At 44.1% G+C, this 71,380-nt stretch overlaps 3 protein-coding genes across 6 annotated transcripts in view; 2 read left to right on the top strand and 1 right to left on the bottom strand.

Moving 5' to 3' along the window:
• Positions 1-9,166, top strand: part of FAM111A (FAM111 trypsin like peptidase A) — an 11,454-nt gene extending 2,288 nt beyond the window's left edge. For 2 of the 3 annotated variants that reach the window (XM_017890843.1, XM_017890844.1), the window contains exons 3-4: positions 3,627-3,744; positions 5,869-9,166. In XM_017890843.1, the coding sequence (XP_017746332.1) occupies positions 3,664-3,744; positions 5,869-7,623 (1,836 nt within the window). In that variant the 5' untranslated portion in view covers positions 3,627-3,663 and the 3' untranslated portion in view covers positions 7,624-9,166. Of the gene's footprint in view, positions 1-3,623; positions 3,745-5,868 lie in introns of those variants that run through there. The other variant, XM_017890845.1, reaches the window with a different exon arrangement.
• Positions 9,167-25,308: 16,142 nt separating this feature from the next.
• On the top strand, positions 25,309-60,803 carry DTX4 (deltex E3 ubiquitin ligase 4). Of its 2 annotated transcripts, XM_017890826.1 has the most exons (9): positions 25,309-25,784; positions 34,732-35,455; positions 41,718-41,779; positions 42,144-42,305; positions 44,090-44,151; positions 45,097-45,249; positions 48,211-48,372; positions 52,706-52,795; positions 57,709-60,803. In XM_017890826.1, exons 1-9 carry the CDS (start codon positions 25,574-25,576, stop codon positions 57,940-57,942), a joined length of 1,860 nt encoding a protein of 619 aa, XP_017746315.1. In that variant the 5' UTR covers positions 25,309-25,573; the 3' UTR covers positions 57,943-60,803. The 2 variants fall into 2 exon arrangements, with proteins under 2 accessions (XP_017746315.1, XP_017746316.1); XM_017890827.1 differs by lacking the exon at positions 42,144-42,305 and having other exon boundaries at positions 57,709-60,413.
• A 2,589-nt stretch (positions 60,804-63,392) lies between these two features.
• On the bottom strand, positions 63,393-68,408 carry LOC108541335 (macrophage-expressed gene 1 protein-like). Its single transcript, XM_017890825.1, is given in 6 exon segments — positions 63,393-66,256; positions 66,259-67,157; positions 67,159-67,295; positions 67,298-67,543; positions 67,545-67,997; positions 68,321-68,408. Coding segments are annotated over 5 exon segments (2,151 nt in total). The 5' UTR covers positions 67,938-67,997; positions 68,321-68,408; the 3' UTR covers positions 63,393-65,780.
• Positions 68,409-71,380: the final 2,972 nt, after the last annotated feature.

The following is a 71,380-nucleotide window of genomic DNA, read 5'->3' as shown; positions in this document are numbered from 1 at the left end:
CTAAGAGCACTTTATATTTTGATACAATCTGATTCATCCTGGATACTGGAAACAATGTAGGAAAGAGAGGATATTGGAGTGTTTTCTTAACCTCTTGCCCCTTTCCACTGTGATTGCTCAAGTACATGCAAAATTCATGTTTCTTTCTGCCCATTTTTTTTTTTTTAGTCTGTGTCTATTAATCACACCTATAGCAGCTGGATCCTCTCTCAGACTTCATAAGATGAGACTTCATGAACAGATACAGTGAATCCCTAGATTTTCTTAATAGTTGGGCAACAAGTTCTTGCATTTAAGGATGTTGCAACATAGACCAGTTCCACAATTATATATTTTCTATTTTTGTTTTCCTAGGTTCTCTGCTGTTTAAAAAGTACCCCTGTAGTGAGTGTATTGATACTGATACCATTTACATCACCTTTTTATTGATTATTTACTGGGCAACCTATTACATACAGGCAGCATTTTAAGGGCTTTGCATGCTCTCTCTTTCTCTCTCTCTCTCTATACACACATATACTATGTATAGATAGATTGCATATATATATAGTGTGTGTGAGAGAGAGAGAGAGAGAGAGATGGCGTCTTGCTCTGTTGGTCAGGCTGGAGGGCAGTGGTATGATCTCAGCCCATTGCAACCTCTGCCTCCCAGGTACAAGCCACTCTCCTGCCTCAGCCTCCCAAGTAGCTGGGATTACAGGCACCCACCACCATGCCCAGCTAGTTTTTAATTCTTAGTAGAGACAGGTTTTCACCAGGTTGGCCAAGCTGGTCTCGAACTCCTGACCTCAAGTGATTCATTAGCCTTGGCCTCCCAAAGTGCTGGGATTACAGGCATGAGCTACCGTGCCCAGACCACAGTGTATTTCTTAATCTTCATAACAAGGTTGATTCCCATCTTAGGGTGAGGAAAATGAAGGAAGAATAGTTAATTAATATGCCCAAGGTCATCCAGCTAGTAAGTGGCTACCTGATATTTGAACTCAGACGGTCTTATAAGGTCTAACATTATTTTAGCACTTCCATATTCATTATCTCATTTAGAATCATTGCTTCTTTTTACAAACAAGAAATTGAGGCACAGAAAGGCTAAATGAATTTCCTTAGTCATTGATTGACAGTAAACTAGAAAGCCAGGACTCTTGCTCCATAGTGGAATGGTTACGAGAGTAAACGTAGCCTTTAGGTAACTTCCATTTGACAGGAAATACAGGGGCTAGAACATAAGTTAAACAATGACATGAGGAAGCAACCCAGGAGGTGAACATTCTCTAGAGACAATTTTTCTGTTTTCTTCAACAAATCAATGCTTTTTCTAGAATAAAAGAACCTTATAAGACATATAAAGGAAACTGTGTACTTCAGTTGGATCTTAGTATGAATAAATCAGTATTGTGATTATATAAGAAAAAGTACGTAATTTTTAGAGATGGGAAGTGACCATTAGCGTTTAAATGTCATGATGTTTCTAGCTGTAACATAAATCATCTAGTAAAATAAAAGGATGGTGTAAGGGTAGCCAAACCCAAGTTCAGCAACTCACACCTCAAAGCCAAACATCAGAGATGAGAGTTGGTGGGAGGAAAAGCAGGTTCCTTCAGAGAGCCAGCAAACTGAGAAGTTGGCAGACTAGCATCCCAAAGTACCCTCTTAAGTGAGTACAAGTTTCAGGCTCTTTATGTTAAGGGCATGGGGAAGGGAAGGGATTTACAATCAAGAAGTGACCATTGACTGCAGACATCTGAGCACTGTCAGGGGTCCAAGAAGGTTGGGAATGTCTTTGTCCTGATGTTCCAGTAAGCCCAAACATTGATTTGTTGAAGAGAACAGATAAGTTGTCTCTATAGAATGTTGATTTCCTGGGCTGCTTCTACATGTTGCTGTTTAACTTATGTTCTAGCCCCTGTATTTCTTGTCAAATGGAAGTTATCCAAAGATTATATTTATTCTCCACATCACAACCCTCCTATAAATTTTTAACAATGTGTAGTTGTTTACATACTTTCCCTTTAATCCCAGAGTTAGTTTTAAAACTACATGTTTTGCATATTATCTCACTGCTCTAAAATTAACCTCCCCTCCATGCATGAATGGGTAAAGGCCCCGTGAACAAAAATAGAGTTAGTTATGTTAGTTCTTTTACTGTTTCACTGTTACGTAAGTTGGCAAAAAAATGAACAATTATTAACTATGTGATAGGTATGTACAGGTTCATTATACCATTCTCTCATTTTTTTCTCTAACAAATTTTTCATAATAAAAAGTCTTGAAAGTATATTCTCTGAGTTTTATGACCTTGAGTAAAAGTTTAAGCTCCCTGGGTGTTCCAGCTCTTTGCCAGTAAAATGAGATGCTAGTACCTATCTCATAGGGTTGTAAGAATTACGTGAGGTAGTTGATGAAAAGCACTTAGAAAAGGGCATAGTACACCATATGCCTGTTCCATGCATTTATTGAATGTACCTTTAGAAATGTATCTTTTTCAAGGGCCTGACATGTCTCAGACATTGTTTTTAGATATTGAGGTACAAAGGACAGACATGGCTGCTGCCCTCAATGGTATTTATTTTTCTAGCGCTATTTATTACTATTGAAGATGTCACAATTTTTATTTTTTATTTTTTATTTTTTTGAGACGGAGTCTCACTCTGTCGCCCGGGCTGGAGTGCAGTGGCCGGATCTCAGCTCACCGCAAGCTCCGCCTCCCGGGTTTACGCCATTCTCCTGCCTCAGCCTCCCGAGTAGCTGGGACTACAGGCGCCCGCCACCTCGCCCGGCTCGTTTTTTTGTATTTTTTAGTAGAGACGGGGTTTCACTGTGTTAGCCAGGATGGTCTTGAACTCCTGACCTCGTGATCCGCCCGTCTCGGCCTCCCAAAGTGCTGGGATTACAGGCTTGAGCCACCGCGCCCGGCCGTGAAGATGTCACTATTTTATTTAAAGTTTGTTCATCCTCTTCTAGGGAGACATCAGAGGAGAGATAGAAGGAAAAATACCTCTTTAAACAAAAAATCTAAAGCAGCAACTAAGGTTTCTGACTATCATACCTGGCACACTTTCCAGATTTCTTTTTAAAATCTCATTCCAAGTTTCTTTCATCAGCTCTTTCCTCACCACTTCCCTGTAATTTTATCTTCCCTTGCCGTCTTCATCTTAAATGGAGACCAGATTTTAACATCAATGTAACTAGAACACCTTTCTGAAATTTCCAACTGAAAATTATTATGTTATTTATACCTGCATTTGAATTCCATCTCTGCCACGTAGCTCTGGCCTTGGGCAGCTCATCTACCTTCTCTAAGCTATACTTTCCTCATCAGCAAAGTGTAAATATACCTAATTTGCATAGTATCTATAGGAATTTGCAACTAGAGATAATTTTCATAAAGTGTTTAGTATAATTTTCATGAAGTGCCTGACACGCAGTATTCTGGAAAAGGGAGCTTTTATTGTTGAGGTGATTATAGTTGGTGAATAAACTATCTATTTGCTAAGGTACCATCTCCGGGGAGAGCAAGGCTGGAGCTCAAGGGGAAAGATGGGACATAGGACACCAGCTAATCTTTTCCTCTGTACAATTAATGACAGCTTTGAAGATACTGCTCTAACTTGAAAATTTGAAATTAGTATTTCAGCTGAACCATCCATTCATCTTCAAGCCATCATGAGCTGTAAGAAGCAGAGGTCACAGAAGCACTCAGTCAATGAAAAATGTAATATGAAAATCGATCACTATTTTTCTCCGGTATGTCTGTAAATTCTACTTCTGTAATCTAGTCATCCCTTAGTATCCATGTGAGATTTGTTCCAGGATCTCCCTTGGATACCAAAATCCATGAATGCTCAAATTATTCACATAACATGGCATAGTATTGGCATATAATGTATCATATCCTCCTGTATACTTTAAATCATCTCTGGATTATTTATATTACCTAATAAGAGGTAAATGCTATGTAAAATGTTGATATACTATATTGCTTAGGGAATAATGACAGGAAAAAAAGTCATGCATGTTTAGTTCAGGCACACTAGTTTTTATTCCCAAAATATTTTCAATCTGCAGTTGGTTGAACCCATAGATACAGAACCCACGGATACTAAAGCCTGTTTACCAATATTAGACTTACCTATCCTTGGCATTGGGTTTTATAGTTCTTCTTGCCGAGAAATTACCTTGAGTGTTGGAAATATTAAATAACTAAAATTGTCCTTACTTATTTTATCCTTTCTGTTTTGGGGGTAGCATGGGGAAGAGAGTTGTAATACAAATCTTGGCTATATCAAAGCAGTCTTTAATGAAAACTATCGTAATATTTATTGAATAACAACAAAACTTCAGTACAATATGTTACAGTAAACTATGTAATAAACCAAAAATAATGCAATTTCATAGCATGAAAACATATACCATTCCAAATGTGGCTGATCTATTCAATCATAATTATAACCCACGTTTGAATACAGTTTATAAAACAATTTTTTGATATATTTGTTCTTGCCATAACCTTGTTAGGAAGTCAGGAAGGATTCTGACAAATCTTCAATTTGTTTATTGGAGAAGAGGGAGCAAGTGAGTTGTTGCTTAAGACAGGGATGAAGTGAAGCCTTGGAGTTAAGTTTAATGACATGTAATTGGGCCTTTTTCTACTGATTGGGCTCTATTATCGTATCAAACCATTGTATCTTTCCCTGAGTCTAAAATGCTCCTTGAATTTATCAAGAAAAAAGTTGAAGAATGATAGACATTTGAGTATGCAGTTTACAATTTCTCAACTTGTTTTGTTTTGTCCTGGTTCTGGAAAACTAGAATATCCAAGTATCCAAAAAAGTCTAAGGCAAACTTAGTTATGTTTTTCTCTCTCCTATTCCATGACAGAGCTAATTACTATATCCTATCCCTCTTCCCCTTTCAGAGGTGTCTATATCTGCCCAAGAATCACTTTAATAAGTAGGAAATTTATCATAGTACTCCAACAGGGTGTATGAAAAGATGTTTCTGATAGCCTTAGGCTGAAGGGATGCTCTTTGAGAGTTCATATGTGTGCCCAAGGAAATCTGTATTACCTTAAGTCCCTTTTATTTATTTATTTTTGATCTGGAATATTAGTATAAAGAAGGAAAACAAATGTTAACATGTGCTAGTCATTGTGCTAGGCATTGTCATACAGTGATGCTACACTTAATCTTTACAATATTCCTGGCATTGTTATTCCCAGTAGCAGTAAGGGGCATTGCTGGCATATGGACCCATATCTGCTGGTACCCATGCCATGATGAATATGACTTGGGAAAAATGTGTGTTTTAGACATAAGAAACAGACACCCTAATTTTTCATTGAGTTTCTACTATTTGATTAATCCTCTTTATTTAATTCCGCTCCCCACCTTCACCCCTGTTTCTTAAAATAATGCCCTTCAAAAATGACAATCATAAATGCAAAGTTTACCAAAAAGAATATATACACTAGTCCAATGGAAAAAATAATTGGATTAGGAATTGCAATTTTGATACTCACTTTATTTATTGGTTATTATGTGGCCCTAGAAAAGACGTCTACAAGAAAAACTTTCAGTGCCTTAGTTTCTCCATCAAAAGGACAGATAAGTCATGTTTGTTCCTCCTTATTTTATAAAATTTGGGGATTAGTTGATGTAATAGAGAAAATAAGTTGAGTTCTTTTCATGATATATGCTGGGTGAATCAAAGTATTTATTGTCACAAATAAGTATATTATAACCAAATGATTAGTTAAATAATGATGATTTTGTTTAATATGTAATGCTTATAATAAATTGCATACCTGAAAAGAGAAACAAAAGATGAGGGTTGCATTCAGAGTTTTAAAGTATCTAACATTAATTTTAGGTATCTAAAAAGCAACAGAATAATTCCAGTACTTCTCAAATGAGGATGGAGTCTAGAGGAGGCCCAAGAGACGTAACTAATACCCAGGCTCAAGAATTCCATTCACTTAAGAAAAATCCAGAAGACCAGACCATGCCCAAAAATAGAATAATACTTGTTACCTTGGATGTAAACTACAGGAAAAACCAAAATATGAAACATGAGCTCACACATAGTGAGAATGGTAGCTTATATATGGCTCTCAACACTCTCCAGGCTCTCAGAAAAGAGATAGAAACTCACCAAGGCCAAGAAATGCTTGTGCGTGGCACAGAAGGAATCAAAGGGTACATAAACCTGGGAATGCCCCTCAGTTGTTTCCCTGAAAGCTGCCATGTGGTCATTACGTTTTCCCAAAGTAAAAGTAAGCAGAAGGAAGATAACCATGTATTTGGCCGGCATGACAAAGCATCGACTGAATGTGTCAAATTTTACATTCATGCAATTGGAATTGGGAAGTACAAAAGAAGGATTGTTAAATGTGGGAAGCTTCACAAAAAGGGGTGCAAACTCTGTGTTTATGCTTTCAAAGGAGAAACCATCAAGGACGCTCTGTGCAAGGATGGCAGATTTCTTTCCTTTCTGGAGAATGGTGATTGGAAACTCATTGAAAACAATGACTCCATTTTAGAAAGCACCCAGCCAGTCGATGAATTAGAAGGCAAACACTTTCAGGTTGAGGTTGAGAAAAGAATGGTCCCCAGTGCAGCAGCTTCTCGGAATCCTGAGTCAGAGAAAAGAAACACCTGTGTGTTGAGAGAACAAATCGTGGCTCAGTACCCCAGTTTGAAAAGAGAAAGTGAAAAAATCAAGGAAAACTTCAAGAAAAAAATGAAAGTAAAAAATGGGGAAACATTATTTAAATTGCATAAACTAAAGTTTGGGAAAGTAACAAAAAACTCTTCTTCGATTAAAGTAGTGAAACTTCTTGCACATCGCAGTGACTCAGTTGGGTACTTATTCTGGGACAGTGCAACTACGGGTTGCGCCACCTGCTTTGTTTTTAAAGGATTGTTCATTTTAACTTGTCGGCATGTAATAGATTACATTGTGGGAGACGGAATAGAGCCAAGTAAGTGGGCAGCCATAATTGGTCAATGTGTAAGGGTGACATTTGGTTATGAAGAGCCAGAAGGAAAGGAAACAAACTACTTTTTCGTTGAACCTTGGTTTGAGATACATAATGAAAAGCTTGACTATGCTGTCCTGAAACTGAAGGAAAATGGACAACAAGTACCTGTGGAGCTATATAATGGAATTACTCCTGTGCCACTTAGTGGGTTGATACATATTATTGGCCATCCATATGGAGAAAAAAAGCATATTGATGCTTGTGCTGTGATCCCCCAGTGTCAGCGAGCAAAGAAATGTCAGGAACGTGTTCAGTCTAAAGAAGCAGAAAGTCCAGAGTATGTCCATATGCATACTCAAAGAAGTTTCCAGGAAATAGTTCACAACCCTGATGTGATTACCTATGACACTGAGTTTTTCTTCGGGGCTTCCGGCTCCCCTGTGTTTGATTCAAAAGGTTCATTGGTGGCCATGCATGCTGCTGGCTTTCCTTATAACTACCAAAATGAGATTCGTAGTATCATTGAGTTTGGCCCTACTATGGAATCCATCCTCCTTGATATTAAGCAAAGACATAAGCCATGGTATGAAGAAGTATTTGTAAGTCAGCAGGATGTAGAAATGATAAGTAGTGAAGACTTGTGAGAATTCAGTCTGTTAGATTTAAGGGAATGGCTTATGGAGTTATTTCATAGACATTGATAATGGTTTTCTAAATTCCAAAATGGTCATCTTATCAATAATAATAATAATGACCATTTTCTATCTGCCAGGCATTTTTCTAAGCACATGAAGAAATTAGTCCTAAAAACACTCTGAGATGGACTATAACTTGCCCAGTTTTTTGTTTGTTTCTTTGTTTTGTTTGAGACTAAGTCTCACTCTGTCGCCCAGGCTGGAGTGCAGTGGTGCAATCTCAGCTCACTGCAACTTCCACCTCCCAGGTTCAAGCAATTCTTACGCCTCAGCCTCCTGAGTAGCTGGGATTACAGGCAAACGCCACCACACCCAGCTAATTTTTTTTTTTTTTTTTTTTTTTTTTCATTTTTAGTAGAGACAGTTTCACCATGTTGGTCAGGCTGGTCTCGAACTCCTGACCTCGTGATCTGCCTGCCTCAGCCTTCCAAAGTGCTGGGATTACAGGTGTGAGCCCCACGCCTGGCCAACTTGCCCTATTTTAAAGTCAAGCAATGTGAAGAATAACAAGATTAAATAATAATCAGTTTCATGACACTAAAAGTCTTATAATCATTGGGTTTTTTCATCTTTCATATCTTTGCCTAAATTCATTTGCTACAGTGCAGGAACCAGAACTTGTTCATCTCATGATTGCCTACATCTAACATAAGGAAAGTAAGTGCTCAGAAAAATGTGCAGGTCAATCAGTTGCAAAAGTTGGGGCTGCAGTTAATGCTTAGGTAAGAGCTAAATGCTTGATTAGAAATGATCTCAAAACCTTTTAGAATTTCCAAAATCCTCATATTGCTGAAACTGTCAGAATATATGGGTCCCGAAATTCAGATGATAGTCACTCTTCCCATATTTATAGGCTGTTGAGGCAAGAGATATCTTAAACATCATATTACTTTATTTAGATTTCTATTATTTCAATTATTAATGTTATGTTTTTCTCATTGTTTTACTTCTTCATGGTATTGTGAAGACTGTATAGATGATTGAACCAAGCCTGCAAATCTCCCTCATTTGGAATTCCACTGGACCCAATCTGTTTTCCTTTGCCATTGCAATGCTACTAAAGCCATACAATATCAAGTACCCTCCCTCTAGGTCCAGGGGCTATAACAGAAGGTGGGCATGTAGGATTTTAAGGGCTGGTTTCAAGGGGTGGAGTGTAGGAAAACAGCCTGTTGCGTTGCAAGAGTGATGTCATCTTGAAGTGCAGCTGGCACGATGACTGCTATTTGACTCCTGCATACCAAGATAGTCTGCAGCAATGTCTTTAAACAATGCTAATAGTGCAGATAACCCCTCATAAAGATGCTTATCTGACCTCCCCAGTGGTCAGGTGTTTCACAAGAAAGTCTGAGATATGACCAGCTACACATGTTTTGCCAAAAATGCTTGCTATATAAAGGGTACTTTTGGGAGGGTGAGTGCCGCCATTTAGTGGCTGCTAGAAACATTGCTTCTGTTTGTAAGTTCCTATTAAATGTTTCTTTCTGAGAAACCATATTTGTCAGCCTCTTTCTTTGGCCTCTCAGCTTCTTTGGTCTTTGGGGATATGTTTGCACAGACCTGCTCACCGTGAAACACCTGGTGACTTTTAATGAAGAATGGTATTAGAAACCAAGATCTAGGCACTAGATATGCTCATCGCTGGTGGGGTGTTGTTTCTTTTAGGCCCCCCTCAGCTGACAGGGCAAAGAAATATTTGTGTGTATATTTACCCATATATGTATATGTACACATGTATATATGCCTTGCTTATCTGTAAATTCCAACTCCAAACAGTGAGAAGCATGATGCCTGCCATCCCTCACACATTCACTTAATTGCTTAATCCAAGTATACATATATAGCAGTGTCAGAATTGTTAACCTCTACCTCAATGGGAAATAATTTTATCAACTAGAATACAGTGCCTACATGCAATTTCCTTGCTTTTAGTCTTACATATTCCATTCATTCCCAAAGTTATTTCAGTCACCCTCTTCTTTCTCACCTCCTTCAGTGATGTTTTATATGCTTATAATACAGTTATACATACATATAATAGTTAGATTTTCTTGTCATAGTTTGAATTCTTTCCTTTGACCCCTTGACCTCCTAAATGATATTTTAATGTGTATACATTGATTCACTCTGTGCTGTAAAGTTCTATGGGTTTTATCATACAGAATAGTTACATTACCCTAGAAATCTGTGCTTCACCTATGTATCCCTCCCCTCTTCCCTGAACCCCAGCCAAGAAAAAAAAAAGATCACTGATCTTTTTACTATATGGTTTTGCATCTTCTAGAATGCTATATAATCAGATTCTGTTTATATATTTAGTACATTTTCCACATTTTTCTTTTTTGTTGTTGGTGGTGATTTTTCTGCTTAAATGGGCCCCATGCATAAAACTGAGGTTCTGTCGAGTGTTTCCTAGCAACAGATGGCTCCAATATGCCTTATAAAGAAAATGTATGTATTAGATAAGCTTTTCAGACATGAGTTATAGCATTTTTGGCTGTGAGTTCAATGTTAAGGAATCAACAATATATATTAAATAAGATGTTTTTTTTAACAGAAACACACATAAAGCAAGTTTAATGTACTGACTGATGAAAATGTTGTGACCAGAAGATAATAGGAATTTAGCACTGTGTTACTCCTAAAGGCAATGCTTCAGTATTTGCTAATTCAGTATTTGCGGCATCTTTATAGACCACAACTACCACAATAATGAGAATTGACTGTATCATTTCAAATATGGTTTCAAGCCTAGTGTCTCTCTAATCATCACAGAGACTTAAACTTATGTGACTTTACTGTTTATTAAATAATTTCTGACATATTATTTCAATACCCATTAGAGCAGATATTATACCTGTTTCCTGTGTGAGAAAGAAGTATAACTAAATTTTTGCCCAAATTGGTGGTACCTTGGAAAAGACTGGGACTTAATCTTGAAATGTAGCTTATTGTTCTTTCTCCTAACAGCTGGTTCATCAGATCCAGACACTACTATGGCCATTCCTGCATCTAAAGTACACCCACCTTGGATCACTTAAGAAATATTATAAGCATTTCAGAATGTAGCAAATACCTTTTTCTGATTTTCTCTTTTCCTAGCTCTACAGACCAGGTAGCTAGAAAATTCAGCTTAAGACTGTATTTATCACCACTCACTCATCCAATTCCCGGTTACAGAGCTAACCCACTATCACATTCTACTCCAGATCTCTCTTTGAAATGGTATAGTGGACTGAACAAGGTTGTAGTGAGTTTAACTGTGCCTGCCCCTAAGGGCAGGCACTATCCTCACCCTATATACCTGTAAATGTGACCTTATTTAGACAAAAATGCTTTGCAGATGTAATTAAATCAAGATTCAAGAGATGAGATCATCCTACACTTACTGAGTGAGCCCTAAATCCAGTAACGAGCATCCTGATAAGTAAAGAAGAAACACAGAGGAGAGACCCAGAAAGGAAGGCCACGTGAAGATGGAGACAGAGATTGGAGAGATACGTCTACAAGCCAGGGGTTGCCAGGGATTGCCAGAGGCCACCAAATGCTGGGAGAGAGGCATGGAACAGCTTCTCCTCAAAACCTCCAGAAGGAACCAACCCTGATAACATCTTAGTTTCAGACTTCTGGTCTCCAGAACTGTGCTGTAAGAGAGTAGATTTCTATAGTTTTAAGCCACCAAGTTTGAGGTAATTTGTTATGAACTTGGTGGCTTAAAACAATTTATTCTCTCACAGTCATGAGAGGACAGAAATGTATAACCTGAAGTCAAGGGCTGTGCTTTCTCCAGAAGGTGCAGCTGGGGTAAGGGTGAGGGAATTAAGGGTCTCCCATTGACCCACCTGTTAATGAGTCTGTGTGGCCAGCGGTAGAATTGAAATAAGACACCCAAATGATTCTTTGGTTGTTACTCATGTGACTCAGTCTCCTCTGGGCAGGAACAGGAAGGGATGCTCTCATGACAATGGAGCAGCAAGCCCCACAGCCCAGCAGAAAAGCAATGTGGTTGTGACTACTGAGTGAAGAATCCCTGAAGTTGAAATACATGGTGTCAGCAATAAGGACCTTGCTATTTGGTATATCGCTTCAGGTGAACAAAAACATTTGAAATGTATTTGATTGAATTCAAACTAGTCGTTCAAAACTAAAAATGGATGTAGCTGATTTCCTTTCCCTTTGCCCCCCTTTAACCCGTTCATTCCCTTCCCCCTCAACCTCAGCTGCTTTTAGAGACAGATAATTAGAATGCAACTGAGATCTCTGTCCCCAAATGGGACGGAGGCCATGCACAGCACACCTGTGTGCATGTACTGGGGAACTTCAGGGAGGGAAAGGCTCAAGCTTATGGCTCTGTTGGATTCAGGTGCCCGAGTCACCAACCTACCCTGTCCTGTAAGAGAACAAGATGTTGGGCACAGGAATGGACAAAGACACCAAGGACTAAAGGATGGAGCTGGGGCAGCGTGCATAGGGGTAGAAAGGGATCTCGGCCTGGGTGTTCACCAAATACCGAGAGATGCATGGAAAAGAACTGACACTTGTGCTTAGATTCTGACCCTGGAACAAGGAGCTAAAGGAGGGAAAAAGCTAGCAACTAAGTTTTCTTCCCTCTCTCTCTACTGTCTTCCATTTGCCACCCTAGCTGTCCTTTCCCTGTCACCCCGAACCTCCCTGGGCTCCTAGACAGGCACAATTGTTGAAGCCTGATTTTCATTATGCTTCTAAATAGGGGGAAAAGCAAATGAATTCAGCTGATGGAGTTTAGGTGTGATTTGCTGTGGGAGAAAGAAAGCTAAAGTAATATTATGGATGGAGCTCCTTGGGCGGATTCAAGACACCGTTGTTGTGGAATGATGTTGCGTGCTTTCACTTTCTCATCTCGTGTCAGAGAGAATCACCCTGTTTACTGCTTCCTGTGGGACATGTAGATCATCCTCTCAGTTTGTTTCCCTGTCCCCTCTCAGTAGTCTAGCAACAACAATATAGACTCTTCAAAAGAATGGGAAATCCCAGCTTTGCTTAACTACAGAAGCGCTCACAGGCCATTTTCTAGGACAATATTGCCACCTACTGGAGGCAGCCACCAATTAACCGGCTGCCAAACCCTTGTGATCCACTGCCTGACTCAGGGAGGCCTCTTCCATCTGGCATCCCTTTTTGGAGCTGGGTCAACTAAGACTCATTGACTAACAAAGGGAGAATCCAAAAGTCCAAAAAAGCAGTTAAATGAAAATGGTATATTCAAGAGCTCAGCTGGAGTGGTCTTGGCATCATATTGGTTTTACTAGAAAAGAAAATGTCAGATGCCTTTCTGGGTGAAGTGTTCTCTCTTACTTTGTCACCTGAATTGTGTTATTTTCCTCCGATGAGGGTTTACTGTATCCTCCTGACACAGAGTGAAATCAGATCATTAAGATCTGTTTGATAATCAGACCTCTTAACGATCAGATTTTAGTCATGGATAAAATCAACTTGAGACTCAGTTGCAGAATGTCAAGGCTCTGTCTACCTCTGGTTGTCTACCTCTAGACTGTAGCCTGGAAGGGCCCCAGCCAAGGCCTTGGGATGTTTACTAGTGTCCTCCCACTTCCTGCCTTATCAAATTCTCCTCAGCACTGTAAGTCTTCAGGGCACTCTGCTCCACTTTTCACTGGATTACTCCAATGGGCACAAGGCATGAAACTTAGTGCCATCTTTAAGGATCTAAAGGATACAGAAATGATGCTCCGTGTCATGTATGCATTTAGTTCATCAGTTGTGGAGAATGACCGTTCACTATCACAACCAATTGGTGGGCCCAATTGCAGCCACTGTGCCAGATGTGGAATCTTCGCTAGAGCAAATGCATGTTGACTCAGGTACATGGTATGTGGCCATCAATTGAATTAATACCTTCTCTTCTATCTCTGTCAGAAAAAGGGATCATAAATAGTTCCACTCATATGGAACAGACAACAGTATACATGTGTATTTTTGCCCTATGACTATATTAAATATAGTGTTCCTTTTGTTATAATATAGATAGAAAAGGTGTGGACTACTTGTACTTCCTTCAGACCATCACACCTGTCTACTATATCGATGTTAACATGCTAACTAGGCCAGATGGCAAGAAGTAATCAACACCTTGGAGGTGCCGGTACATGTGCATTTCAGGTGACAGGAAGTAGACCCTGTGAGGAATCAGAGGCCCTCTAAATCAGGGGCATGCTAAGACAACCCATCCAAAGAAAAGGATGAATTATTGAATCTTGCATGCCCCATGGAGAAAAAGAAAGTACACTGCCTGATAAACCTCTTTGGGTTCTAAAGGTAGCATATTCTATACATGGGTATACTGTTTCAGTCAATTTACAGAGGACACTATAGCCTGCCAGCCTTGGGTGGGGTCTGGATTAGGAAAGGGTCCCAGAAGATCTAAGCTATAGTGAAAACAGTACGGCTACTTGGACCATGTGCCCTGGCTTACCCTCTGGTGTCAGAAGTATCAGATGTGGGAAGAGATACCATGTGGAGTTGATAGCAAGCCCAAGTGGGAAAAGTACAAGGCAAAGTTTTGGGGTTCTGGAGAAAGGCCATGTTTTTGCAGTGGATAATTACATATCTTTTCAATAACAACTCCTTTTGAATTATATACTGTTTGAATATACCTTTTGGGCCCTGGTAGGGAGCACCTAACCATGAGACATTAAGTGACTCTGCATCCAAATCTCCCCATTTTGTCATGAGTTCTATCAGATTCATCAAGTCATAATGTCAAGTGTGGCCAAAAAACCAGTCTCTCATATAATGGAGTTGGAATACCTAGCATTGAGCAGCATGAGCAAGAAAGGAGACCACAAGTGAGTTGTATGAGAAATGTGAGGAGCAGGCTCCCAAAGATGTTCACACCTTAATCCCTGGAATATGACTATGTAAGTTATATGGGAAAAGGGAATTAACGTTGCAGAGGGAATTAAGACGCTAATCATCTAAGTTTAAGATAGCAAGGTTATCTTGGATATCTGGATGGCCTGATGTAACCACAATGATTCTTAAAAATGAGAAAAGGGAGAATCAGAGATTCAGAGGGAAATGTGACCATGAAAGAGGCATAGAGAGATGCAACACTGCTGGCTTTGAAGATGGAGGAAGGGGCCGTGAACCAAGAAATGTGAGTGAGCTCTAGGAGAAAGAAGAGGCAAGGAAATAGATTCTCTTCTAAATCCTCCAGAAGAGAACTTCATTTTAGTCCAGCAAGACACATGTCAGATGTCTGACCTATATAGGCCTATACTTGGGCCTGGGAAACAAAGGGTAGAGGCAGGAAGGGCCCTGCTTACCTTTATCTGTATTCCTAATAATACACTTAGGGAATTTGTGCTTCCTCTCTCTCCGTCTGCCATCCATGGCCCTGCCAGCCCCCAAGTCAGGACTCTGTAGGATGAAAGGTCCTGATTCCCTATGGGGGCACACTTCTGCCAGGGGACATGGAAAGAGTCCCGCTGAACTCTAAGCCATAGCTTCTGCCTGTCACTGCAAAGACTTTGCATCCAGAGACCATTATGCAAGAAGAGTCACTGTCTGGGCTCAGGCAATTAATTCAGTTCTTCAGGAGGAGGAAGTGCTTACGTGACCCAGTAAGGGCAGGGAGAAATATGTTTGCCACTCACATGATCCATTTGGACCCTACTTGACCAAATTTGATAGTAAACAGACAATTGCACCACCATAGCTTGAAAATAGCATGGCAGCCAGGGTCTCAGACCCTTCAGAAATGAAGATTCGGGTCATACCACCAGGTAAGACACCAATACTAGAAGAATCATTACAGGAGACTGAGGGTAATTTAGAATGGACTCCAGAAAAGGGAGACAGTAAAAATCAGTTACATCTCCTAAATCAATTGCTGTGAGAAAAAGGAGAATTCTCTCTGAAATTCCAAATAAAATAAATTCTCCCTTTTATTTATTATTTTATTTGAGAGAATTTTCTCTCAAATTCCAGCTGTGCATTGTACCAACTAGAATTTGAAAATAAAAACAATACCATCTGTTTGAGCAAATCCCCTCCTTCCATCCAAACTAACTGGCTGAGATTTTGATTGCAGTTGCAATGAATCTATAGAACAAGTTGGGAAGAACTGATAACGTGACAATACTGAGTCTTTCTATAAATGTACATTGAATATCTCTCCATTTATTTAGTCATTCTTTGATTTCATTCATTAGAATGTTGTAGTTTTCTTCATAAAGAGCTTGTTTAGTCTTTTTAGACTTATGCCCCAGCTGTCCCTTCCCAGTGGAGTTGTATAGATAGTGCTATTTCTCCCAGTCACAATGTGTGATAATACACATGAAGTATCGTCAACCAGGGAAGCTCACCTGAGCTTCAGTGTCAGGGTTTTTACTGGGGGCTAGTGATGTAGATATGGCTGACCTTAGTCTCCAGATCCTCCAGAAGTGGTGCTGATAATATGTGGCCCAAGGCCACCACTATCAATATTACATAAAATAGACTTCAGATCAGAGAAAATTACCAGAGACAGAGAGTGCTATTATATAATAATAAAAGGATTGATCACCAAAAAGACATAGTAATTACAGATATGCAAGCACAAAACAACGAAGTGACACAATATGTGAAGCAAATCCTGATATAATTAAAAGGAGAAATAGGCAAATCCATAATTATAGTTGGAGAACTCAACACCCTCCTCTCTCAACAACTTATGGAATAACTATACAGAAAATCAGCCTGGATATGGAAGAACTGAACAACATGATAAATCAACAGGGTCTACTGGTCATTTATAGAACGCTCCATCCAACAGTAGAGTACACATTCTTTTCAAGCACCCACAGAATGAATACAAAGATAGATCATATCCTAGGCCATGACACAAACCTCAACAAAGTTGAAAGAGTTGAAATCATATTGAGTGTGTCCTCTGGGCTACAATGGAATCAAAACTAGGAATCAATAACCTAACAATAACAGAAAAACCTCCAAACATTTGGAAGCCAAACAGCACACTTCTCACTTCTTCTTCCTTGTTTTTTTTTTTTTTTTTGTGAGATGGAGTTCTCGCTTGTGACCAGGCCTGGAGTGCAGTGGCGGATATCAGCCTCACTGCAGCTCTGCCTCCCAGGGTTTTCACGCCCATTTCTCTTGCCTCAGCCTCCCAAGTGTTGGGACTACAGCTCCGCCACCGACACCCGGGCTCTTTTTTATTTTTTTTTTTTTTTTGTTTTTTTTTTTTTTTTTTTTTTTTTTCTTTTTTTTTTTTTTTTCTTTTTTTTTTTTTTTTGTATTTAGTAGAGACGGGGTTTCACCTTGTTAGCCGGGATGGTCTAGATCTCCTGACCTGGTGATCCGCCCGCCTCGGATAGTGCATAGGTTAAAGAAGAAGTCTCAAGGGAAATTTTAAAAGACATTAAACCGAATAAAGGTGAAAATAAAGCATCTCAAAATTTGTGGAACACAGCCAAAGCCATGCTGAGAGGAAAATCAATAGCACTAAATGCTTACGTTAGGAAAGAGGAAAAGTCTCAAACCAATAATATCAGCTTTTACTATAATAATCTGAAAAATGAGCAAAATACGTAGCCAAATGAAGACAATAATAAAGATAAGAGCCAAAATAAACAATGAGTTGGTTCTTTTGAAAAATGTGTATATATAATAGACATACTGCTTAGCAAGACTGGCAGGGAAGGAGGGAAGGAGAAAGGGAGAGGTGCGGGGAGAAAACCAACTTGACAATAACATCAAGAATGAAGCCGTGTTATCACAACAGCCCTTGAAGATATCAAAATTATAATAAGCGCATATTATGAACAACTCCACACATAAATTTGATAACTTGTATAAAATGGACCAATTCCTTAAAAAATATAAATGACCACAACTCATCCGATATGAAATAGATAATTTGAATAGCGCTCTATTAAGGAAATTGAATTTGTAGTTTAAAGTCTTCTGAAAAAGAAATCTCCAGGGCCAGATGCTTTTACTGGACAATTCTATCAAACTCTTAAAGAAGAATTAACACCAATTCTATACAGTCTGTTTCAGAAAATAGAAGAGGGTAGAAAACTTCCCAATTCATTTTTATGAAGCTAGTATTATTCTGATACCACCCCTCCCAAAATGAAAGAAAGTATTAAAAGACAAACTTTAGACAAATTTAATTTAACAGAATTTTACAGAGCAAAGAACAATTCTAGAATCAGTCAGCTCCCCAGAACTAGAATAGATTCAGAGACACTCCAACGCTGCCATTTAGTTGAAAATAATTTATGGACAGAGAAAGGAAAGCAGCTTAGAGAAAATGAAAGTGAGGTATAGAAACAGCAGCCTTGGCTGTAGTTCACAATGAGAGAACAACTCACATATCTAGGATGATGTTAAACGTTCCCAAAAGAGGAAATGATAAATGTTTGAGGTGGACAGATATGCTAGTTACCCTAATCTGATCACTGTATGTGTATCAAAATATCACTATGTACCCCATAGATATGTACAATTATGTGTCAATTTTAAAATACAATTTTTAAAAGTATTTTGCAATAAAAAGTTTAAAAAAGAAGAAGAAGAAGAAAAAAAAAAAGAAAAGTAACAGTTGTCTTGGCTACAGCTCAGCATTTACCTTGTTTGAACACTATTGGAACAGTTGGCCGCCTGTGAGTGGTTGAGATATTGCTACTGTGATTGCCTGAGACTCAAGTACTTGCTACAAAAGTAGGCTAGTCTGTTTCCACGTTCAGTTAGGTTATAGTTCACTATGTATTGAGAAACGTTTAGGTCAAACTTAAAGTACGTAAGGAGGTAGCTTTAGGCTAAGCTTAATTTAACAAAAGAAAGAGAAAAGAAAACTACACACCAAGATTCTTTATAAATATAGACCACCCCCCAATTTTTTTTTTTTTTTTTTTTTTTTGAGACAGACTCTTCCTCTGTTACCCAGGGGCTCATGATAGCTCACTGTAACCTTGAAATCCTGGACTCAAGTTACCCTTGTGCTTTAGCCTCTCAAGTAAGTAGAACTACAGGTATGCACCACCATGCCCAGCCCCCTGAAACCTTTAACAAATAAAATACAGCAATATTTTAAAAGAATTATACACTAGGACTAGGTGGGGTTTATTCCAGGGATGCAAATCTCATTAAATATTTGAAAATCAATCAATGCAATCCACCATATTAGCAGTCTAAAGAAAAAAAACTTATGATCATATCAATTGATACCAAAAAAGCATTTAATAAAACTCAATATCTATTCATGACAAAAAAACCTCTCAGGAAAATAAGAATAGAGGGAAACTTCCTCAACTTGATGAAGAACATCTAAAATAAACACCTACAGCTAATATCATAGTTAATAGTGAAAAACCAGATGTTACCTAAAATTAGAAACAAGGCAAGAATGTCTAGTCTCATGACTGTATTAAACATAGTACTGGAAATTACAGGTAATACAATTCTAAGTAAGGCAAGAAAGGAAATGAAAAGCATAAAGATCAGAAATGAAGAAACAAAATTGTCCCTATCTGGAGATGACAAGTAAAATCCCAAGGAATCTATAAAAAGCTGTTAGACCCAGATTTGGACTCCCTAACAAGTTTACAAAACACTAAATAAACATACAAAAATCCATTGTGGTGGCTCAAGCCTGTAATCCCAGCACTTTGGGAGGCCGAGACGGGCGGATCACGAGGTCAGAAGATCGAGACCATCCTGGCTAACACGGTGAAACCCCGTCTCTACTAAAAAATACAAAAAACTAGCCCGGCGAGGTGGCAGGCGCCTGTAGTCCCAGCTACTCGGGAGGCTGAGGCAGGAGAATGGCGTAAACCCAGGAGGCGGAGCTTGCAGTGAGCTGAGATCTGGCCACTGCACTCCAGCCTGGGCGCGAGACTCCGTCTCAAAAAAAAAAAAAAAAAAAAAAAAAAAAAAAAAAAAAAAAAAACCAAAAATCCATTGTATTTATATGTACCAGCAATAAGTATGTGGAAACCAATATTAAAAATAGAATGCCATTTTTTAATATAATCACTCTGAAAAAATGAACTACTTAAGTGTACATTGAGCATAAAATGAACTGGACAGGTATGCTTAAAACTAGAAAACACATAAAACAAAGAATATCTAAATAAATAAAGAAGCATATCCATATCGTGTTTATGGATTGGAAGACTTAACACAGTAAAAATATGTCAGTTCTCCTCAAATTGATATACAGCTTCAATGCAATTCCTATCAAAATCCCAGTGAGAATTTTTGCACATATAGACAAGATTATTCTAGTATTTATGTGGAAATCAAAGGATCCAGAATAGCTAAAACAATTTTGGAGAAGAATAAAGTGAAATGAATCAATCTACCCAATTTACAATATAAGACATTACATAGCTTATTAATACAGCTTATGAATCAACACTGTACAGTACTAGCAAAGGGATAAACATACAGGTCAATGGAACAGACTAGAGAAACCAAAAATAGATCTACACAAATATGCCAGAATGATTTTTTTACAAAGACTCAAAAGCAATTCAAAGGAGGAAGAAAAGCCTTTTCAACACATAGTGCAAGGACAATACATCTATAGGCAAACAAATAAAAAGACGCTCAACTTAAACCTCACTCCATACACAAAAGTTTAACTCAAAATGGATCATAGATTTAAATGTAACTTGTAAAAGAATGAAACTTTTAGAACAAAACAGAGGAAAAAAATACTCAAATCTTAGGACTAGCCAAAGAGTTATTAAAATTAACACGGGAAGCAGAAGCCATTTAGAAAAAAAAAATGGTAAGTTGTATTTTATCAAATTAAAAAACTTTTGTTTTGTGAAAGATGCTATGAAGAGCATGGAAAACATAAGCTACAGATTGAGAAAAAATATTTTCAAACTATATATCCACTAAGAGTATTTATTTACTTATTTATTTAAGACTAGGCTTCACTCACTCTGTTGCCCAGGCTGGAATATGTCACCATCACAGCTCACTGCAGCCTCCTCAGCCTCCCAGACTCAAGCCTCAGCCTCACGAGTAGGTGGGACTACAAGCCTGCACCACCACGGCCAGCTAATTTTTGTATTTTTTGTACAGACAGGGTTTCCCCCATGCTGCCCATGCTGATCTCCAACTCCTGAGCGCAGGCAATCGAACTCCTGACTGAGCTTCCCAAAGTGCAAGGATTACTAGCTTGAGCCACTGTGCCCAGCCCAATATTTAGAATATAAAAAGAACTCTCTAATTTCAACAATGAAAAACAAAAACCAGCAAAAGACCTGAAAAGATATCAAAGAGCATATATGGCAAATAAACACAGGGAAAGGTATTCAACATTATCAGTCAATAAGGAAACAAATTAAAAGCACAATGAAATAACACTACACACCTACAAAAATGGCTAAAATAAAATATGCTGACCAAAAAATGATGGTGAAGATATAGTGACCAGATCATGGCTATATTGCTGGTGAAAATGTAACATGGTGCAGCCACTTTAGAAAACTGGCAGTTTGTTAAAAAGTTAACATGCAACTACCCTATGACCCTGCCATTGTACTCCTAGGCACTTATCACAGAGAAATGGATACTTCATGTTCACACAAAAATCTGGATGAGAGTGTCCATAGCAGCTTTATTCATAATAGCCCAAACTAGAAACAACTTACATGAACTTCCATGGATGAACAGTAAGATGGTCCATGGATACTAGGGAACACTACTTAGCAATAACAAGAAACAAACTTCTCTTCATACACACAATTTGGATGAATCTTTCGATAATTACGCTGAGTGGAAAAAGCCAATCTTAAAAGATTAAATGCTCTATGATCCATTTATTTATTTAAGACTAGGATTCACTCACTAGTCTTGAAATTTCAAGAATATTTCAAGAATATTCTTGAAATGACAAAATCATAAATATGGAGAACATATTAGTTATTGCCAGGAGTTATGGACAGGATGGTAGTGGGGAGGAATTAGTGGGTGTGACCTTTTAGGGCAACATGAGAAATCCTTGTGGTGCGGAAAATGTATATTGTATACAAAATGTATATTGTATAATGTGTGACACGATGGTATTACATCAATAAAGGAGCAGAATTGTAACCATTCTGAATCTTACCTGTGTCAATATCAGCAGTGGTATTGCACTATAGTTTTCCTAGAGTATTATAGGATGCTGAGGATACACAGGCTCTGTCTTGTTTCTTATAACTGCATGTAAATTTACAATTATTTTAAAATAAAAAATTAAAATGCAATGCCTCTTCTGCCTGGCTCTTTCTCTTGCCTCTCATTTATTTGGAAACTAACTTCTGTGTTGTAAGAATGTCAATCAATAACATGGACAGGCCATGTGTAGGTACTTGGGCTGATAGCCCTAGCTAAGTGCCCAGATAACAGCCAGTATCAAGCAGTAGACTCACGAATGAGCAGGCCTACAGATGATTCCAGCCACCTGCTTTCCTGAGAGCTCCCTTGAGCTAATGCTGTGTGGAGCAAAGACCAGCTGTCCTTGGAAGCCCTCCCCAAAGTGCAGATGTGTTTGAAAAATAAATGCTTGCTGCTGTTTTTAGCCACCAGTTTTAGGGTGGTTTATCACATTATAATAGGTAATTGAAAAAAAGGGGGGGCTTTGTCTATGAACATTCCACAGAAAAAGAAGAGAAGTGGCTTTTTCACTGAACCTTTGTGTTAGACAATAATGACCTTTTTTGAAGTATCATCAAATTGTACCTTTGAACAGTTCAAAACTGGCTTCATAGTCTCAATTAGTGAGGTTTTATTACAGCCACCATATGTTCAAATTAAAAATTTGGAATATCATTTGGTTAAAGATTTTTATGCCACTTATGGGTACAGAAGGCAATTTGGGGGATATAGTTTGGATACTAAAATGAAATGTTGGCCGGGCACAGTGGCTCATGCTTGTAATCCCAGCACTTTGGGAGGCCAAGGTGGGCTGATCACCTGAGTCCGGAGTTCGAGACCAGCCTGGCCAACATGGTGAAACACCATCTCTACTAAAAATACAAAAATTAGCCAGGCGTGGTGGCAGGTGCCTGTAATCCCAGCTACTTGGGAGGCTGAGGCAGGAGAATCGCTTGAACCCAGAAGGCGGAGGTTACAGTGAGCCGAGATCGTGCCATTGCACCCCAGCCTGGGGGACAAGAGCAAGACTTTGTCTCAAAAACTCATACAAGTTAGTATGAGTTTATTTGGATGCAAAAGAAAATTTGAACTACCTGCCTCGTTTTTTCATAATACGCATTTTCCATAAACTTTTAAAGACCCCTCTCGTGTGTGGATATGTGTATGTGTGTGTGTGTGTGTATTCACTTCCTCTTGCAAATGAATCAGACTACATACAAACCTTCTCACATGTCATAAGATATTTTTATTCTGCTGTAATACTCTGTTGTGCTTAACATGGAAGATACAAGAAGACCAGATACAAAATTAGGCTGGACATAGGCAGGTAGGCGTCAGTTTCCTTCGACCTTCCATTCGCCTTTCAAACAGTTCATCTAACATTTGCTAGTAGCCCTCTTATCTAGTTTAGAGTTTTTCACCTGGGAGTTTCTGGCTTAGCTGGTCAGGTACTATATGTTCACTGGTTCTTCCAATATCCCCTTGAATCATTACTCTTCCCTTTTTGATTCATACTTACCAAGACTGTAAGAAAGTTTCCTGAGTTTTGATACTTTCCATTTTTATGACTACAAATAAAACTAGCCCAATAAATGTTTAAATTACTTTTTCTTCAGTTTGACTTTTGTTTCTTTTCCAGAAAATTCTACCACCATTTTCTCCCTTCCCTTCTTTCACACTGAGACACTTCTACATTGCCTGTTTTTGTGCCACCTCTGTGTCATATAGGACATGCTATGGAACAGGCATTTTCTTTTGAGTCAGCCCAACTAAATTTTGAATACTTGCTTCCCCTCTAACTAGATATGTAATCTAGGGCAAATGGTTTAAATTCCTTAAGTCCTGTCATTTGTAAAATGGTAATAATAACGGCCTATGATAGAATTAATTGAGGTATCCTTAGCTTGTTTTCTTTTTGTTCTAATTCTGAAACTCGACATTTTAATGAGTGGTGTTGTTTGGGTTGGATTAGGAACAGTCCCCAATTAAGGGAGAGGCTGACTAGGCATTTTGGAGGTCAAGCTGTGCAAGAAGACCAGAAAGAACAAAGCTCAGAGGTCCCTTGAGCCTGGTGCCTTTAGAGGCCTGAAGAAGAACAGATCTCACACTTTCCAGATCATTTTCTTTTGCTTTGTATTTGGAACTCTGCTGGGAGAAAGATAAAGGTTAGAGGGATGGAAAATTCTAACAACTGGAGAAAGGACAGCTGTAAGGAAAGGGAGGGGGAAGCAACTCTTCTAAAACATAAAAGGGTCTTAGGATATTTATTTAAAAATTGATTATTTCAAAAGACTCACAATCCCATTCTCTAACACATAATCTATTTTTACTTTCCCACATCCTATATCTTGGATCTTGATAGACTCAATTCGTTGTTTTATGTGGTTTGCAATCTCAACAAAACAAAATTTGTGTTCTTTGACAAGGATAATGCATAATCCTGATTTCAATATTCCCTTTTAGTCAGAACCTACCTATTTAAAGTTATTTTCCATATTAACTATTGATGATCAAAATAAGTCTAGCTTGTGTTTGTCCTAGTGTTTCATAATTTTAGTTACAGAAACGATGCAGATAAAACTAATTTAACATGCGTCTTCCTGACTCTAGTACGTTGAATCTGGCCAGAAAAACCACATTTGCTCTCTACACTGGTAATAGAAATCCATCATTAGCCAAATTGCTGCATCCCTTTGGACTGGGTCTATTAGCAGAGGTTGGAGTGGCCATTGGCCGACACACGACACTTTAGGCCAGCAGGGGGCGGGTAAGCTCCAGGGCACGCGCCCGAGCAGCAGGGGGCGTGGCTTCTGCTTTCTTGACTGACAGCTAAGGATGCTGGAGCGGATGAGGTAATAGGAGTCAGTGCAAGGAAGGCGTGGGGGTGCGCGCGCGTGTGTGCGACTGTGAGTGTGCCAGTGCGTGCGCAAGCCCCGAGACAATGCGTGTCTTCAGTTCGCGCTGCGGACACTGATCATGCTCCATTAAGGGAAAAAAAAAAAGAGAGAGAGAGAGAAAATTACATTTTGGGGAAGGAGGCTGCAAAGTTGCGGCTGGGCGACAGTGGTGGTCCCGGGGCCGTGTCATGGCGGGTCGCTTCTCTGCATCAAGGAACCAGGGAAATACACGCGGGCGCGGGTTTGCCTTAGCGCCCCGCTTGGGAGGGGCGGTTCATTCTGGAAGGGACTGAGCAGAGCCACAGGGAGGGGGAGCTCTCCCCGCGGCGGCTACTGCAATTCGTGCGGTGAAGGGGTGGGGAGGGAAAGAGAGAGGGGAGGGGACCAGAGCGTGCCATTCCGAGCGCGGCAGTGCGGCGAGATCCCACCCCGGCGTCTGCAGAGCCCGAGGCGCAACTGGTGCGAGGGCTGGGTCCTCGCCTCCCCGTCAGCCCCAGCTCGCGGCCGCCGGGGCTCGGGCCGCGCGCCCGCGGAGTGGCTTTTGCAAGGCGGGGGCCTGTTTGCAGAGAGCTGGGCATTTGCATGAAGCGACTCGACCCCACGGAGCAGCGGCAGCAGCGGCGGACCCCGGCGGCGGCGGCGGCGGCGGCGGCGCGCGGTCCCAGCCAGGTGGCCCCGGTGTCCCGGCCCCGGTGGATGCACGGCTGGGGAGGAGCCCATGGGCCGGAGCTGAGGCTGCCCGCGGAGGGGGGGCGCAGGGCAGGGGGCGCGGTCGAGGCCCGGAGGCTGCGGCGCAGGAGGAAGCGGAGGAGGTCGGGCGCTCGGGCCGCAGCCCCGGGCTCGCCATGCTCCTGGCCTCGGCGGTGGTGGTCTGGGAATGGCTGAACGAGCACGGCCGCTGGCGTCCCTACAGCCCGGCGGTGAGCCACCACATTGAGGCGGTGGTCCGCGCCGGCCCCCGCGCGGGGGGCAGCGTGGTGCTGGGCCAGGTGGACAGCCGTCTCGCGCCCTACATCATCGACCTGCAGTCCATGAACCAGTTCCGCCAAGACACGGGTAAGCCAGCCGCCCCTGCCCCTGCCCCGCTTGCTCCCACCTTCCCAACCTGCCAAGGTACCTCCCTCCCTGTGAACCCACCTTGGCCACCTAGTCGGCACCTCTGTGCAGTAGTGTCACCAAGAGGTAGTGGGAGGCGATTCACTCCCCTGGATTCTCGCAGAATCCTCCCTCCCCCCTAAACGTCCATGCAAGTAGTATTGGTGTTCTGGTTTTGCAAACCCAGCTTCAACCTAGTCGGTAAGAATCCACTCCCCACTCCCTTTCATGCCACCCTCCCCCCTTTCCAGCATTTGGTGGCCCTAAGTCTTTCCATGTAGAAATTCTAGGGTCGCCCCAGACTACAGGTAATTTCAGCCCTTCGCAAAGGCGTCCTGCCCTCATCCCGTGGCGGCCGGCACCTCGGCTGACCTGACCCTCTTTTGCCTCAGGCACGCTGGGGCTTGCCACACGTCCCCTCACCCCCGATCTCACTGCCTCTGCGTCTCCTGTGTGGGATGCCTCCCGGCAGCTGGGTCCTGGATGTGGGAACTAGGGGAGGAAGAAGGGATTCCCCGGAGGTTCTCGCTGCAGTCGGGTAAGGGAAGCGCCGGGCTCCCTGGGAGGAGAGACTGGGGCTGGGGTACCCTGGACGCCGTGGCATTGGCGAATGCCTCTGCTACACACTACAAGCGCGGAAGCAACAGGCCGGAGCAGATGGAGAGAGGAGGGGGAGGCTCGGGGCTTCGGAATGCATGGCAGGGAAGCCGCTCCCTTTGTCTGTGGAGGAGGAGGAGGCAGATTCCTAAGGAGAAACTGTCCCCAGGCTTCCTCTTAAAACCGTAGCCCGTAAGGAACCCTTGGTCTCCCGGAGCGCCAAACTACTATCTTTTCATGAGAATCAAGTTGCCACTGTAGCCAGCACAAACCCGCTTCCCAGCTGACCTGCCTTTCCAGGTCAGAGCCAGGAAGGGAGCCTCCAGGATGGGGTCGTGGGGGGTGGGGAGTGAGGGTTCTGCCCGAGGGAGAGCAGAACTGCTCCACTTTGCTGGGTCCTTGCTTAATGGATGACCTGGGAAGAGTTTCTGCCTCCTTCAGTGACAGGTGGGGAGGGGGCCATTGTTTCTGGAATTCTGGCTCGGCTTTCCCAAGAGTGTAACGGAGGAGCCTGGAAAGGCCGGTGTGCACGGGAGGAAGTACAGAAGATGACTGGAGAGGCCCTCCCCAGTGAACAGCTGTTAGAGCAGAGTCTCTCCGCTTCCTTGGAAAGCCCCCACATCCTGTGTGCTAATTAGGATTGTCATGGGAAAGGGGTATCTTTCCACCCTCATGTCCCCATCTTTAGTCATAACTCCCAGCAACCCCTTTGCCAAGGACTCTGCAGACACTGATTGATTGAGGCGAGCTTTCTGGGGAGAGGATTCTGGAAGTGTTAGAATCTGGAGGGGCTTAAACGGTGTGTGGAGCTGAGGGAGACTGGGAGGAGGAGAGAATAGAGAGGAACGTGGGGAGATTGAGAAAGAGGATTAAGTGTGGCTGAGGTAGGGGGAGAGAACATCATTGTGCAACTTGGGTAAAGGTTGTGGAGGTGAGGGTGGAGGCATCAGGAGGTGAGGATGGAGGGGGTGTGTGTTGGGGGGAGCTGAGCCATGGAGGTGGGACCAAGAGAGAGAGAGAGACCAGCAGTTAAAGCACCTGACAGGGGATTCCAGTCCTGAAAAAAAAAAAAAAGCAGGTTTTAGCTTTTCTATTTCAGACTAAAACTCTGCAGCATTTGGAAAACCACCCTTGTGACAGAAGGGTCTCAGCCCCTTTCCCACATTTGGGAAGGGCACAGGTGGAATCTGTGTTTGGTGGGACTTAGGATAGGCAAGGTATCTACAAAGGTTCATGACCCTTTCTACAGAAGTGAAGTTGTAGAGAAAACTGGGTGGAAGGAAAGAAGGTACGATTCCCAGGTCTGATCACTCTTACCTGAGGACAGGTTGAGTACTGCCTGGTGATGAGCAATTTAGTCAGAGGATGGCGCTCCCTGGACTTTAAACTTCAGGCAGAGAACTTGCCCTGAATCATTTTAAAGGCTGCCCCAGGGTGTGTTTATCACCAGACTGCTGTGGTTTCATCCACTCATTGCTAGAGTCAGTCAGCCATCCTGAGTACCTCTCTCCTGTGCGCCAGGCCCTGTGCTGGGTGCTCAGACACTGGGCTGAATTCCCAGAAAGGCTGGCTCTGTCAGGGCGCTTGTCAAAGAAGAATAAAAGAATCTCTGGGTTTCTGAGCTCTGAGCCTCCTCCTCTCCCTTCTCCACCAACACACACATAGTTTCTCTCAATCTCATTGATGAGGCCATGACAGGGTAGGAACTTTAAACCAGTGGCTCCCAGGCAACCTCAGCCAAGCCCTTGCAATGTTTAATTAAATTACCCACCATCCTTAAGCCATAATTCAAAGCTGGGAACCAGAAACATCCCCACAAACAAAAGAGAGCTGGAAGTCCCCTGCCCAGAGGCGATTCCTCTCCTTTTTTGTTGCCTCCTCTATATGGGGACATTTCCTGACATGAGAGCTTTGTCTTTTTAGAAGTTGCTTGCTCTGCTGCTGAGAGAGTCCTCAGGCTCTCCACTTGCCTGGGCTCCTGACCTCATCTAGCCTGTCTCCAGGGAGATGGCTGGGAGATTGCAGACACCCGTCTGCCCGCTTCTGTTTGCCCTGGGCCCTTCTCCTTCCCCAGACCACCTAGGGGTCTGTTCTTATTTGCATTCTATGCCAGTCTCCTCTAGGCATTTTGGGCTAGAGAATCTGGAAGAAGGGAAGAGATGGGGTGAGATAGATGGGACTGGCTCTTGGCCATTTCCAAAAGCCTCGGTGAGGCCTTCTCCACCTGCCATCATTTACCTTGACTGGGTTGTCCCTTTTCTGTTGTAGGGCAGTGACTGAAGAACTTTACTTCAGCATCACTTCCCCCTGTACCTTTCAACATGCCTGATCCTACCAACTCCAGGGTTTCAGTAGCAGGATGAGGAAGACCCAGGCTGAGAGTGGGGAGAAACAACTGTGGCTCTCCTTCCAGGCTCACTGCTTACTCTGTGCCCCTGAGCAAGTCTCTAAATGGTCAGGCCTCATTTTTTTTCTTTTTTTCTTTTTTTAGAATGAAGAGCAGCATTAAGATTTCTTTTTCCCTCTTTTTCTTTCCTCCCATCATGCACATCAACAGGTGAACGGGTTGGTCCCTGTGCCAGTGATGATACCGATAAGCACAGGGTGAAGGAGAGTTATTTCCAGCTCAGAGTTTCCTGTGCAAGTATTGCCTTCTTTATGTCTTTTAAAGTGGTAAGAAGTGTCAGATGGAGAGAAAGAGGTTGGGTTGAATTAAATGATTTGACAGAAACTGAGTTTTAGCCACCTCCCCCCCCAACACCCCCTACCCTATGTTAGCATAGAAGTGGAGGAGGCAGGCATCCTGATGACCACATGATAGTTAAAACAATGTGCAGGATGCACCGTGTGACTGCATCATGCCAAGCACATTGCACACACTATCTGGTTTAATCCTTACAACCATCTTATGAAGAACCTATTATTATCCCCATTTTATAAGTAAGGAAACAAATTGAAAGTGATTAAGCTGCTCAAGGGTTTACAACTAGTCAATGGCAGGGCTGAGATTCTGAATTAGGTGCCCTATGTCCTATTTCTTCATTCAGTGAATAGTTATGGAGCAACTGTTTAGCGCAGGCACTGTTCCAGACATGTGGGATATAGCAATAATAGCGCATCCAAATGTTTCTTTGTCCTAGTGGAAAATTCTGGTGGGCATAGGGGATGCTGGTAAGAGTGGCCTGAGACTTCTTGGACATAGTGCATGCCCTCTGGGCAGTGAGTCACTTACATAGATGTGTGTAACATGTCCCAGAGACCTCAGTGCATGCCTGGAAGGCATTGCCTTCTACTTCCCAGAAGCTGAAAGATTTTGGGTGCTTTGTAACACAGGTGGAAAATCAGTAAAAAACTGATTTACTTTCTCCTTCTTCATCCTTAGTTTATGAACATCCTCCGTCCCTATCCTACTGGAGCCCTTTTCCTTGCGTTACTTCACAGATGATCTGGTTTATAATCCTGATTCTAGAAAAGCTGAGAACTAGCACATCCAAAATAAGGTGGTCTCTGAAAAATAATCAGAGAATAAAATCCCACCATGTCTGTTGTCTCAACACTTTGGTTCTGAGGTCTGCATGCTATCTCTGACTCTCCTCTAGGATTGAATTGAACTCAACAACTTTCCCTCCAAAACCAGCTCTTCCTCTTGACATCCCTCTGACACCATTTTACCACTTTCCCATGGTCCAAGCCCAGGATTCTTTGACTCATTCTGTCATTTAGAATCTTATTTGGGCACCTAATAGGTACAGGCACATAGGCCCTGTAGCCCAGCAGCTGAAATTTGAGTGTACCTGTGCACCACTCAAGGTGGCCATTCACATGCAGATTCCCATACCCAGGCCTGGGAGATGCTGGCCTGTAGGTCTCAAGGGCACTGCTGATTCCATTCGTACCCCTGGAGATTCTGATGGAGGCAATCCTCAAACCTCACTTGGAAAGCATTTAGCTAGTGATGATCAAGTCTTACCCATTTTTTTCTCTGTAAGGTCTCTCCAGTTTGTCACCTTCATTTCATTTTCTATGCCAACATCTTTCTACTCACCTGGAGCTAATGGACAGAATGGCTCTGGTCTGGCCCCTCTTTTCTTAACAAACTTTACTGGCTCTTCATTGATTGCAAATTAAATCTATCATAGCCTGCCATTTCAGACTTTCCATACCCTCTCTGGCTCTTACATATCTTTCCAGGATTGTCTTCTTCTATGCCTTATATTTCCCTCCAATCTGCCAAACAGAGGCCACCTCTATCCTCAGGCATTCCTTTAGAGTTCTCTGACACCTTCACTCCACAACTAGCCTTGAGGTCCCTTCTTCTGAAACACTGTCCTTTGCCATTTTTACCTGTCAAAATTATTTTTGTTATACGAGCCCATGCCATTTGTTATTCATTTCTTAAAATGTTCTCCAGTTTGAAATGCTTTCCAAACTATCATTACTTCATTCATTGAATCAATATTTCGGGGTGTCTAGGACATGCAGGCGTAGAGAATACCACTATGAGCACACGCCTTGATGCCCACTCTCATGGGATTGGGAGTCTAGTGAGGGGGACAGATGTTCATCAAATTAGACACATAAATACATATGTAACTGCACATTGAGATGAGTGCTATTAAATTTTTTAAAAGGAATGAGAATTTGACCTGGCCAGGACTGCCTAGGAGACTTCCTTGAAGAAATAAGCTTTTCCTGTAGGAAGAGCTATGGAAAAGATGCCAGAGAGTTTTGGGGAGGAACCAGCATTGTGAAGAGGCCCAGAATCAGAGAAGCCTAGCAATGAGGAGAGATTGAAGGCCAGTGTAGCTGAGATGTGCGCAGAGTTAGGCTATGAGGGGGCCATGTATGTTGGTGGGTAGGGGGGATTTAGATTTCATCCTAATGAGAAGTCATGGAAGGGATTTATGCAGGGAGGGGACGTGGTCGATTTTCCTGCCAACATGCATTTTGTTGGCATTCTCCTTGTGATACGTTCTGCCTCATAAATAGTCATTCACACACTTGTCTTCCAACCCTGTTTTAGACTGAAAGCTACTTGAGGAATGCTTGAATCTGCATTCCCCATAGCAGTTAATGAGTACTCAGTGATATGTGATAAATGATTAAATATTAAAGTAGCCAGAAATCTTCAATCAGTCTCAGCAGTTTGTGGAGCCCTTGCAACTGCCAGACACTGCATTAGGCACTAAGAATGCAAAGAGCTCCACAGTGGCGTTTCTGCCCCCGCTTAAGGCAGGCTGGTATGAAAAATGTTGCTGAAACATTGGTGCACATCAGCATAGTCAAGCTACACAGCTCAGGCTTCCTGAGGGTGGAGCCTGGGCTGGGAGAACATTTTAGGAAATGGTTGGAGAATGGCTTAAGACCTGAATGGTAAGGAGAATTTCAATAGGTAAAAATGACAAAGGAGGCCATTTCAGTAGAAGGGACCTAGCGAATTGTGGGGAAGGGAGTCAGAGAACTCTGGGGGAATGCACGAGGATAAAAGGGGCCTCTGTCAGGCAGGAATAGAAGAAAGCACAGAGACTGAGGAAAACAAACCTAGAAAGGTATATATTATAGGTCCATGGCATAGTTTCTAGAAGTTCTGGGACAACTCTCAGGCATCTCCAGGATTGATAACGGTATTGTGTTAAAAAAAAAAAAAAGTATTTTAGGCACATCTGTGAGGGGATTAATTGCACTGTCCCTGCCACCCTGAAGAGAATATCAAATAGTGCCATTTAAACTCTCTAAACTTAAATTCCTCATTTGTGAAAGGTATTTCTAGGATTGCTATGAAATTTACATGGGATATGTGAGGTGCTTTGTAAGTAATAAAGATTGTGCAAATACCAATTTGAGAGCAGCAGAACGCAGCCAAATGACTAGGCAGATAGGGGCAGGTCTCCAGTGAAACCCTACCTTCAAGCCAAAAACAGCCTGAAGGCTGAAAGACTGGACTGCTGGTCCAGGATGAAACCCGCAACCCAGTGTGAGAACTTCTGTTCCTGTTTCCCTACCCTTTCCCAATTGATTCTTTCTGAATAATGCCTTTTAACCCATCAAATGTTGCCTTTTCCAGTACTACCTACAGCCTGCCCCTGCCCTATTCTGAGCATATAAAAGCCCCGGACTCAGCCACATTGCAGGGACTTTCCCAATTTTGGGTAGGGGGACCATCCCTGGGTCCCCTCTCTGCTGAAAGCCGTTTCATCACTCAATAAAACTCCCCACCTTGCTCACTCTTCGATTGTCAGCATATCCTCATTCTTCTTGGGTATGGGACAAGAACTTAGGAACTGGTGTGCAGCCAAACTTGGCCCAGGTGGTCAGAGTGAGCAGGGCATCTCCTGCCATCTCCTGCAGCAGACTGTGTGGCGGAGTGAGGCCTAGGCAGGGTGTTGCTGGCCAGAGGTCCCTGGCTTGCAAAGTGACTGAGAAGAAAATCCTGTGTCAGTTATATAGAAACTTTCTCTCTCTTTCTTACACCCCCCTACCACCCTACACACACACACACACACACACACACACACACACACCCTGAGCTAAACCTTCCCCATGGCTTCTCCATCCTGCTTAGACATATAATAGAAAATAAATTACAATAATAATCACCAACTTTCATTGAGCTCTTGCCATGGTGACAGGTGCTATTTTTGAGTTTTATATTCATTTCTTCATTTAATCCTCAAATCCACCCTTTGAAGTCGCTACCGGGGACTCAAACAGATGAGGAAACTGAGGCTTAATCACACAGCTGGAAGGGACAAAACCACCCCTGTTGGCTCCAAAGCCCATACTCTTTGCCCCGAGCAAACTGGGCACTTAGGAAGGAAATGGAGACAAACCAGAGAACTATCGCCTCCCCTCCCCTGCTCCCCATCCAGATACCCCCATGTTCCCCAGCAGAGGCCCTGGTGATGAATAGGGGATTGTTCTACTTCTCCCTTGTGCCTCTGAATGTTGATGTTTGGGTCATTAAGGGGCTTGGAGTTGGGGTGGGGGGCGGGTTATGACCCTGGCAAAGGCCTGAATAGCCATTGTTTCTTTTCTTCCCTCCTTGAATGGGATTCTGTCCCCAGTCTTGGTATATCCCTCTAGGTTGCAGGAGGGGTGGGTCAGAGGCTGGTGAAGGGAGCCTTTTCTCACCACTTTGATGGATAGAGCTTAAGCTGACAGATGCAGAGATTCCAGCATCCCAGGGGCCCTCCCCAACCTGCCCACCCTACTCTGAGCCAGGCATCTTTAGCCTTAATGTTGATACCATGAAATGAGCCCTGATTGAGAATGGGTCAGGATTCAGGTTTTGAGTGAGGGAGAAAGAGGCAACAGTTACAGGTTCAGTTCCCTTGCAGTCCTGACAGTTCATATCTGCTGTACCATTACCATGTAATAACCCTGACCTCTTCCTGGCCCCAAAGTGATACTGTCAAAATTAAGACAATCCTATCTTTAGGAGGGTTTGAGCTTCTTAAAGAAAGACATCAGATAAATATAAAATTATTCTCATGACCATTGAGAATGTTACTTTTGCTGTTGATATAAGACTTAATGTTGGGAAATATGAGAGAGTTTTCCCAACCTGATTTCCCATCTCCTCATAGTAACACACCGTTTTTTTTTTTTTTTCTTTTTTTTGACAGCATTCATAAATGTATAGAGATCCAGCTCCCTCACAGCCACTTCTGGGCAGCCTTCCCACATGGAAGCAGAGTCTTCCCTCAGTCCTCTAGGCTTCCACAGCCCTGTATTCTTTTCCTCAGGATTCTTGGCACAAGAGCATTTAGAGGAACAGAGGAGAAGGAATATGATCATTATGAGCACCTACTGTGTGTCAAGGGCTTTACATGCTTTAGTGCATTCATAGGGTTCACATGAAATCCAGAACCTGGCATGTACAAATACATATTTGCTGGATAAATAAGTGAGTCATATTTAATTTGTACAAAAACTCTAGGAAGGAGTTATCTTGTTTCCCAGGAGGGAAAGGGAGGCTAAGAGGTTCTGTAATAGCTAGTAAATGGAATGAATTTAGCTGCAAACCAAGTTGTCCTGACTACAAACCAGGAGGCAGTCTTTCTGCTACCTTACACTGCCAGCCATATCCTTCATGTCATAACTCATCTGCTTCTACCCTTGTTGGACTGTAGACGTCTTAAAGGGAAAAAATGAGTTTCATTCAAACCTGGCACTTCAGGCAGTGTCATGCCCAGTACACAGTAGGACTTGGTTAATGTTTGCCATTATGGCAATGGCATGACTTGTTAATGTCATGCCATTCATGTAATTGCATGCTGACTCTGACCTCTCCCCTATCCCACCCTGGCAGGAACTCTCCGCCCAGTTCGCCGCAACTACTATGACCCCTCCTCAGCCCCTGGGAAGGGCGTGGTGTGGGAGTGGGAGAACGACAATGGCTCCTGGACGCCCTACGACATGGAAGTGGGCATCACCATCCAGCACGCCTATGAGAAGCAGCACCCCTGGATCGACCTCACTTCCATTGGCTTTAGCTACGTCATTGACTTCAACACCATGGGCCAGATCAACCGTCAGACCCAGCGCCAACGCCGCGTCCGCCGGCGCCTCGACCTCATCTACCCCATGGTCACGGGGACCTTGCCTAAGGCTCAGTCCTGGCCAGTCAGCCCTGGGCCAGCCACCTCGCCCCCCATGTCCCCCTGCTCCTGTCCCCAGTGTGTCTTGGTGATGAGTGTTAAGGCAGCCGTGGTCAATGGCAGCACTGGACCCCTACAGCCGCCGGTGACCCGCAAGAACTTGCCCCCTCCTGGAGTGGTCAAGCTGCCCCCACCACCAGGCTCTGGGGCCAAGCCACTGGACAGCACAGGCACCATTCGAGGCCCGGTGAAGACCGCCCCATCACAGGTGATCCGGAGACAAGCCTCCAGCATGCCCACTGGGACAACCGTGGGCTCTCCTGCCAGCCCCCCAGGACCCAACGGCAAGACCGGAAGGGTGGCCCTGGCCACCTTGAATCGTAGCAACCTGCAGCGACTGGCTATTGCCCAGTCCCGGGTGCTGATCGCCTCTGGGTAGGTGCTTCCACAGCTGCCTCAGAGCATTTACTCACAGCAGAGATAGGCTACAGCAGATCTTCTGGATCAGAAGAAGGAGGGGCTGCCAAGACTTAAGCTTCTCCTCATCTTGTGCTGACCCCTGGCTGCAGGTGAAGGCAGCGTGGTGTGGTGGATAAGGGAGGGTTTGATGCTCGGCCTCTGATCTGGACTCTGGTTGAGACTGGCTCTTACTAGTCATGTGATTTAGGACCAGATCCCTAACATCATGGAGTCCTAACTTTCTCATCTGTAAATGCTGGCAGTAATACTCCTGTTAGGGTGGCTGTGAGGCTTAAAGAAGATCGTGGCCAGGCATGGTGGCTCATACCTGTAATCCCAGCACTTTGGGCCACTGAGGCTGGAGGATCGCTTGAGCCCAGGAGGTCAAGGCTGCAGTGAGCTGTGATCGTACCACTACACTCCAGCTTGGGTGACAGAATGAGACCCTGTCTCAAAAAAAAAAAAGAAAGAAAAAATAAGATTGTGCCTACTAAGCAATAATAGGCAACATTAATTGAACTCCCACTGTGTTATAGCTTGGGGTTTTATCATCTCTTATAATCCTTGCAACAACTCTATGAAGTAGGCAAGTAGGCGTTATCCCATTTATAGGTGAAGACAGTAGATGTTTGCTTGTTCAAGGGTACATAGCTAATCACTGGCAGAGAATGGGATTCAGACTTTAGGACATCTGACACTAGAGCCCAGATTCTGACTCTGCTGTGCTTCTCTTCTACCAAGTGCCTACACAGTGCCCAGGGTTCAGTAGGTGCAAAGTGAGAGTTTCTTTCCTGTAGTCTTTCTGGAAGCCAGAGAGGTGACTCCAAATTGAAATACTGGCCTATTTTTAGTGATGACTTATTATGTGCCAGGCACTTTTCATACATTGTCTCAGTTATTTCTGTGACAAACTGTTGATGCTGTAGGTCCTGTTTGTATTGCTTTTTATGTTCTTGATTTTCCTGATCATAAAATTGAAGTGACCCAGGTTCATATGGTGGCTGCAACCTTTGCCTGCCAGCCCCTGGTGTCTTAGCATCTCACAGCCACCCAGTCTTCCCTTTCTGTCTTCAGAGAGGCCTGGCTCTCCTTGTTGCCCCTGATCCCAGCTGATCAGGATGGTTTTCGATTGCATTGGGTGCCTAAGTCTGAAAGTCCAGGCTACTCTAAGAAGGTTGTTTTGATACTCGGCTGGGTCCCTGCACACAGAGGTTTGGCACTGGGAGGAGGAATGAAGGAGGGTGCACCACAAGGTGGGAGGAGTGCTGGATTGGAAATCCAGAGGCCCAGCCCCTACTGCTACCCCTGTCACTGAGGTAAGCCACAGAATCCAGTGGCCTTACCTACTCCATGGAGTTATCGGGAAAATCTCCACTCAGGGAGTTGGCTCGTTGGCAGTGTGTTCTCTTACTCTGTGATCTAAGTGTTAAGCACAGACGTCCTGCTCAGAACTGATTTCCCAAGGAGAAACACAGAGCTCATGTATTATGCAGTAGGGGTTGGAACCCAGGTTTTGGTCTCCTGATCCACTGTTCTTTTGGCTAAAGCCCAGCTCCTCATTGTACACAAAGGCAGTTTATAAAAGGCAAAATGCTGGCGAGATGCATGAGATTTTCATGACTTCCCCTGAGATGGCAGAAGTGTTTGGGAGCGGGGAATGGATGGCTAAACCCTGCTACTGCTTAATTTCTCCCCAGTTTCACACAGCACCATCCTGGGGGCCTGTGCTGGATAAGAACACGTCCTCCAGAAATTAGGACTGTCTGGGCTTGAACCCAAGTGCCTTGCTGTGTCACTTGGGGCAAGATTTGCATCCCCTGTCTTCAGTTTCCTCACCCATAAGATGGGATAGTAATAGTAACTTCCTTTTACAGTTGTCATGAGGATCAAATGACATGCTAAGTATATAGACTTAGCACAGTACTTGGCACATAATAAGAGTTCAGTCAGTATAGGCTGCTGTCATTGTAATTGCTGTTATTATTGTTAACAGGTATCCATGTAGTTGAAGTCAAAGCTGAGTAGAGTCTGACATCCCACCTTGTCTCTGGTGCCCTTGACAAATGCCAAGTGACTTCATGCCATCACTGAGGGAGAGGCACCCAGGTGGCTTTGAATCTTGATGAGGAAGTGGAGTCAGCAGCTTTATCTATCTTCTTTATTTCCTCTGCCCGCTAATAGAATTGGGGCTAGAGAATGGGTGGAGGTCTGGGCAGCACAGTCTCAAATGGGCTAGAGAAACAAGTTGGTTTTTTTTCTCTACTCTGTTTTCCTGACGAGGGAGGCCCCTGTCTACTCCTCTCGATCTTCCAGCCCTTTGCTTTTCACCTCTTACCACCTCCCTCACCCCCACTCCCATCTTCTCCTCCAGCCTTTCTTGACCATTTAATTAGCGTGTTTATTCCCTTTGTCTGGCATTGCCATCGACCTTCTGTCGCTGCAGGGCCCCTTCCCCCCCACCCCCCCTTCTGCCCATGACCTCTTCCAGCAACTTTCCCACGGAAAAAGGAAGACCAGGGAGGGCGGGAGGAGTGGGATGAAGAGAAAGGTTTGGGGGCAGGAACAAAAGATCCTGTGAATTATTCAGAGACAGAAGCAGGGGTTTTCTAAAGGGAAGTAAGAAGGGGGCTGTGCAGTGGAGGCAAGCGCCACCCCTCTAGCCCCCTCCTCTAGAGCTGAGGATTCTGTCTCCAGCTAGGCCTCAGTTGCCGTAGAGACAAGATCCTTGTCCTGCTGGAGGATTCCTGGGCTGGTGCATAACTCCGAGAAAAACACTGCTTCTCATCGTGGTGCCTACAGAGATATCCTCCCTCCCTCAAAACTCCTTTCTCTGCCACCTTGCCAGCTCTCTTCTCTTGTCTTAGTTTTATGTTTTAGCGATAGAAACAAAACCTTGGATCCTGCATGTTGGGGAACAGCCCAACTGAATGGGGGCAGAAGGTGTCTTCTGATTGGCCAAGAAGCGGTTAGGACAGACAGTTTTGGCTGATGGAGTTGCCTGAAGGATGTGAGATGCGCGCCTGCCATTGGGTTGCTGTTTTCTAGGAGAACTCAGGCTTTTGTAGCTGGGGCCCCAACAGGGTGTGACCAGCTGGGACTTGATGGGCTGTTCTCCAAGGTTTAACCAGTAATAGTGGGGGAGGTGAGATCAGGTGTTGCCAACTCAACCGTCTCAAGTACTACCCAGCACTCAACTTTATGCTAGATATCCATGACCTCAAGAATCAGAATCAGAAAATTGGCACATTAGCGCAGAAAACGTCTTTCTTCAACCCAATGCCCCTTTTATACTTGGGAGGTAAAAGCATAAACAATCACCCAAACTTGCATAGGGCTCGGCTGTTTACACAGTTATTTGACCTAGTTCCTAAATCCTCACAGGGCCGCCGTGGCGCAGATATTTAGGATGCCCTGTTCCCAGCTGTGGTAACTCAGATATGGTCAACAAAACGCAGAGAGGCTGTGTGGTTCTCCCAAAGGCAAAGCAGGTCAGTGCTGAGCAGGGCTAAAACAGACTCCCTGACGCCAGTGCAGAGCTCCTTCCATTACACCGTTCTGGATTTCACAAGCAAATATCCCCTCTTCTCCCCAGGCCCCTCCTTCCCAGAGCCCAGTGACAAGCCCACCTACCATGTCATTCCTCTCCTCAAGTGGCAGGGACATGTATCTCTCCCACCTATTGAACCCACAGTCTTCTTGTGTGTCCCAGGTCCACATGCAGGCCCTTCCCTCCCTCTCTCCAGACCTTACCCCTGAGTTCTTGAGCTGCCTGAGACGTGTGGTGTTCCAGGGATTGGATTATTTCCTGGTTCGCCAGATTGGGTGTGGAAACCTGCCAGTCCAGTTTATGGGAACAAAGGTGGCTTTTGTCACCCAGATCACAGCTACTTATCAGCTGGAGTGGGGGGTCTGGAGATGGCGAGGGAGAAGGCAGGTGCACGACTGAGCCCTGCGTGCTGCCCCCTGCTGGGGAGCTGGGAGCAGGACACAGGAAGCCAGGTCTTTTCCCCAAATCTGTCCAGAAAGAGCTGGGGGAGGAGAATTTGCCATAAGTGGGGGACTCAGGGCTTGGGTGGCCACCTTGTTTTCAGATATTGAGGTGGGAAGTTGTCAACCAGTTTCCTTGGCACCTTCTAACCCAAGACCCTCACAGTTTTACAGATGAGGAAATTGAAGCTCAGAAAAGCTAACTACCTTAGCGAGAAACTCCTGGCAGGGATGGGACTTGAACCTGATTTTCCTGACTCCCCATCCACCATACCATGCCTGGCCCTGGGGAGCAGGTCACAGGGTCCAGAAGCAAATCCATTCTTCTTTTCTTGGCCCAGTTGCCCTTGTTTTGTATTCAGCTTTCTCTTCCATCCTCCCATCCTGGTTTGATTTATCCTGGGGACAGTTTCAGAAGAAAAGTGGCTTTGGGTGGCCTGGTGAGACACAAACATTCCCATCCCCACATCTGTTCTTTCACATCCATCTCCCAGCATTGGTGCACATGTCGTCATCCCTGGGAAGGGACAGAGCCCCAGGCAGGCTCACAGTAGCTTAGAGCTGGGGAAGCACCTCCCTTACAGACATGAGGGGAAGAGACAGACCCCATTGCTTGGCGTGGAGGTCCGGTTGCAGCTTTCCGCATTCCTAATGGTGGGCTTATTCATTACGCTCTCTGAGTTTCTGGTCTATGTTTGCAGTGTGGGATGTTACAAGGATTACATAAACAGAAGAGCGCAGCGTAGTAAATGGGCTCTGGTGCCAGATTTTCTGGCTTAGCTGTGTGATCTTACCAAGTTTCCTTAACCTCTCTGAGCCTCAATGTAGTTGTCTCTAAAATGGTGTTAATAAGTGCATCTCTTGCATAGGATGCTGGAAGGATTAGATAGGTTTATATGCTGTGAGCAGTTGGAGGCACTCTTGGGAGGAGGTGAGCTCTGTGAATGTCGGCAACTATAACATGTGAGTGAAGAAGGGCCATGAACTGTGTGTTCACTCCTGACCCCCAGCATTAGAAATAGCCAACAACACAAAGTAGGGCTCAATAAACACTTTTTGGATGGATAAATCAATACACAGATACTCTTTTTTCCCTCCTTTTGCTTTCCCAGCACCATCCTGCCCCCACAGCAGAGCTGCTGGCTTCGCAGGCTGTCTGCCTCCTGGAGTCATCTGTGATCGGGTCCATTAGCCTCTCCAAGCCCAGCTGCAGGAGTGTGGGTGGCAGAAAGGATGGCGCAAGACCCAGCCCCATGTGTCCCATATTTTCCGAGTCAGCGCTGTGGGGGGGTCGCGCCTTTCCCAGGCAGCTACGCCATCTCCTCTCCAGCCTGGCTGGAGTGGCTGGGGAAAAGGATAGAAAGGGGAGGAGGTTTTGCCTCATATTTATATATGTCTCAGGGAAAAGGAGACTAGACAGCTGTTCTAGCAGTGGTTCCAAATGTTGGGCTGGGGATTGCTACATCTGCATCCTCTCAGGAGCTTTGGGAAATGCAACTTCTTGTGCTCCACAGGTGGATATTCTGGTCTAGATCTGGGACTCTGTCCTTCTAAGAGCATCTTCGGTGACTCTTGTGTGTACCCTGGTTTGAACTTGCTTCTTTGTATTTTCATTCCTTCAACAAATATCAATTGAATGCCTGCTAGTGCCTGGCTCTGAACAAAACAGACAAAGATATTTTGCCCTTGTAGAGCCTGGATTCTAGAAGGTGGCATAATAAGCAATAATTTCTTTTAAAGGATCCTAAGTAGAGCAGGAGTCCTGGCGTGGGATGCAGGGGTGGGTAGCAATATTCAATACGATGGTCTCAGGAACCTCACCTGGTAGGTAGGATTTAAGCCAGGACTGAAGGAGTTGTAGGAGGAAACTAAGCAGTTGTCTGGTGGAAGGGCATTTTGGGTACAGGGAACAGCATATGCAAAGGCTCTGAGGCAGGAATGCACCTGGCTCCTTGACAGCTGAGTGACATGAGAGGAAGCAAGATGAATAAGAGAAGCTGGGTGGCAGTGTTGGCAGATCGTGCCAGGCTCTGTAGGCCTTGCTAGGACTTTCACTTGGACTCTGAGTGAACTGAGGAACATAGTTCTGAGGTTCTGAGTGGTGGAGTGACACGGCCTGACTTCGGTTTTGAAGATGCCACTTCCTGCTGTCTGCTGTGTTATGCACTTACTGCATTTTATTAGAATTAAATACTAGTCCATTTTGTTCCACATGTCAAAATGACATTGTATCTGCTCTTTCCTTTCACAGGGTCCCCACAGTCCCAGTGAAGAACCTAAATGGGTCCAGCCCTGTCAACCCTGCCTTGGCAGGTAAGAGAAACCCCAGGATGCTCTTGGTTAAGGTAGAGAAATCAGAGTGATGAAATAGGTCGTGAGCATTTGTGGGACAAAAGGAGAGAATCTGGATATTAATGAAAGCAAATGGTGATTTTAGGAATTGCGTGGGAAGGGTATGAAGAGTTTGGAAAAGAACTGATTACTGAAAGGAAAACATGCAATTGAAGATAAGTGAGTGAATAAGTAAGTTTCTGGGGAAAGTGCAGGGTAGAGAATCCAGGAATTAGGAGAACTTTCTCCTGGAAAGGAGGAGAGTAGGTTAATGAGGAAAAGGAATTTGGGGAATGTTGAGAGCTAAGTCTCCAGTCCTTCCTCACCCATGCCCTGCCCCTTCCAGGAATCACTGGGATCCTCATGAGTGCAGCGGGGCTGCCTGTGTGTCTCACCAGGCCACCAAAGCTGGTCCTACACCCACCCCCCGTCAGCAAGAGTGAAATAAAATCCATCCCAGGGGTTTCCAACACGAGCCGCAAGACCACCAAAAAACAAGCCAAGAAAGGTACCAGCCTCTTGTCTCATGGGGTACTGAGAGTCAAAGACTTGGCTCTCACCCCGACTCTGCCTCCACCTCCAAGGGTCATAGCCACGGCTTCACCCTCTGTGCCTCAATTTCTGCATCTGCTAAGTGGGCCTAACCAGTAAATGTTGATGATTATACCAAAGCTGATTGTGTATGGATCATATGGAAACACCTTGAGAAATAAAAATATATAGTGCAAAAGTGTAGAAACATAAAAATATAAGGTGTGGTACAAAGAAAATATGTTAGAAGAGAAAGATGACTTTGGCATTGGAACCGAAACAGACTGGATTCAGATCGTACCTTTGTTTCTTGCAAGTCGTGTGACCGCATGGAGCCCCTATTTTCTCATCTTTATAATGAAGTAAAAATAGTCACAACTGGTATAACTGGTATCCAGCAGGTATATCCTGGAATGCATCAATGACAGGATATGGTCACTGTCCTGTGTCCCCCTAGAATGTACAGATGCTCAGAAATCCTCCTTTAGGAACCCCCTCCTACCTGCACACAATCCAGCAAGGAAGGGGTCACTATCTGTACCTTCCTAGCACTGTAGGACCCCAGCTTAGCTCTGTGGCTGGTCTTTCTGGTCACTGGCATTAGTTGTTAAATTTGACCATCTCCCTAAGCCCCAACCTTGCAAATTTGTGAAGTTTAAATTGGATCATATGTGTGTGGCACTTAGCCCAGGGCCTGGCAAGAAATAGGCTCTTAATTACTAGAGCTTAATTCTTACAAGAGAAGCAGGGCAACCAGAGGAAAGGGCCTGCATCGAAGCTTCTGGCTGTTGCATGATCCACTTCCTCAAACCCTTGTCCTACTTTTCCAGTCTATCAAGATTTCCCTGCTTAAATGGGCTCAGTTGCCTTGCTCGTAGTCTTATAGGAAATAACAGCATTTTACACTTTCCCACTCTTCCTGTTATTATTAATAGTGCATATCAGGCCCTTATCTGGCAGAGAGCTAAAGGGCATTACATCCATTTGCTCATTCAATTGTCAAAGCAACCCTTTGAGGTAGGTGCTATTGCTCATCCCCATTTCCTAGGTGAGAAAACAAAAGCTTAGAGAAATTAAGGGAGTGGCCCAAGGTGGGACTGATTATTTTTCAGGCTGTATCATCCCATCCTCTACCTTCAGGTTGGGCTACCTTTTAAGAGTCCAGTCCCCCCCCCAAAAATCCCTAAATCATTGCAGCCCATCAGGATGATTCCCAGAGGATCATCCTTCCCCTGCTGCAGGGCTGTGCTTGCTGGCGGTGACAGTGTCATCCACAGCCAGGAAAGATTGTTCTGGAGTTGTGGTTCATAACTTCCTTGTTTCCCAGAAAAATAATCTCACTTTGGCACCACATTATAAATTGAGACTATACTTAGCAAATTGTAAAATGAAGGTGGTAAGACTGCCTAACGTCTACTTAACGTGTAACAGTTTACAAAGTGCTGTTAACAAATCATTTGATTATAAGGAAGGGAAACCCACTCAAACCTTCTCAATTAAAAAAGTGGGTTTGTTGAAAACAGGCAGAGAGATGTCAGAAAAGGGACTGCAAGAAGTAAAGCCTTCTCGTCAAACCATCTCACTTGCTTTTCCACAATCCATACTCTCTTCCATGTTCTTAACTTCCATTGCAGAAGGAATTCCTCCCCTTTTTGCTTTTAACTTGCCTAATAACTTCCCCCTCTGTCATGCCTAGCATGGCAAGGCTGTTTGATCTCTTACCTGTGCCTTGGTGACCAACTGAACCTCCTGTCTCTGCAGGTAAAACCCCAGAGGAAGTGCTAAAAAAATATCTGCAGAAAGTCCGGCACCCACCAGATGAGGTGAGTTCAGAGTTAGGAGAACGGGATTCACCTCTCCATCACCCACACGCATTTCCTCTGCCGTTGTCGGTTTCTACGGGATATGGCAGGGGCTTCATTCCAAGCTCTGATGGGTACAGAACTGGTCAGAGCTGACACTGAGGGTTCAAGGGCCATGGTCCAGAGCTGCAGCTGCACCTCAGTCTCTCCCGCCTCCCCCTTCAACCTAGTGCTGGTTGATTTTAAGCTACCTTAACATGGCAGTCTCAATTTAAGAAAAGCAGTATGGTAAGCCACAAGAACTCACCTTAAAATGGGTTTGATACAGAACAGTGATTCTCAAACAGAGACAATTTGGCCCCTGAGGGAATATTTGGCCACGTCTGGAGACATTTTTGGTTGTCATTATTCTCGGGAGAGGAGATGTCACCAGCACCTTGTGAGCAGAGCAGAGGCCAGGGATGGTGCTAACCGCCCTACAATGCCCAGGACAGTCCTCACAGCAAATGATTGTCCTCCCCAAAATGTAAATAGTTCTGAGGTTTAGAAACCCTGTTGGACATTTATTTAAATAGCAGTCCCTCTGGAACAGTTAAAACACAATTCCTTTACATTCCTTTACAAGTTCACCTCAAGTAAAGCTCATCAGTGGGCTTGTCGACAGCATTTGTTTCCTCCGTAAGCCATTGGAGGACGAAACAGAAGGACAGTGCGTTGTCATAGCTCTCATGATTATGATAATTTAGGTGATGAGCCCAAGTTAATCAGTACCAGGAATTATTTCAGGACGTTGTTGTGTAAAATAAGATAAAACGATGTTTAGATTCCAGAAAGCACATATACCCTGATTTGTGGACGTTTTAGAAGAGAAGTGGTAAGAGCTCATCTGACCTCTGAGATCATGTGGAAATCTCCCAGGCTGGATGAGAGCTGATGGCCTCTCTGCTGTGTCTCCTCCCTCTCCAGGACTGCACCATCTGTATGGAACGCCTCACGGCCCCCTCAGGCTACAAGGGCCCGCAGCCTACGGTAAAACCTGACCTGGTAGGGAAGCTGTCCAGATGCGGCCATATCTACCACATCTACTGCTTGGTCGCCATGTACAACAATGGAAACAAGGTCAGTGCCAGCCTATGGGGCTCCTGCCACCCGTCCCACTGGGCTGTGGAGTAGCAAGATGGTGAAGGCCCTATAGGGCTCTTGCTCAAGTGATCTGGGAAATCTTAGCGATTACCCCTAGGCAAGAGTGAGGATCTTGGCTGTTCTCAGCAGGATCGGTTCTTTACTAAATTACGGTGCTGGTAAGACCCGTCTTCACCTTCCTTTTTGGGCTGTGCTATCTAACTCTCCATCTTCAGTGTCAGATCTAAGAGAGGGGTAGGTTTTTGTCCATGAGGGTTCTGAGGGGAGTGGCCCATTGTCATGGCCCATTGCTAGGTGAAGTGTGCTCCCATCAGTGAGAGAAAAGGAAGTTCTTATCACAGCTCTAGACCCTTGCTGAGTATTCGTTCATACCCTTGTAAATGCGTTTCCCAATCACCCTTTCTTCTCCAGGGATAGTGATTTTCAGCTATACTTCTCTTTGGACAATTTCCAAATACCCTTGATTGGCCCTTCAAAGGTACTAAAGACTGTTGCCAAAGTACACCTGGTAATCCCTGCCCTAGAATCCCACTGTTGGAAGAGGGGAAGGCTGTTTTGGATGCTTATTTATCTGACAATGCAATAGTATCTCCTCATTAGAGCTGGTTCTTTGGAGTCTGGAGGGCTCCATAGGTGATAATTCTCTCCTTACAATGTCTGAGCATTTCCTAAGTCATTGCCTCATGTTCTTTTCTATACCCAAGATAACTTTTACTCCCCATCTCCATGAGTTTAAATACTACTTCTTTCTTCATGCCAAGCTTAGATTACATGAGAGTCTGAGATATCCCTGATAGCTCCCAACCTCTCACTAAGCAAGAAGTTTGTCTGGGTTTCAGGGTCTGTTCTATACATCTGTTACTGTGGGAAAGAAGTAGAGGCAAGAGAGGTGGGAGATCTGAGCTTGAATCCTGGCTTATTAGCTGAATGACTTTGGGCAAGGTTTTCCAATCTCTTTGAGATTTCATTTTCCATCTGGAAGATGGAGATTAAAACTATACCTACTTTATGGGGTGTTATGCTATTATTATTCAAATTGATATCACCTTTGTATTAAAGGCTGTAATTTTCTCCTTCATCTTCATGTAGCCTATTTGATTGAAGTTCTCAAAGCACTTTCTTGGTGTCCCTGAGAGACATGCTTCTAGTGGTGGGTGGTCAGTCATTGATGGGGGATGCAAATCTGGATCACTTGCTCACTTTCCCAACCCTGGGCTAAAAGGTTTCATTGGGATCTTGCATTTCAAGAGGTTCTTTTGGGCTTAAAGGGGTTCCTTAGCACATTTGTTCCCTATTTGATGTCTATATTCAAGAAGAATATGGTAACTCTACTTTTATTTCCGTGGGGTTTTCAAAAAGGTTTCTCAAGAGTCTATGCTTTATTCTCTTTTGCACTAATACTTTGAAGCTTGTGTTTTTATTTTATCAAACACATGAGAGAAAAGGGCCCAGGAAGAAGGAGTGATTCACCCTAGGTCATGAAGCAAGTCAAGGCCAGAGCAGAGAGTGGGAGCCTGGTTTCAGAGAATAGTCACCCTGAATACGAGCTATTGCTTTAAGTGAGTAGACTGGAGAAGTCCCTAAATAGCTCAGCAGAGGATCCCTGTCTTCCTGAGGAGATGGGGATGTCCTGGCAAGCTTTCCTTCCCAGCTGCATAGCAGCACATTTTACACACGTCGCTCCCAGCCCATGCGCCTTCCTTCTCTTCACCCCTCCTTTTTGCGAGCCTGGGAATAGGATTTGGTGTCCAGGCCCTCCTCCAGGCAGCACCTCACCAGGCCCTGCAGTGAGACCATAACCCTGTACACCCCTGCATCCAGAACTGCCTCTTCCCACTAATGGAGCCACTGAGTTGCAATGCAAAGCTGGGGGTTTAAACAGACCCCACCCTGTGACAAGCAGCAAGTCCTTTAATCTTGCTGTGCCTCGATTTTCCTCTCTATAAAAAGGGACTAATAATTTCTTCCAGGCCAGTGTCAGAAGCTGAGGCCTAAATGAGACAAGAAATGTTAAACTCTCTTTATAGTATGATTTAAAGCACTATAATTACTGACATCATTCTCTCTTCTAGGTATTTGTGCAGACTTTACAATCTATCCTTATAAGCAAATTCATAGCTATTCTTCAAGGACCGTTTTCTTAAAGTTATCCTCACTTACTCCAGTTCTTAGTGGCCAGTTTCTCTTTTCATAGCAGTAGTTTCCAAACCTGTATGAGCACCAGTCTTTCCACAGAAATTGCAAAAATGCTGATAACATTTAGATACACCACCTGCTAAAAGCTTCCTATAGCTTATCTCATTTAATTCTCTCAACAACCCAATGAGACAGATATTTTTTATCCTTCTCCTGTAAGGGAAACTGAGACTCAGAGAAGTTAATTAATTTGTCCAAGGTCACACAGCAGGCAGATGGCAGAGCTAAGAATTACGTCTAGGCAGCTTGATTTTCGCATTCACAGCCTGAACCACTACGCTTTGCAGCTTCCCGGTTCTTACTCAGTGGACCTGATGTGGGGCCCATGCATCTGTATGATTAACAAGCTCTGTGGGTGATTCTGATGCTCAGGAACTGGGCAGTTGCTGCTCTCCAGGTCTTGCTGTCCATTCCACCCATTTGGTACCAAGTAGCTGAATAATGACTCCCTGTGTCTGCTCCTGCCCTAGTGAGCTGGTCCCCTCCTCAGGGACAGGGGCTTCTCTTACATATCCCTCAGCATGGAGCATGGGACCAGTTGTGGAATTTACCTCCTGTTACTTTGAAGAAAGCAGAAAATAGCCTACGTGACTGGGCTGGGGGTGAAAAACTAAGATCTATCACTCATTAGGGCACACTTTGTCCCCCTGGCCCTTTATCTCTGGTACCTGTTGGGACTGGGTGGGGAAGTTATTACCAAAACTGTTTCCCAATCTGGCTCTCCTGGCCTTGGCCCCTCAGGATGGGAGTTTGCAGTGTCCAACCTGCAAGACCATTTATGGGGTGAAGACAGGCACCCAACCTCCAGGGAAGATGGAGTACCACCTCATCCCCCACTCCTTGCCTGGCCACCCAGACTGCAAAACCATCCGGATCATCTACAGCATCCCCCCTGGTATTCAGGTGAGCCTTTCTCTCAGGTGAGCCTTTCCCTCAGCCCTTGGTTTTTATTGTTCTACATGTTTGTAGGTAAAATGTTACATATGAAGAGTCTCCCTCCCACACTTGTCCCCCATCTACCCAGCCTCGCCCGCTGACACCACATCCCCGACTTCATCACCATTGTTCTGACTTTCCTATGTATCCTTCCAGGATTCTTTTTGCACATGCAACAGAGAACTGCATCCACCCCTCCCTTTTTTTTCCACAAACAGTGCCATTTAGGCACATTGTTTGGCTTCCTGCATTTTTCAGTTAACTATATAGTCTGTAGATCTTTCCACATCCGTATAGAGAGAGCTTCCTCGTCCTTGTGTCTGTGTAATCATCCATTGTATAAATGTACCACTATTTGCATTCAGCAGTCTCCATTTGATGGGCATATGGATTGTTGCCAGTCTTTGGCTACAACAAATAATGCTGGAATGAATAACCTTGTACACATGCGAATATATCTGTAGAATAATTTTCCAGAAGTGGAATTTCTTTGTCAAACGGTATTTGCACTTGTAATTTGATAGCTATACTTGGCTTTGATTTTGGTGGGCATTACTTTCCTCTTTTGATTCTTTGAAAGACAGTCCTGAAGAACAAATTTGAACACTATTCCTGCCAGTAAATGCAAATGTGGCACCTTCCTTTACACAATGAAGCTTTTTCTGAGTGTTCTGGGGCATTGACTGTACGCATTTCTTTAGCAAATATTAATTCCTCTTTTCCTCCCTCCTAGTTTTCTTCTTCCATTTTGTCTTTTATTTAACAAACATGTGCGTGTGGACTATGGTCCAGACATGTTCTAGACATTGGAGAAGCAATGAGCAAAGTAGACGCCATCCTTGCTCCTTGAAGCCCCTATTCTAATGGGGCCAGGAAGGCCATAAAGGAAACAGATGAATAAACAAGGTACTTCCAGATAGCAATCATCGATGTGGAGGAAATAAAACAGGAAGTTGTGATAGCCGGCAGAAGAAGTGAATAAATCGTGGTTCTTCCTGGAGGGGCTTACCAGCCAGTCAGGGGAAGATAAATGTACATCACTAATAAAACCTCTGAGATGCAGTGTAGACAAAGTGAGAACACAGGCCTTCAAAGTCCGACGGACTGGGTTCTACTTCCTGGCTGAGTCTTTATTAGCTGGTGCCTTTAGCCCAGGGGTTCCCAACCCTCAGGCCACAGAAGAGGCTGCACAGCAGGAGGTGAGTGGTGGGTAAGCCAGTAATACCACCTGTGCTCTGCCTTCTCCAGATAAGCGGCAGCCTTAGATTCTCATAGGAGCACAAACTCTGTTGTGAACTGTGCATGCGAGGGATCTAGGTTGCGCACTCCTTATGAGAATCTAATGCCTGATGATCTGACACTGTCTCCCATCACCCCCAGATGGGACCACCTAGTTGCAGGGAAACAAGTTCAGGGCTCTCACTGATTCTTCATTATGGTGAGTTGTATAATTACTTTATTATATATTACAATGTAATAACAATAGAAAGAAAGTGCGCAATAAATGTAACACTCTTACATCATCCCAAAACCATCCCCCACCACCCCGGTCCATAGAAAGGTTGTCTTCCACAAAACCAGTCCCTGGTGCCACAATGGTTGGGGACAGCTGTTTTAGACAACAGGCCCTTGACCTTTTGGAGCCTGATTTCTTCACCTGCACAGCCAGGAGCCCAATTGGCAGAGGTTTGGTGAGAATGGGAGATAACGTTTGTCTATGCGTATTGAAGGATGAGCACAGTGCCAAGGTGCTCCACACCTGGTTGTCAACATTATTTTAGGTCCTGCTTGTCATGGTAAAGAGGAGGGCTTATGTCTGTCTGTCTGGGAGGGTCAGAGGAGACTTTCTAGTGCTGGGATTCTCTACTTGAGTCTAGAAAGACATGAAGAAATGGAGGAGAATGTTTTTAGTGGGAGGAAGTAAGAGGGTTGTAGAGGAAAAATGTGAGTATCAAAGGACAAGAAGGAAGGGTTTAATTTGGGGCTCAAGACTTGCAAGGAAGTACAGGGAGGAAGCATGAAGGAGGCTCAAGACTTGCAAGGAAGTAGAGGGAGGAAGCATGAAGGAGGTGCAGGGAGAAGACTAGGCCGTGACGGAGGTTGCATCCAGATCATAGACGGCATTGAATACCAGGGCGGGAGTCATGGATTTTACTCAACAGCTATTGGGTGTGCAATTAGGAGTATGAACCACTGTGTGATTGGAATTATGCTCTAGGAAGGCTAGTCAGGCAAAAGAGTCGGGGATGGCCAGAGTGAAGGAGACCAATTAAAAGACCACTGCCACAGTCCAGGCCCTAGGAATGGGGCCCGAACAAGGGAAGGCCAGGATAAGGAAGAGAGAGATATGGTTGGATATGGAGTCAGGTGAGACTTCTCACGTGTCTCAGAGGCAGTGAGTCAAGGTGATACAGACATGAATGAAAAAAACAGGACGTGGGAGAAACAGCCAATGGTCTGGTGAGCAGAAGAACAGACCGAAGCTTGCAAAGACAAACGTGGGGCTACCATTTCCTCCAGGATTAAAGAGCAGAGAGCCCGCACTAGGGGTTAGAGGTGGCGCATGCTGCCTTGACGGGTGCTGTGGTGGCTCCTCCTGAAAAACCCAAGCTCGTATCAAGGGAAATGCAGCTCTCCACTGTTAGGATCTACATTCATCCTTCAGTGTAAGTAGCAGGACACTCAAGGCCATGTCACTCAAGTTTCCAGGGACCACACAGGCATGCGCCTTTGTGAGGAGTGGAGACCTTCAAGCTCTGCATTCACTGCAGAGAACCATTCCCTTGGGGAGAAACTCTGGGTTGGGCTGAGGCAGAGTCGTGACTGCTCCACTTAGCAACAAGCTGGGAGGGCACAGCCGTGTTGGGTCAGTGCCAGGCAGGCGTCTAAGTTGGCCACACAAGCGACAGTCCCAGGCAGATCAGGAGCAGTCAGAGCCATGATTAAAATTGGCCTTTCAGTCAGGCCAATTTTCTTGATTTAGAAACAGCTGGGGCCATGGGAAGGTTGTAAATTTGTAGTGATTTCCTATGAATGTAAAATTCATAAATGCTGCATTCTGCATCTCCAAGAAGGCGTTGTTGCTTCTTTCAGCTCACGGTGACCTTTCCCTTCTCTGAGACCCCATTGCATTTACTGCGTCAAACCATAGGTGATCTTGAATCAGGTTAACTATTTAAGAAAATGGAAAACCACAGAATTTCGTATCATTTTGGAACCATGGTCCATAATAAGAGAGAAAGAAAAATCTGGGTTTTTTTCTTTCGTTTTTTCATTCATTTGTTCTTCCACACTCATTCATTTATTCAGGCAGGACATATTTGCTGATCATGTACGTGAGAGCATGGAAGTATCAGTTTTATACTGGTTGAATCTAGAAGGGATTTTTAAAGAGGGTTCCATCCCTGAGGGGGTCAAGGATGCTCAGAAATCATAGACAAACCTTTGTATGGGGAGGGAGAGATTTGGTCATTGTTACCGGGAGAAAATTTGCCGCTTTTCATGAGCTTCTCAAAGGGGCTTGTGGACCCATTCTGAGCACTGATTAGGAAACCTGTTCTCACTCAATTGTTCTTCAGTTTTTTTCTCATCCAGTGGCCTGAGACTGCCTACTTAATAGGGTATTGGGTGGCAATAGCTGAAATGCTGTTAGAAGATTTTTAGTCCTGACCATCCCAATTCCTATTGTTAAAGAAGAAAACAAACAAAAACCCATAAGGACAAAAGAGAAAATCCACAAGAATCATTCAGAAAATTCTCTTGGCGTGCCTGGTAGCTTGGAGGCACTTTCTTTATTCTGTGTAGTTAAAAATCCAGAGTGTGCCTCAGGAAATCTGGGCTTCAGTTTTAGCAAAGCCGCTAATGTTACAGAAGCCACTTATCTTCTCTGCACTGCAGATTTCTTCTTTTGTAAGACAATAGATGATGAAGATGATGGACAATGATGTTAAACATTTACTGAGCCCTTACTACTTATCAGGCACTGCTCACTTAACATTTATAACAGCCCCCATAAGGGAAGGACTCTGCATCTTTCCTGTTAGAGAGATGGGGAACAAAAGCCCCAAGAGAGGGTTCCAGCTAACACGGTGGGAGGTAGCAGCTCTGCATCCAAACCCAGGTCTAAGGACACAGAAACATGTGTTAAATGACCACTCACAGTGCTTTCTAGGTCTGTTCTCTCTTGAGGCGCTGTGGGAATTATTATTATCATTATTATTGAAATTATTCACAGCCTAACCCGCCTCTTATCGGAAATATTTTGAAAAATGCCATTTGCTTGCTTGCTTTCTGCTTTCAGGGACCAGAACACCCGAATCCTGGGAAGAGTTTCAGCGCCCGAGGCTTCCCACGACATTGTTACCTTCCGGACAGCGAGAAAGGGAGAAAAGTAAGACTGGAGGTTTCCACACAGAACTAGGTTTTAGACTAGATTGGGTAGTTTACTTTTATATCAAGGCCTAAAGTTTTACTTCTTACAATGCACAGACCAAACAGAACTGTGTCTCTTTTAACTCTAGATGCACATAGTAGCAAGGTCAAGTTTGAGTCAACCATAGGTGGGGTGGCTACGATTCGAATTTTTTTTTTTCTTTTTTGCAGGCGGGTGGGAGTGGGACATTTAGTTTGTGTATTAGCCTGTTCTCACGCTGCTAATAAAGACATAAATGAAACTGGGTAATTTATGAAGGAAAGAGGTTTAATTGACTCACAGTTCCACGTGGCAAGGAAGTCCTCACAATCGTGGCAGAAGATGAAAGGCAACTCTTACATGGTGGCAGTCAAGAGAGAATGAGGGCCAAGTGAAAGGGGAAACCCCTTACAAAACCATCAGATCTTGTGACACTTACTCACTACCACGAGAACAGTATGGCGGAAACCGCCCCCATGATTCAATTCTCTCTCACTGGGTCCCTCCCACAGCATGTGGGAATTATGGGAGCTACAATTCAAGATGAGGTTTGGGTGGGGTCACAGCCAGACCGTATCAGTTTGTTCCTCTCTAGGGTATTACTGGCAATACTTTATCTATTTTAAGATCCTGTGTCGAGAGTCCTGCTGCTTAAAAGCTGGTCCTGGAACCAGCACCAGTGGCACCACGTAGGAGCTTGATAGAAACACAGAACTAGGAGCCCACTTCATCTGAACGAGATGCGTAGCTGATCTGACAACACATTGAAGCTTGAGAAACACTGGTCTGGGATAGGGATCTTAATATGTAGATTATATTCTTTTTATGTACTTTCATATCATTTGACTTTTTCCCAACAGGGCAGAGAAAACAATCATTGGATTTCTGGATTCCTAGTGATTCATGATTAGGCTTCCGTGGTTCTATGAACTCTAAAATTCGAATAAAAAATGTATGTTTGTATTTCTACGGATGAGGCCAGAAAATCGTTGGATTTTCAAAATCTTTCCTGATTTCAGAAGGAGTAGGAACCATTGATCTAAAGGGAGTACTGGGGGGAATATTGGACAAGATGTATTTCAGTGAGCTTTCTCTCCAAATTTCCGCAGCCTACTTCAACAAGTGTTTATTTGTCATGCACTTTGCATGTCAGCAGCTATGGCTATGTTGTTGCTGTGGGTCAGTGTCTTAGTCTGTTCTGGCTGCTGTAACATAGTGCCATACATGGGGTGGCTTATAAACAATAGACACTTATGGCTCACAATTCTGGAGCCTGAGAAGTCCAAGATCAAGGCACTGGTGGATTTAGTGTCTGGCTAGGACTTGTTCATATGAACCCATCCTGGTTTGTAAATGGTGCCTTCTCACTGTGTCCCCACGTGGTAGAAGGGGGCAAGGGGTTTCTCTGGGGCTTCTTTTATAAGGGCACTAATGTCATCCATTTAGGGTTCTGCTGTCCTTACCTAATCACCTCTCCAAGGACCCACCTTGTAATACTGTCACCTTGAGGGTGAGGATTTCAACATAGCAATTTGGTGAGGACATATATTCAGACCGTAGCAGCAACTTCAGTCGGCTCCATGTGTCTTCCTGTTCTGGAGCCCAGGTGGAAGGAGCAGCCCTTCTGCGCCCCATGCCCTTCCCATGGAGGGGACAGAGGACAAACAGAGAACCCAAGTGGAAGTGTGTAATCCCATTTAGAGCTCCTGGGTGCTTGTTACTTCCACTCACCCTTCACAGGCCCCAACAAGTCCTGGGCAAGCCAAATAAGGGGTGGGACGGTGACCTTTCTACAGGGAGGCCCTTTGAGTTTCATGTCAAAGGGTATGGATATGGTCTCCCCCTACAGGTGGGAAGCAGGTATTTTTGAAGAAATAGACAACCACACAGAGAAGACGTGCGAGTGCAGTGTCCCCAGATTAGGGGTGAGGACCATCCCTGATACTGTTTACTTTGAAGAGCCTGATTTCTGTGCTTGAGCCCTGGGGCTACATCCCAACTCTTGGCGAAATGTCTCTACTGTAAAGCCCTGCAGTTAAAACTAGAATCCTGTTGCCAAGAGCTGCTTTTCTTCCAGGCCTCCCTCTTTATGTTAATGACATACTCAGAGTTCCTGGTACCCAGATGGGCACATGAACCTGTTCTTATCCACCTGTTCTTATCCACCGCATCTAGTTAGCTCATTCCTCCCTGCACTCACTGCCTTCCAAACCACTAGACTCCTCTTCTAACCCTGCCACTGCCAACATAGATAAGACTTCTTCATCTTTTACCTGCTACCAGGTTAGTTATCTCAAACAGTTTCTAGAATCAAGCTTTTTGTGTGTAAAAGAAATAAAACAAAGAAACAACAAAGTGCAGTCTTCTCAGCTTGACATATAAGACCTACTACAGTGTGAGTTAAACCTTCTCCTCACACCAATTTCTCATCCTTATCCTTCACATCTGCTGTTCCAGGAACCTAACATTGGACTTCATTGTAGATTGAGGTATAATTAGAGGATGGGCTTTGGAGCCAGACCAGCCTGGGTTCAAGTCCCATTTCTGCCATTTACTAGCTGTGGGAACTGGTTGGCTTCATGTCTTGAAGTCTCCGTTTCCTAATCTGTGAAACAGTGGTGATAATTTCCATCTGTATGGACAGGATGTTGGAAAAATTAAATGAAAATATCATTTGTAAAATGCATAGCACAGTGACAGCAATTGTAATCTATCCATGCCTTGGGTTTATATTTGTTTACTAGGTCTGCACATCCTTCTCTATTAATATACCCCAAATCCTTCCCTTCCTTTACTACTCAGCTCAGAAGCAACCTCCTCCATGAATTCTAGACTGATTCCCACCTGAGAGTCAACAGAGTGGTGATTCAGACCATGGGCTATGGAGTCAGGCAGTCCTGAAATCAATCCCTTAACCACGGCCCCCAGCCACTTACTAGCTATAAGACCAAGGCAAGTCTTTTACCTTTTGAGCCTCTGTTTCCTTGAGAGGGATAATGAGAGTCCAGTTTTCTGTCATTTAATGGCATGGATATCATTATTATTAGACAGCTTCATCATCATACAAACATCATAGAGTGGACTCACACAAAACTAGATGGAATAGCCTATTACACAGCTAGGCAATATGGTATAGCCTATTGCTCCTAGGCTACAGACCTGTACACGATGTTATTTTATTGAATACCATAGGTAGTTGTATAATGGTAAGTATTTGTGAATCTAAACATCGAAGACTTATAGTAAAAATACAGTATAAAAGATAAAAGTGCTGTATCTGTATAGGGCACTTACCATGAATGGGACTTGCAGGACTGGAAGTAGTTTTGGATGAATCCGTGAGTGAATATGAAGGCCTAGGACATTGCCGTACACGACTAAAGACTTTATAAACACTGTACACTTAAACTACACTAAATTTATATACAACTACTTTTCTTTCTTCAATAATAAACTAACCTTAGCTTATTGTGACTTCTCCATTTAAAAACCTTTTACTTTTTTTAACTTTTGTTTGTAACAACACAGCTTAAAACACAAACACATTGTACAGCTGTAGAAAATATTTAATCCTTATTCTATAAGCTTTTTTATTTTAAAATTTATTTATTTTTTTTTTTACTTTTGAAACTTTTGTTTAAAATGAATACATGAACCTTGAGCTACTCAGGGCAGAATCATCAGCATCACTGTCTTCCACCTCCATATCTTATCCCGCTGGAAGGCCTTGGGGACAGTAACAGGAATAGAACTGTCATCTCTTATGATAAGAATGCCTTCTTCTGGAATACCTCCTGAAGAAACTACCTGAGGCTGTTTTACAGTTAGCTTTTCTTTTTGTAAATAAGTAGGAGTGCACTCTACAATCATGATTAAAAGTACAGTATAGTAAGTCCTAGGGCAGTAGGAATTTCTCATCTCTATTGTAATCTTGTGAGATCACCATCACGTATGTGTTCAGTCATTGACCACAATGTCACTATGTGTGGCACATGGCCATACCTATATCCTCTGATTATATGTAACGATTACATGTCCCAATGCCCAGCACTTAGAAAGTAAGCACTCAGGAAATAGCAGCTCGTATTTCTAATGTCTGCTTTTATTACTAATGCTATTATGGTTTCCTCTCCTCCAGCCCATACCATGTTTACTTACAGTAGTTCAGTTTTGAACCCAAGACATTTGCATTGGATGCTTTTTCTTCATGCTGGACACTACTCTGACCAAGGCCCGGAACAGGGCATTAGGCATTGGTCTTGCTCAACAAACATTTTTTTAAATTTAACTGAGTTAGAACATTCTGCAAGCCCCAAAACTTTCTTTGAGCCTCAGTTTTCTCACCTCGAGAAAGTCAAAGTGCTCCAAGATGTCACTAGAGAAATATTGCACAACTTCAGCTTTGGGTAAATTAATACTACATTGAGGTAGTGATGGTGGTAATGAAGGGCAGAGCTTCAGAAGTTCTCAGATCATAAGCGCCTTCAACTCCTAGATCCTATCTTTGAAAATGCAGCTGTTATGTTGGCAGATAACATTTATCAATTAGCGCGCTGTAGGCACTGGTGTGAAAATACTTTTCATGTAGTGTACAGTAAGATGTTCACAACATTTAGAGGCAGATTGTACCATTGCCATTTCATAAATAAGAAAATTAGTGTTCAGAGAGGTGCTATAACTTCTCCAAGGTCACACAGTTATTCAGTGACAGAGCCGGGACTCAGCCTGTAGCTCCCAAACTCCAAGTCCAAATCTCTTTCTTTCCCCTGGGCGCTTAGGGTATCATGATGCAAGAAGGGATGGGGCCCTTGGGAGGATTCTCTACCATCCAAGGGATAGTCTTTGACTGCCAATTAATGTCTGCTTTTCATAACCCACTTTCGTCCCTCTAGGTTCTGAAGCTGCTGCTCGTGGCCTGGGATCGCCGCCTCATTTTTGCCATTGGCACCTCCAGCACCACAGGGGAGTCAGATACTGTCATCTGGAATGAGGTCCACCACAAGACAGAGTTTGGCTCTAATCTCACTGGCCATGGCTACCCAGATGCCAATTACCTGGATAATGTGCTGGCTGAACTGGCTGCCCAGGGCATCTCTGAGGACAGCACTGCCCAGGAGAAGGACTGAGGCCAGAAAAGCTTTGAGGTGGGAGGGGCCGTGGGGACTGCAGGACAGGAAGTGAGGAGAGTGAGTCAATGTAGAAGAAGTTGGTGTCCTGCCCTCCCAACTTTCTATCTTCCCCTCCTGCCCCGTGTCCACCCCTCATCCCTCCCAATCACAGCTGGAGCCAGACTGAATATAGTGACATCATTCATAAACCTTATCCAACACAAAGGGAGAGGGGATGAGGGCCATCCTGGGTCTGTTCCCATGGAGTTTTTGATGCTGGGTAGGCAAGAATCCCCTCCCTACCCCACCTCCCAAGTAGGGGCATGGTCAACACACCTGGTGTATGGGCAGTGCCTGGGCCTCAGCCGGCTTCTTGCTACTTCCACTCTGCTTTGAGAGTGGAGTTTCTGCTATTCTCCCTCTGCTGGAGCCAGGGAGCTCTCACTGTGCAAGGTTAGGGGGGGCAAAGGGGTGAACTGCTAAACTGCTGTGACTTCAGAAATGGATGCCTTGGTGTAGAGCGAGGAAGCACTCCTTCCCAAGAGGGTCAGAGAAGGAAAAGCCTCTGGGAGCACATTCCGCTCTCATCACAGTCCTTGGCTTCTCTGGGCCCTCCTCTCCTCCTCACAGCTCCGAACTGTCCAAAGAGGCATCTGGTTCTCTCATGTGGATGGATGGACTCTGGGGTTCCTCTTTGGGGTAGCATCCCATGATGCTGTTTCTAGCCCCTCTCTGATCAAACCAGAGCCTGCATCCCACTGAGCATCTGAACTGTCCTCAGGGAGAGGAGCCCACAGCCTTCTTCTCAACTCATTCTAGACCAGCTCAAAGATTCCATGAGTTTCATCAAGTCACTGTGAGTGGAGCCCATGCTGGGTTCTGTGCCCTCTGTCTGTGCATGCGTGTGGGGGGGGGGGAAGGGGGTGTGTGTGCATCGCTGGGCCAGCTTGATGGGAAGGCCCGTCATTTCCCTGCACTCTGTTTTGCAAGATGCCAAACCCCAGTTCTGATGGGGCTCCAACAGCCAGGCTGTGGTCTTTTGATGTTCCTCACCTGTTGCCAACCTATCCCACAGAGAACGGAAACCCCAATGGAGACAGAACTGTGCCTGGGGAGATGCAATGAGGTGAGCGTTGGACTCATCCTTTTATATTTCTTTTCAAGATTGGAGCAGAGCTCATCTCCATCCAGTCTTGTTTCTATGAAGGCTTCAATCTGTTTCCATGCAAATTTGCTAATCAGAGCCCAGAGCTGCTGGGTCCCTCATCTCCCTCATCTATTATAGATTGACTTATAGCAGGGAGAGAACCTCTTTAGCTCATTCCTAATGGGGATGGGACCACGGTACGGTCTGGTCCAATCTGCATCTTGGTTGTGTCCCAAGACCCTGTCTCCTCCCCAACATTCTTATTGCCTTTGGCTCCCAGTAAGGAATGAATTGGGGGCCAGGGAGGAGAAAAGGGGGGATCAAAAAGGGAAACCGAATTCCCCTTTGAAAGTGGGTTCTTTGAACTATGTGTTTGGGGGAAGTTCCTCTGGATACTAATTTGAATTTATATACCTCATGTTTTGGGGGTTTGACGTATATATATATATGCATATATCTTTCATAATATTTGGAAGGTTTTGATGCTAGAAAATGGAAACAAGAAAACCTTCAAAAATGGTACTTTGATGGGAACTGGAGGCCAGGCTTTCATAAAAGCCAGCACCATAGCTGCTTGCTGTTAGGCCTCCAGCCATTTTGACGTGGGTGTGGATAGTCGATTCACCTGCCTGTCACCCAGTTCTGTGGATGTGCTGGTGCTGAGCCTTTGCTCTCTTTCCAAATGGCTACAGGGATGTTGATCAGCTCCACCAGAGGGAGCTCTGATGGGAGGAATTGTTCTGCCATCCTTGTCCCTGTGTCTCCTGTCAGCAGGCAGCCATTATATCTCACCAGCAGACCAGGAGACTGGTCCCGAGCTTACTGCACCACAGGGCAATTTCCTGCCATAGTCAGGAAGGAAACCCCTGAACTAAATGGAAGAGACATCCCTGCGGTGTTTAATGTCACACCCCTGCCCTTTGTCAAGTTACCATGTGCCAGAGATTACTTGGAGAGCCTCATGCCGCCTCTGCCATCAGCACACTGCTCAAGTATCTGCTGAGCTTCTTGGCTGCAAGGGTGCAGAAATAGGCTGAGGGTTCTTGGGAAGAAAGACACGATGAGGCAGTAGGAGGTGGGGAAGAAAAGAAGACAGACTTTCACAATGGAATTAGGCAGTGGGGAGAGATCAGTTTCCCCACATCAGGGAGAAGAAGGTATAGGTGGGGAAGGGGTGGCCGGGAGCCAGAAGGAAGAGGACTCCAGATGGAAAGGGAGCCGCCGTGCACGTGGCAGTCCACTTGGAGAGGTCTCTTCATTACCGTCAAGCCTTTTCCCCTGGGCTTTTGATTATATCTGTGGCCCAATTTCTTGTCCTCTCTGCAGATGCTCAGTAGGGGCTACCTTCATCTCGTGCTTGTTCTTGTTGGCTTTCTGGGCAGTAGGAGATCTTGAACTTCCTTTCTTAAACACTGTGCCAGGCAAGGCAGGGAGCATTTCCTCTGCCCTTTCTCTTGTGCCCAACCTGGAAAGGTGCGGTCTAGATTTCAGTGAGAACCCTGCCAGCCGAGCCCTTGTGCACCCACTACCTTAACACAGAGTATGTTCCCACCAGAACCCCTTGCTGTGTTCCTCCCGACCCAAGTAGGGGATTCCTGCACTTCCCTTTCATCGTCTTAGCACCAGCAGCCTAGTTTCTCCCTTCCAGAGTCTCCAGGGATGCAAATGTAAGTGGAGACAAACCCTCAATCAGGTGCTCATCCCTGAAAGGTTAAGTGTGTATTTGTGGCTGGGTGCCTTTGTTTTTCATTCTCTTCCATTTTTGTAAATTGTAAAATTTGGTCGTCTCTGTGGTTTTATACTTGGTCAAAAGTACTCATCTTGGTATTGCACTGTTGTATGCATGAGAAAAGTGGGGAAGGCTCATGTGGTACAAGGAAGGACCCCTGACCCATTTCCTTCTCTGTGGTCCCCGGCATTAGATTGGGGTTCTGGGAGAGGCAGGTGAATGTCCTAATGTGGATTGTTTATTTGTAACTGGAGTGTTTTGAAGTCTTCGGTGTTGCTCTGAGAGAGGACATCGCCACCTGGTGCTCATGAGGTGTCTGTGCCGAACAATAAATGGCAAATGAACAACCACAAAATTGTTGCTGTTGTTGGCCTTCTGCTTTTGTAGATGAGTGCACCTATCTGTGAGGGATTTCGGTTACCTCCCTGAGTCTGTAATCAACCACAAGCCCTTCCACTGAATGGGGAAGCCCCTCCCCACCACTTAAAACAAATTTTCCACATATTACCCACCCACACATTTGACCTGGCTAGACTCTTCCTGCGACTAAAGGAACAGACCACATGGCCGCGAAAATGAGTAAGTGAATGTGTGGGAGAAAAAAACACTTTTAAAATCACGAATATTCACTTTTAAAGGTCCCTTTGCCTGACTACAATATAGTATGTGTTTAAATGGTTTACAGGCTGTTGTTTCTCAAATAAATGTTTAATGTTAATCATCCCCAAACTGACAAGAACACAAAATAAAATGCAAATGCAGAGCCACCTTTGTCACCCAAATCTGTGTCTATTTCTGATAGTCCATGGTATGAGGTTTTCTTGAAAGCCAAGGTTGGTCTCCCCACAGACCCCAGCCTAAGACCACCAGTTAGGAACCCGGGACTTGGAAGGCAGAGCCTGTGAGCTCTTCCATCAGGGATCAGACTCTGCAAAATGATTTGATGAATGCAACCGGCAGACTCCCATGTTCTAACTTCACATGCATGAGCTGTTGGACAGAGAGTTCCTTAGTACATATTTTAATGCATATTTATGTGCAATCTTGTTGATAGGAATATAAGTTTGTAAGGAACTTTTCATTTCAATACACAGTGCATTAAAAGCCTGGGAATTTGGGGCTATATTTTCCTTTCTGACTCAATAATCTTCAAAGAATTCATAGGAAAGTCAGTATTTGCAGACAAGTGGTTAACTTGGCTAAAATGTACAAAACACCCAGAACCCACAAAACACTCAGAGGTTTAGGAGAATGTTTTAATGCTTAAGAGGCAGGATTAAGTGAAGAGATTAAAGAAATCAGTGTCCCTGGCTGGGCAGTCAGGAGAGCAGGGCTCAAATTCTGTGACTCACTTCTCTGTGTCTCAGTTAGAAATGAATGAGGATCCTGGTTCCCACCTTCCCACACGCTGTGATGCTTCAGATTCCTTGGTGAAGGGCCTCTTCTCAGCCCAAGATTTTGATTGTGAACATTAACAAAGAGAATAGTCATCCTCCACAGAAGATAATTCATTAATGACATTCGATTCAGTGAATAAATATAGTATTTAAAAAAATATTGTAGGGGATCATGAAAGTAGTGGAGGTAATTGCAATCAGGAGAGATTGGTATTAACATTGAGCAAAGTCCCAACTATTGCCAGATGACAATTATGCATCCTGCTAGATGCCCCAGGGCTCTCAGCCTGGAACTGAAATAAATGTGTTACAAGTGGTGCTGGATGCCTTTTCAGTTCATTTGAAAACATGGATTTGATCATGTCAGTTCCCTTTCTGCTGGAAAAAAAAAAGTAGCTTGCATAATTGGTGTTAACTACTCTGTTTTGATTCTACAGAGTAAGTAATACTTAAATGTGGTCTTACTTTAACTTCTTGCCTGTTTTACCCCAGAACAATGCAGACTTNTGGTGCCTTTGTGTTTTCATTCTCTTTCCATTTTTGTAAAATTTGGTCGTCTCTGTGGTTTTATACTTGGTCAAAAGTACTCATCTTGGTATTGCACTGTTGTATGCATGAGAAAAGTGGGGGAAGGCTCATGTGGTACAAGGAAGGACCCCTGACCCATTTCCTTCTCTGTGGTCCCCGGCATTAGATTGGGGGTTCTGGGAGAGGCAGGTGAATGTCCTAATGTGGATTGTTTATTTGTAACTGGAGTGTTTTGAAGTCTTCGGTGTTGCTCTGAGAGAGGACATCGCCACCTGGTGCTCATGAGGTGTCTGTGCCGAACAATAAATGGCAAATGAACAACCACAAAATTGTTGCTGTTGTTGGCCTTCTGCTTTTTGTAGATGAGTGCACCTATCTGTGAGGGATTTCGGTTACCTCCCTGAGTCTGTAATCAACCACAAGCCCTTCCACTGAATGGGGGAAGCCCCTCCCCCACCACTTAAAAACAAATTTTCCACATATTACCCACCCACACATTTGACCTGGCTAGACTCTTCCTGCGACTAAAGGAACAGACCACATGGCCGCGAAAATGAGTAAGTGAATGTGTGGGAGAAAAAAACACTTTTAAAATCACGAATATTCACTTTTAAAGGTCCCTTTGCCTGACTACAATATAGTATGTGTTTAAATGGTTTACAGGCTGTTGTTTCTCAAATAAATGTTTAATGTTAATCATCCCCAAACTGACAAGAACACAAAAATAAAATGCAAATGCAGAGCCACCTTTGTCACCCAAATCTGTGTCTATTTCTGATAGTCCATGGTATGAGGTTTTCTTGAAAGCCAAGGTTGGTCTCCCCACAGACCCCAGCCTAAGACCACCAGTTAGGAACCCGGGACTTGGAAGGCAGAGCCTGTGAGCTCTTCCATCAGGGATCAGACTCTGCAAAATGATTTGATGAATGCAACCGGCAGACTCCCATGTTCTAACTTCACATGCATGAGCTGTTGGACAGAGAGTTCCTTAGTACATATTTTAATGCATATTTATGTGCAATCTTGTTGATAGGAATATAAGTTTGTAAGGAACTTTTCATTTCAATACACAGTGCATTAAAAGCCTGGGAATTTGGGGCTATATTTTTCCTTTCTGACTCAATAATCTTCAAAGAATTCATAGGAAAGTCAGTATTTGCAGACAAGTGGTTAACTTGGCTAAAATGTACAAAACACCCAGAACCCACAAAACACTCAGAGGTTTAGGAGAATGTTTTAATGCTTAAGAGGCAGGATTAAGTGAAGAGATTAAAGAAATCAGTGTCCCTGGCTGGGCAGTCAGGAGAGCAGGGCTCAAATTCTGTGACTCACTTCTCTGTGTCTCAGTTAGAAATGAATGAGGATCCTGGTTCCCACCTTCCCACACGCTGTGATGCTTCAGATTCCTTGGTGAAGGGCCTCTTCTCAGCCCAAGATTTTGATTGTGAACATTAACAAAGAGAATAGTCATCCTCCACAGAAGATAATTCATTAATGACATTCGATTCAGTGAATAAATATAGTATTTAAAAAAATATTGTAGGGGGATCATGAAAGTAGTGGAGGTAATTGCAATCAGGAGAGATTGGTATTAACATTGAGCAAAGTCCCAACTATTGCCAGATGACAATTATGCATCCTGCTAGATGCCCCAGGGCTCTCAGCCTGGAACTGAAATAAATGTGTTACAAGTGGTGCTGGATGCCTTTTTCAGTTCATTTGAAAACATGGATTTGATCATGTCAGTTCCCTTTCTGCTGGAAAAAAAAAAGTAGCTTGCATAATTGGTGTTAACTACTCTGTTTTGATTCTACAGAGTAAGTAATACTTAAATGTGGTCTTACTTTAACTTCTTGCCTGTTTTACCCCCAGAACAATGCAGACTTATTGAAATGTGGAGTGTGTGTGTGTGTGTGTGTTCATATAACAGGAGGACAGGAATAGTAAGGACCCAGAACAATGCAGACTTATTGAAATGTGGAGTGTGTGTGTGTGTGTGTGTGTTCATATAACAGGAGGACAGGAATAGTAAGGACCCAGAACAATGCAGACTTATTGAAATGTGGGGTGTTTGTGTGTGTGTGTGTGTGTGTGTGCATGTGTGCATGTGTGTGTGTGTTCATATAACGGACAAGAAACGTAAGGACCTAGAACAATGCAGAATTACTGAAATGTGGGGTGCATGTGTGTGTGTATGTGTGTGTGTGTGTGTGTGTGTGTGTGTGTTCATGTAACAGGACAGGAAAGGTAATGACCATCCGTGGAAGATGAAGCGGTAGTACTCAGCACCAGAATTTTTTTCAGTTTTTACCCATCTTTCATTACTCCTTGTCTCCAAATCATCCCTTCCTCTTTGACCCACTAATAGAAGTTTACAAGTTAAAATATTTTCTGAGGACTTGATGACACCAGTCAGAAGTCCAAGAGTGGTCTGGTGTAAGGGAGTGTGCATCAAGGGGCAGCTGGAGAAAGTGGAATCGGCACAGGCAACATCTTTCTTTTCAGATGTTTGAGGTGACTCCGAGTAGATAACAGTCTGTCAACATAGAGCCCTCACAGTTAAAAAGCAGTAACCAATCAAGACTTGTGTCTTTTCGGGACTCTTCTGGGCTCTAAGAGTGTGAAATTCAGACAGCTTTTTAAAAATCAAAATAAAGGGAGGGTAGTTGTTACAGGCAGAAACTCTCAGAGCTCACAAATTGGAAACAACTGCAAACTTCAGAGTAAATTCATGGCTTCCAAATCCAAATGTTAGCATTCTCCCTCCTCTATTTTTACACAAATGCATTCAGGTGAAGACAGCGGCACACACTGGGAAAGGACATCTGCTTCCTATTTTAGTCCCAGAATGGCTTTTGCTTCTACTCCCAACTGTTCCCTCTCCCCAATCCCACCCTTATCCATGTAACAGTGTGAATTTCCTGGCCCAGAGACTTAAACAAGAAGTCACAAATATACCTACTTTTGGTTGCACATGCCATTTCAATGTTTAGGAAAACAGAGTGGTCAGCAGTGACCACACTGGAGATGAGAGAAACCATTTTCGGGGAGAGATTTAAGCTGGACTCCGCCCCTGCTCTTCGTCAGGCGTGTCTCCAGTTGCTGCAGTGCCTGGAACCAAACTCTGCCTTTCCTCAATTTCCTGATATGTTTTCTTCTTGAACTTCCGGGTGCCGTAGATGGCCAGGGTGATAACAAGAGCCAGAATGGTGGTGACCCCCACTGTGACCCCGGCTGCAGCCCCTCCTGACAGACCACCACCATTCCCATGGATGACATTCATGGCCCTCCGCAGCTCTATCGGCTCTCCCAGCCTCCACTGGTGGGTCTGGGAGTCTTTAATCCAGGATCTCGCATTCTCAGAATTGGTCACTATGACAGTATTGGTGGCAGCCTGACTCATGAGGGGTGGCCGGGTGAAAGGTGGGAGCCTGGCAGGGGGCAGGGACCCTCCTGTAAAAAGCCCGGATTTGACACAGTAGGACACTTGGCATCCGTCGCTGATGAGGGCTAGGTGCTGGCTGAAGCCCCAGGGCACTTTTTCAGAGATGGTGCCTCTAAATCTCTAGATATAGCAGGATCTACCAGGGGGTTCCCAACTGTGCAGCTAAAGAACCCACCAAAGGGGACCGCAAACCTGCTTCCCAACTCATAGTCCTGAGAAACACATACCTTGAGGTTTTCAAAGAGTCTCAGTGGAAAATAGCCGGCTGGGCATGACTGTGCATTTGTCATGGGGTTTATGCTCTTGCTGCTGAAGAGGCCTCCGAAAAGCAGTCCTGAGTTCTCAGGTACTTGGCTACTGGCCACACACCAAAAAGCCCTAAATTCAGCCTTTGCCACCTGGAACACATCTTCACACACGGTCTTGCAGAAAACAAGGAGAGTGCACTTTCGATGACACTCCAGGTGGTTGTAACCCTCCTCGTGGATCTGGGATAGCAAGTGCACTGGGGAGTAGCCAGAGGGGCAGGAGAAATCACCAGTAAGTGGATTCTTCTGCTCCAACTTTTGGCAGAGGAGGACATCCCTACTCCCTGAGAGCTGAGTGCATTCCTGATAAACCCCACCGAAAGAGAAGTTGGTCATTTTCCCCTCGCAGGAGCCATCATCCATGTTGGCCTGAAAATTGAAGTTAGGAGAATTGAGATCTGTGCAGCCAGGGTAGGTGTTGAACATGTAATAGCGCTTCACAGCAGTTTCCACCGTCTTTGACACCTTCCTCACCAGGGGGCCTGGCAAGTCAGGCAACATGTTGGGGTTGATGAAGAAATGCAGCGGCAGGCCAGAGCGGTCGATGGCCACCAGGTGGTTGGTGATACCCTGCTGCCAGACCTGGAGGGTGATGCCTGGGTAAAAAGGAACCCCTCCGATGCTCTGCACCCTGGAATTGGTTCGGTTTGAGAGGTAGCCTTTGGTGAGGATCTGCCAACGTATAGTGTTTCTCAAATTTGAAGTTCACGTGTTGGAAGGCAAGTCCAGCAGAGGCAGTCACTGGCACTAACGACTGCTCCTGGCTGTCTTGGAGGAAGGAGGTCTTGATGTGGGTCCTCCTGAATAAGAGCAGCCCAACGCGTCGACACTGCCGCGCCCACATGTGCCATAGTTGAGGGACACAGGAAGTTTTCTGCCAGGTAGTGGCCATTCCTCGTCCTGGTTGTTATCTAACGGTCCAGAGATTGTCAAGGAGCTCTTCCTGAAACCTGAGCTTAGCTCTACAAGTTGGGTTGATTTTGACTGTGTAGACGAGGTTCTTACCTGAACCGGGTATTATAAGCTTGGTCCTTCACGTTGGAGGGTCTTCATCCTCTGGAACTCAAGCAGAGAACTTGCCATTGACTTTGGAAAAGAGAGAGAGATCTGTGTTGATGGAGTAGGAAGTGCTGCTCTGGTAATTAACCCAAGATTCCAGGATTTCTGAGTTCATCTCCAGGTTGCTCTGTTTCTGGGGAATGGTGAAGATTTCATCAGGGGTGATATACTGTCCATCCTCAGTTGTCCTGCAGTTGGTGTAAGTCAATTCCATAACCCGTCCCATGTCCACATTACGCAGATTGTCCCAGCCCCCTCCAGGTAGGACTTCCAGGACAGGCAGTTTCAAGGCATCCTTGCATTTTTGAACTCCAGCTTCATCTGTCTCTCCCAAAGGCTTGCCTGATGTAGCCCATGCTGCCACTGCCCAGAAGAGGATGGTGGCCCTGAAGCTGTTCATGGCTCAGACAGCCCCGGCCACTCGCCAGCCCTACACAGCGGCCAGCAAGCTTTGGGCAACCTAAAATGTAGAAAACAAAAGCAGATGGTGAAGCAGAAAACTCATCAGTTCTCTAAAAGCTACCAGTTCCTCTTTAAGTTGGTTTAATTACAAAATGGGGAAACGAGAGTTGGTTGGAATACTAAAGACCGCCAGTTCTTTGAAGAATTTATGCCATACTGAACATGCAAACACAGCCCTACATGCCTAACAGTTAACTATCCTAATCTTCCCCCAGCCCTGACTGGTTACTCTGCTGCAGGGACGTGCACTTAGAAAAAAAATCCTGACCCCACACCCTACTGCTTCCTCCACCAGAAAGTTTGGCTTTGCTTTTTGCTCACGCTCTTAGACTTGAGGTTTCATATTTTTCCTGACTGCTGTCTCTTGGAACTCCAACACCAGTTTCCTTTTACTGTATATGCAGAGGCAAATGACCACACCACCCTGAGTGAAACACCCTGCCTCCACCATATCTGTGCAAGCTGTTAGTCAAGGCCAACCCTGGGTTTCCTCTTTGCCTGAGGGTGGAGGCTGTTTCCACAAAAGAAAGGAGTGAAACTCTTGGACACTTGTCCTATGGGTTTCACTGTTACGAACCATAACAGTTCCGTCTTTGGGGATGGCATTGTCTGGAGCAGAGCTGACGGGGCCTGAAGAGGATTCGGTTGCAATATGCTGGGAAACCCCGATTTGCATTGTCCTAAGCATGCAGAATGAGGGCAAGGAACCCCTACAGTGTGTTGTTTTCATTCAGATAGAAATGTTCAAGACAAAACCACACTATAATCTATATTTTGATTTGCCAGTAGCAGGTAGGGGCCAAGGAACACATGTGTATGTGTACACACATTTATATATCCTCTGCGGGTGTGCATTTTACAGGAAGTCAGTACCTGTTATACCTTTAATTTTTCATTCCATTGCTAAGTGTGTGTAATCAGTTTAGGTGCATAAAAAAGAATGTGGCTCTTCATTACCCAATATTTTTTCTAAAAGCAACAATTCATTTGCTATATCATTAGGAGAATATAATTACGTGAGCTTCTTTTCAAGTTCCAATGCCAACTCTATTACAGCCCATAATTTAAAACAATGGTGCCAGGTTTGGTTGAAACCCAACTCTGTTAATTCTTCGGGATAATTAGACTGTGTCTTAGTATGCTTAGTGGTAGCCAGGGAATCCAGAGGACTTAATGAAGCTCCCAATCGCATCCTTAACATTCCCAAGATTATACCATGAATTAGATACAATACTCAGACTGAAAAAGTCATGTTGCAATTCACAGGTATCACTACACCATTACCTGTATGCATCCTGAAGGAAGGTTCCGAGGAATTGAATTCCTCTGTTGGTTATTAATGCAGATAAGAAGTGTTTTTAGAAAGAATGAGGCTAGTTACCTTCCTTCCCAGGCTGGGCTTCACCAGTTATTATCAAAACCATGATGGTGTTCTGTAAATCTAGAAATACTGCATTCTGGGTCTATTTTTTTCTTCCAAGATAGGGTCTTGCTTATTGCCCAGGCTTGAGTGCAGTAGCTATTCACAGACATGGTCCCACGACTAATCAGCATGAGAGTTTTGACCTGCTCCATTTCCAACCTGGACCGGTTTACCCTTCCTTAGGCAACCTGGTGATTTGCTCCAAGGAGGTCACCATATTGATGCTGAACTTAGTGCAGACAACCAACTGGCATAGCACACTATAGCCCAGAACTCATGGATTCAAGCAATCCTCCCACATCAGCCTCCCAGGAATCTGGGACTGCAGTCATGCACTACCACACCTGGCCATTCTGGGTCTATTTGTGCCACAGTTAACATGCTTCTGGGAACTGACACCAGCCACCCAAGAGGGATTAATTTATGAGCCAGTGCCCAGTCTATATTTGACTAGAGAACCAAACCTTTGCACAGGATGTTCTAGTTAATTTATAAATCAGTTAGCTATAAATTTATACCTCAGCAGCATGATCCCAGAATTAGAAAAGTGAGAGTTGAATGCCCTTGAGTACTTCCAATGAGTCTGTTGAAATACCTACATACTTCTCTTAAAACTATTTCTAGAATGGTTCATCAAAATTAGAATACTCTCACACTGCTTTGGAGACAAGCTGACAATTTGTTACCCTCTCCTTTCTCTTTAATAGACCCTGTTGAGAGCTCACTCTCCTGAAATGAGAATACAAGCAAGGTTAATACAGACAATTCTATATTCAGGTGTCCCTATGTCTCCAGATGTCCAGTCACTTTATTTTTTTATTTCTTCTACAGCTTTTGTCTTCATTTTATCATAGAAAAAAAAATTGAAAATAGCAGAGGCCGGGCGCGGTGGCTCAGGCCTGTAATCCCAGCACTTTGGGAGCCCGAGACGGGTGGATCGCGAGGTCAGGAGATTGAGACCAACCTAGCTAACACGGCAAAACCCCATCTCTACTAAAAAATACAAAAAACTAGCCGGGCGAGTTGGCGGGCGCCTGTAGTCCCAGCTACTTGGGAGGCTGAGGCAGGAGAATGGCGTAAACCCGGGAGGCAGAGCTTGCAGTGAGCTGAGATCCGGCCACTGCACTCCAGCCTGGGCGACAGAGCGAGACTCCGTCTCAAAAAAAAAAAAAAAAAAAAAAAAAAAGAAAATAGCAGAAAGGGCCAACAAGGGTAAAATTACATTGTACCCATAAGACAAAATATTTTGTAGCCATCACAATTATTTAAAACAATTTTAATAACATGAGAAATGCTGATGCCATAATGTTACTGGAAAGGGTTTCCAATGCAGACCTCAAGACAGAGTTCTTGGACTTTGTACAAGAAGGAATTCAGGGCAAGTCCACAGAGTAAAATGGAAGTAAGTTTACTAGAGAAGTAAAGAAATAAAAGAATGCCTATTGCATAGGCAGAGCAGAGGTACGTGCTGCTTGACTAAGGACACTTATTGTTATTTCTTGATTATATGCTAAACAAAGGGTGGATTAATCATGAGTTTTCTGGGAAAGAGTTGGGCAATTCTCAGAACTGAGGGTTCCTCTCCTTTTTAGACTATATAGAGTAACTCCTGGAAATTGGCAGTCATGGCACTGGTGGAAATATCTTTTAGCATGCGAATGCACTATAATTAGCATGTAATGAACAATGAGGATGACCAGAGTTCACTCTTGTCGCCATCTTAGTTTTGGTGGGTTTTGGCTGCCTTCTTCACTGCATGCTGTTTTATCAGCCAGATCTTTGTCATCTGTATCTGTATCTTCTGCGACCTTCTATCTCATCCCGTGACTTAGAATACCTAACTCTCTGGGAATTCAGCCCAGCAGGTCTCAGCCTTCTTTTACCCAGCCCTTATTCGAGATGGAGTTATTCTGGTTCAAATACCTCTGACAATAATGTTATGAAAAAAAAAGAAAAAT

The sequence above is a fragment of the Rhinopithecus bieti genome, unplaced genomic scaffold (assembly GCF_001698545.2).
Source record: "Rhinopithecus bieti isolate Rb0 unplaced genomic scaffold, ASM169854v2 scaffold_19722, whole genome shotgun sequence".
NCBI lineage: Eukaryota > Metazoa > Chordata > Mammalia > Primates > Cercopithecidae > Rhinopithecus > Rhinopithecus bieti.
Note: the sequence above shows the minus strand (reverse complement) of the source record. Positions and strands in the feature narration are given on the sequence as shown.

Coding starts and splice junctions, on each gene's coding strand:
- DTX4 (XM_017890826.1), top strand. CDS start 25,574: ATGCTCCTGGCCTCGGCGGTGGTGGTCTGGGAATGGCTGAACGAGCAC. Junction 41,780..42,143: donor TGTCAACCCTGCCTTGGCAG/GTAAGAGAAACC, acceptor TGCCCCTTCCAG/GAATCACTGGGATCCTCATG. Junction 44,152..45,096: donor TCCGGCACCCACCAGATGAG/GTGAGTTCAGAG, acceptor CTCCCTCTCCAG/GACTGCACCATCTGTATGGA.